At 44.9% G+C, this 69094-nt stretch overlaps 5 protein-coding genes, 3 long non-coding RNA genes and 2 pseudogenes across 17 annotated transcripts; 5 read left to right on the top strand and 5 right to left on the bottom strand.

Annotated features, from left to right (window-relative positions):
• Nucleotides 1-13782: 13782 nt before the first annotated feature.
• Nucleotides 13783-21069, top strand: LOC120652528. 5 transcript variants are annotated; one of them, XR_005666595.1, is made up of 9 exons: nucleotides 13783-14066; nucleotides 14490-14766; nucleotides 15773-15904; nucleotides 16733-16990; nucleotides 18189-18299; nucleotides 19148-19212; nucleotides 19798-20065; nucleotides 20173-20324; nucleotides 20562-21069. XR_005666595.1 is itself a non-coding variant. In XM_039930385.1 (9 exons), exons 2-9 carry the CDS (start codon nucleotides 14497-14499, stop codon nucleotides 20814-20816), a joined length of 1482 nt encoding a protein of 493 aa, XP_039786319.1. In that variant the 5' UTR covers nucleotides 13784-14066; nucleotides 14490-14496; the 3' UTR covers nucleotides 20817-21069. The 5 variants fall into 5 exon arrangements, 3 of the variants coding, with proteins under 3 accessions (XP_039786319.1, XP_039786320.1, XP_039786318.1); XR_005666596.1 differs by having other exon boundaries at nucleotides 20198-20324; nucleotides 20562-20583; XM_039930385.1 differs by having other exon boundaries at nucleotides 13784-14066; nucleotides 15773-15883; nucleotides 20181-20324.
• Nucleotides 21070-23337: 2268 nt separating this feature from the next.
• Nucleotides 23338-24208, top strand: LOC120652530 (annotated as a pseudogene).
• Nucleotides 24209-30782: 6574 nt separating this feature from the next.
• LOC120652531 lies at nucleotides 30783-31933 on the top strand. The gene is made up of 2 exons (XR_005666597.1): nucleotides 30783-30978; nucleotides 31487-31933. It is a non-coding gene; the product is annotated as an uncharacterized LOC120652531 (long non-coding RNA).
• Nucleotides 31934-32102: 169 nt separating this feature from the next.
• Nucleotides 32103-33810, bottom strand: LOC120652529. Its single transcript, XM_039930387.1, has 7 exons — nucleotides 33582-33810; nucleotides 33369-33504; nucleotides 33003-33273; nucleotides 32829-32913; nucleotides 32617-32741; nucleotides 32465-32536; nucleotides 32103-32373 (listed from the first exon to the last, which is right to left on the bottom strand). The coding sequence occupies exons 1-7, from the start codon at nucleotides 33653-33655 to the stop codon at nucleotides 32276-32278; spliced, it is 861 nt and encodes a 286-aa protein (XP_039786321.1). The 5' UTR covers nucleotides 33656-33810; the 3' UTR covers nucleotides 32103-32275.
• A 6650-nt stretch (nucleotides 33811-40460) lies between these two features.
• On the bottom strand, nucleotides 40461-41223 carry LOC120652533. The gene is made up of 2 exons (XR_005666598.1): nucleotides 40968-41223; nucleotides 40461-40811 (listed from the first exon to the last, which is right to left on the bottom strand). It is a non-coding gene; the product is annotated as an uncharacterized LOC120652533 (long non-coding RNA).
• A 110-nt stretch (nucleotides 41224-41333) lies between these two features.
• LOC120648155 lies at nucleotides 41334-42602 on the bottom strand (annotated as a pseudogene).
• Nucleotides 42603-44404: 1802 nt separating this feature from the next.
• On the top strand, nucleotides 44405-48138 carry LOC120652527 (ELMO domain-containing protein A-like). Of its 2 annotated transcripts, none has more exons than XM_039930382.1 (10): nucleotides 44405-44644; nucleotides 45248-45420; nucleotides 45538-45646; nucleotides 46652-46746; nucleotides 46821-46889; nucleotides 46973-47088; nucleotides 47163-47217; nucleotides 47307-47427; nucleotides 47511-47653; nucleotides 47770-48138. In XM_039930382.1, exons 2-10 carry the CDS (start codon nucleotides 45283-45285, stop codon nucleotides 47869-47871), a joined length of 948 nt encoding a protein of 315 aa, XP_039786316.1. In that variant the 5' UTR covers nucleotides 44405-44644; nucleotides 45248-45282; the 3' UTR covers nucleotides 47872-48138. The 2 variants fall into 2 exon arrangements, with proteins under 2 accessions (XP_039786316.1, XP_039786317.1); XM_039930383.1 differs by having other exon boundaries at nucleotides 44413-44644; nucleotides 45253-45420.
• Nucleotides 48139-49438: 1300 nt separating this feature from the next.
• On the bottom strand, nucleotides 49439-50845 carry LOC120648816 (late embryogenesis abundant protein 1-like). The gene is made up of 2 exons (XM_039925463.1): nucleotides 49981-50845; nucleotides 49439-49884 (listed from the first exon to the last, which is right to left on the bottom strand). The coding sequence occupies exons 1-2, from the start codon at nucleotides 50757-50759 to the stop codon at nucleotides 49533-49535; spliced, it is 1131 nt and encodes a 376-aa protein (XP_039781397.1). The 5' UTR covers nucleotides 50760-50845; the 3' UTR covers nucleotides 49439-49532.
• Nucleotides 50846-57211: 6366 nt separating this feature from the next.
• On the top strand, nucleotides 57212-61648 carry LOC120652524 (probable ADP-ribosylation factor GTPase-activating protein AGD14). Of its 5 annotated transcripts, none has more exons than XR_005666593.1 (14): nucleotides 57212-57607; nucleotides 57740-57801; nucleotides 58029-58116; nucleotides 58206-58267; nucleotides 58348-58447; nucleotides 58720-59109; nucleotides 59194-59715; nucleotides 59873-59992; nucleotides 60116-60256; nucleotides 60328-60417; nucleotides 60506-60602; nucleotides 61036-61159; nucleotides 61262-61307; nucleotides 61395-61648. XR_005666593.1 is itself a non-coding variant. In XM_039930378.1 (14 exons), exons 1-14 carry the CDS (start codon nucleotides 57506-57508, stop codon nucleotides 61438-61440), a joined length of 1971 nt encoding a protein of 656 aa, XP_039786312.1. In that variant the 5' UTR covers nucleotides 57212-57505; the 3' UTR covers nucleotides 61441-61648. The 5 variants fall into 5 exon arrangements, 4 of the variants coding, with proteins under 4 accessions (XP_039786312.1, XP_039786314.1, XP_039786313.1 ...); XM_039930378.1 differs by having other exon boundaries at nucleotides 60525-60602; XM_039930380.1 differs by lacking the exon at nucleotides 60328-60417 and having other exon boundaries at nucleotides 60525-60602.
• Nucleotides 61649-62071: 423 nt separating this feature from the next.
• LOC120652526 lies at nucleotides 62072-65532 on the bottom strand. The gene is made up of 3 exons (XR_005666594.1): nucleotides 65449-65532; nucleotides 63160-64355; nucleotides 62072-62370 (listed from the first exon to the last, which is right to left on the bottom strand). It is a non-coding gene; the product is annotated as an uncharacterized LOC120652526 (long non-coding RNA).
• Between the last annotated feature and the right edge of the window lie 3562 nt (nucleotides 65533-69094).

Below are 69094 nucleotides of genomic sequence, written 5' to 3'. Positions count from 1 at the left end.
TGATGAAGAACTTTCATGTCTGAAATTTCGGCTTAAGAATGAAGAGAAAGTAATCACCTATGGAGAAATAGGAAGTTTGCTCAGATTCAAAAATAATGCATATGAAATGGTGCAAGTTGAAGATGGAGAGCTTGATGAATTTTGGACAAAAATAGCAAAAGACGTCAACCGCCAAAGGAAGAATATAAGTAATGTGATCCTCCAAATATTCCACTCTTGGTTGAGCAAGAGAATTCTCGGGAGGATGAGAGAATCAAAGGTCACCGACCAAGAATTAAATTGAATGTATGCTGCATTGGTAAAGAAGCAAGTAATTGATCCCACCTACATCATGGTTGAAAGGTGGATTTGTGAAGCATCATCCAGCACGGGAGAAGTTGGTTCGGGGTGTTATCTCACAATGATAGCCCGAGCCATGAATCCGAGGTTACGAGTGATCCAAAAATTTTATGTCCCGGGAAGAGATATTGGGATTGAACATTTGAGGCAAGGCCATTATATCGGAGGGGATGAAAAGAAGGGATTCACTATTTCTGAGATGGATATTTCCCTCTCCGGTCAAAGGCTGAAATTATTTACAAGAGGGAGGATTGACTGGCGAGTTGAAAATATTGGAAAAAAGGTAAAGAAATCAAAAAGAGGAAGGTTAATTGAAGGAACATCGGCATCGGCACAATAAGAAGACTTGGAAGTAAACCTTCCACCGCCAAGTTCCGCTTATTGGAGGAATGAATTTCAAGGTGCATCAAGTGGACAAGGATACCCGCAAGGATGGACGAGTCAATGGGAAGGAAGCCAAGAACAAGCATGGGGGCATGCTGCGGCGGCGCCCCCACCATTTAGCAACTACGGCTACCCACCCTCGTCATACCAAGGAGAGATGCCCGACCCGTCATTTGGAGCACAATATTTTGACCTCCCTCAACCAGAACAAGGAATGAGAATCATGAGTGCCTATGCAAGAAGAAACCTGGAAGATATAGACACCATCCGGAGGCACACAACCCAACTAGAAGATGGAACTGCGGGAATTGCATATCAAATGAGACTTCTAGGCCTGGCGCCACCGGAACAATTTAATGGAGGAGCATTTCAGCAGTATTATGACCAAGGATACAACGCAAGAGCCAATCAAGGAGAGTGATCGACGGCAAGACCATGAATAAAATGCTCGCACGTGTGATTTGGATTTTTCTATTTCTTTTCATTTATTTTCAACATGTGTGCAAGCTTGTGTGTGCGTAGCAATTTTCTGTTTTATTTATTTCAGCATGTGTGCAATTTTCTTTCTTTTGTTTTCATCACCATGATAAATAAATGCATCACCCACGCTTTAATGTTATGGTTAGTAATGATGATAGAAAGTTTGTGCCATGATAAAATATGATGATCGTTGCCGCCTTGTCTACTTTCTTGTGCTTGTTCATGCATGATTAAACTAATGCTCTCTCTAACATGATCTGAAAATTAATTAAATGCCGGCTAATTTAATTGTGGAGGTTATGATAAATTAAGACTCATATCTTTTATTCTTGCTCTCTTACTTAAGCTTGTCAAGAAAATTTTATTTTGGATTTAATTTTGAGTTAATCTTGTCAATGATACCTTTTGCAATTACTCTACCCTTCTACAAGCCTAAATGATATATCATAACAAACCATAGAGCAAAAATTATTTTCAGGTGAATTAATTCAGGAATTATCTTCTTTGGTACGAGACTAAGAAGCTGACCATTCCGTATTTTTGCATACATCTCTTTTGCTAGCCATTCTATCCATGCATTGTGAGTTTCTATACCGGGAACATCGCAAACCTCGCTGGATATCCACCCTTAACCAAAAACATCTTTTTGTGAAACACCTCCTTGACCACAACCTATATATTGAGTATATATTTATTTCGACGGCAAAATAGTGGAATCAAGAGCAAAATTCAGTAAAACATAAGCTTGGGAAGCATCAAAGAGTTCGCAGAAAAAAATCCGAAGAAGTGGAGGCCTACAGGAAGTAGGCCGGTCGGCCCAACACCCCTAGGCCGGCCGGCCTGCCCCTTTTCCTCCTCTGTTGGCCTCAATCTTTCACGAGGAGATGCTCCCTTGAATTCCAAAGTTAAGTCCAGAGAATTGATAAAAGTTTTGTGTACTCACTCCATCAAGTTATCATCACTTCATTGCTTGAGGACAAGCAAACGTTCAAGCATGGGGGGATGTGGAGTAAGTGCATTGTGTTGCCAATGGTTCTGAGGAGCATAGAAAAAAATGATGAATGATGATGAAAAGCTCCTCGGTACCTTTAGCTTCATTAAACTCCAGGTACTTTGAAGATTATTCTATACTCAATTATTCCAACCATGTGCAATCTGATAACAAGGACTTCAGTTGTGCCTTGGGATCAACCGTTGCCATTTGCACATGTCCACCATCTAAAGTGTGTGTTCCATTCTCTCCCTCTCCATAAAGAAATTATTTTCCAATGGTCTTTTTGACGAGTCTCTGTAAATCCATAAGAAGTATTTCTTGTTTTGATAATATCTTGATTATAATATCTTTTGTTAGGACTAACCTTTTCAGAGCTCCAGATAAAGCCTCACACATACATATGAGAGAAAGAAAGGAGAAAGTTCTAGCAAGTTTGAGAGACAAGATGAGCTGAGAGTTTCCATGAGCAAATTGCAATGAGGTTTAAATTATTGATCTTGGTTTAGCATTATTTATGGAACTTACTTTCTTAATTCTGAGACTTGTTTAATTTTGAGAGCATGTGCTTAATAATTGTGGGGAAGCATTTAACTTGTATCTACCCTCCACATTGAAAAAGCTGGTTACAACTTGAACTATTAACTGCAAAATATTTTGGGAGCATTGTGTTTTCTCGTGTATGATAGAGTGCAGGGATTGGACATTGAAAGGCAGCGTTGATTTTTATCAAAGACTTACTCGAGGACGAGCAAGGTTTAAGCATGGGGGAATGTTGGCGCTCCTTAAGTATCCATTTTATCCCCTGTTTAACTTTGATAATGGCATGAATTTAATATCAGAATCACTAACCATCCTATCCTCGGTCCAATTATTGGTCGTTTTCGCGTTTGCACATATATTTTGGAGGTACTTTGTTTTTGCAGGTTTTTGACCAATTTTGGAGCATGAAATGGCGAGGCCCACGATCACGCGATGACACGAAGAAAGATAAAGGCCAAAGCCCGAACAAAGGATCGAATGCCATGATGATTAGAGGCCCGTTCATGCACATCCACCCTCCAATGAAGCCCAAAGGACAAAGCCCACAAGATAAGATTAAGATACTTCGAGGCTAAGCAAAGCAAAGAGATATTTAAGGAAGGATTTTCCATCCTATCCTTTTCCTCGAAGAAATCTCGAAGATAACGACGTCTAATGGGGTGCAATCGTGAAAGACATAAACTCTAGAAGATTCCAGGAGACTTGGGGAGAAAGATGAACACGAGACGGCGAAGGAAAGAGCCAAGCCGGCCGGCCTAGGCCCATTGGGCCGGCCGGCCCAGCCCTTTTTTAGGTCGGTTCGACCTCCCCTTTGACCTAGGGTTCCCTGAGGCTATTTAAAGACCCCTCCCCAAGGTTCACGCAGAGATCAATTCGGGAGACGATGCCAAGGAGCAGAGAAGATAGAGGGACACCTCTCGGAGAGCCGAGGGTCGTGCTAGTTGTCTAGGGTTTGCCCTAGCCGACGTGGGAACCTTGCAAGGAAGACCACGTCGGAGTTCTGGAGATAGGATCATCAAGATCAAGGTAGGGCCCCGGTTGTGATCTTGTGATGTATAATCATTCATGGTGAAATTATTTGTGATTCCGAATGTTTAGCGACCATGTTCTCTCTTTCGATTTCGTTCTTTTCTTTGGGTTTGCTTCATCCTAGATCTATTATCGAGATAGATCGCTTAACATGATCTTGTAGTCATGGTGGCTAGAGGTTCATGGCGGAACCACCAAAGGGGGTTCGACTTACTTCATGGTATTTCGTTCAAAAGGGGGGCGTCGTGACAGGCCGTCTCCACAGAGTAGGCGGAGTATCGAGGGATCGGATTGGAGATTTTGGGTTTAAAGAGGCTTTTCATTGAGATTCACATCTACCTTACTTCACTTCATCTAGCTGGAACTACAACATATGCATGATCTAGGTGATCTAGATTGGTTATCTCTAACTTTCTCTCGCTACCTTCGGTGTTTGTCGTTTTTAGTAGATTAGATTCGTTTTTCACCATCTCAACGCAAAGGAATCTCTATGCTAGTAGATTGTTTCTTGTCTCTTTGGTTCCGTGGATTGATAAACCTTGGGGAAATACTCTGAGGGAAAAGCTACACGAAACCGTGCGCTTGCGGTATATAAATCGGGGGCGCTAAGGAACAAGCTTTTCTGGCGCCGTTGCCGGGGAACCATCGATTTAAGATCCAATCTTACTTTCATTCGTAAATATTTCTTTTTCTTGATTTTTCTTTTTGACCTTTTTAGATCTCTTATTTTTCTGAGCTAACTAAAAAAACGGATCTATTCCACGAAAATCAATCTAATCTAGAGTTTTCTTTATTTTTCTTTTATGTTTTAGATCTTGTATATTCATCCTTTAGATCTTGTATATATTTTTTCTTTTTCACTAACCCCTAACAGGAGATGGACGGGAGCCTCTCCAACAAACCCAAAAATTTTGTGGATGATCCAGAAAAAATTTATAGGCAAAGGAGACGAGAAGCACGATCAAGGAAGCCGGAACTAGTATATCCAAAAGTTGAAGCCGACGATTCATCGTCTTCACCTCAAGCAACTCCACCAACAAGTCCAAAGGAGGCGCCACTTCACCAAGGGATGGCGCTACCGGAGCCGGAGCGTACGATCGGAGAACTATGCACTCCGGACGTTCGGGACTTGCCGATCCAAAATCTCGACAACATCGGAGTTCTGTTCGAGATCAAGACTTCAATCATAAGGATGGTGCAAAGCTCGCCCTTCACTGGAAAAGAAGATGCTAATCTACACCTTCAAGCGTTCCTCCAACTATGCCACACCTTCGACATGCAAGGGATGACTCAAGATCAAATAAGAGCGAGGCTCTTTCCGTTCTCTCTACTTGGGAGAGCGTTGCAATGGTTTCATTCTCTACCACCGCGCACGGTGCAAAATTGGGAGTCCTTCATGAAAGAATTCATGACGGAGTTCTACTCGCCGGGCAAGACCCAGATTCTGCGCAACAAGATTGCAACATTCGCGCAAGCCCCGACGGAGACTATTGCGGAAGCCTATGAGCGCTTCAACGACTACATCCGTGCCGTACCTCATCACAAGTTCTCAAGGGGAGATGTGGTCCAAAAGTTCTATCAAGGCCTCACTACTGCATCAAGGGGGATCATTGACGCATTGGCCGGAGGTTCTATCATTGAGCTCACACCTACTCGAGTTTTCAAGCTATTCAAGAAGGTGGCAGATAATGACGCATGGGCATCATCGGGGCGCCTACAACCACTCCAAGCCGTGGGCGCCGCGAAGAGTGTATTGCAAGTGGAACGTGAAGAAGTGCTAGAAGGGAAGATCGACTTGCTCATGAGAAGGTTGGAGAAGATGGAAGTGGAAAAGAGAGAAGCCCAAGCTATTGATTTGAAGGCGGCCGAAGCAAGGTCTACATGTGAAGAATGTGGAGAGTACGGCCATGTCCAAAAGAATTGCCCGGAGGAAGCCAAGATGCTCGACTACATGAAGAAGGGAGAATGGATTCCGCCAACCAACTTCCGTTACGGGCAAGGTAGACCCCAATTTAATGCAAGCTCTTCCATTCAAAACTTGGTGCCTCTTCGTATACAATTGAAGGAGTTCATGGAGGAGCAAGGCAAGATCAACAAGGACACCGTCACCAAGTTCAAGGCTATGGACAAGATCTTGGAGAACATTGATGGCAAGGTGACGGAAGTCGGGAGCTCTAACCTTCAAGATCTTCTCGTACGTTGGATAGAAGTTTGCCTTGATAATGAGTGTTGAACGAAGCAAGTCAAACTTCTACACTCTTCTCCACAATTCAAGGATAAGATATTTTCCATGGAGTTCTCTAGAATATCTAAATAAAGTAAATCAAAGATATTTCTAGAACTAGATATTTTCATGGAAGAGTGTAGAATTTAGATCAAGGGCTATGATTTTGCCACATGTCAATAATCCAATGGCCTTGTAACCCTATAAATAGAGAGCTCCTCCTTGCCATGGCATCCATCCATGAGCAAGGTAGATGAGTTGTGGTAGGGCTAGAAGGGTGAGTGCTAGGCTAGCCACTTAAAGGTGTGTGTTTCTTTGTAACTTTGTTGCTCCAATAAAGTAAGTGTCTTTATAAGTGTTAGTCTCCCGGTTAAGCCTAAGTACTTAGTGTATAAGTTGTGATTCATCGAAGGTTGGCTCTGTCACCCGGGATCACAAAAGGGTCTGGGCTTCATCGAAGGTTGGCTCTGTCACCCGGAAGCCAGCCTCATCTGTTGGTAGGCTCTGCCTCCCGGAAGCAAAAGGCGGCTCTGCCGTCAAAAGGATCTGGTACACTAAGTAACTAGAAGCTGACCGACTCTGGAGTGAGTTGGTGTGTCATAGGGGTAGATCCTCAACTTAGTGGGTATTAGGGCCACCTCAATATCCAACACAAATTAAACACAAAGAAATACACGCACATTATGAGTTTAGAGAAAAGGGGAACAATCTGCAGCTAATGGAGAAAACGCAACACACGGACACAACTCGCAGACCCAAGTCAGCCCAAACAACCGAGAAACCCAGATCCAAATTCCCATTTCCGCTAGGCCCTAAATCAACCATCACTAAGAGGCCGAGAAAACCCCAAGTCTGCCCAGTTCCCGTGTAGCCCAAAATTAAAACCCAGATCACCCCCAATCAACATTTTTTTCTGACAGGACCCCAAGTAAATAAAGATCTGATGGGAAACAACCCCGTCACAGCCCAAGAATACCCCAACGCCCGTCCCTGTAGCCCAAATGTTAGATCCGAATGAAAAGACCCTTCATTCCAAGCCCAAAGATATGTCCCTGCAAGAACATCTCTAAGCCCACACGCACCACAGCACACGCCACAAATCAAGATCAAGAATAAGGCCGCTCGGTGCCCAACTTCCAAATAGTGAAAGGGAGTGACTACATAAGAAGCTTTTTTTTTCATCTCCAAATGCCTCCACAGCAGGGCAAATCGATCGGTGAGCAAGAAAGAAACAATGAAAAGAAAAAGGTTTGTTTTTTGGGTACTATACTGCCGCAGATGAAACCAATCTCGGCAGCAACAAGGAACTAACATAGCAACAAGCAAATATGAAGCATGGACAACTCATGGCGAGATCTACCGGAACCATGCATGCTAAGGTCTACGTACGTGCGTGCGGCGGCGACAGATTTACCTGCGTGTAGTCCCAGGGCTCTATCCAAGCAGGTGGTCCGGATGGCGCGGGCTTGGTGAAGTCGATCCACTCTGGAGATGAGCCACCGGGCTTGGTGCACCACGCTTTGCCAGCAGAAGCCAGCAGCCTGGAGGCGGGCGCTGCTCCGATCCTCCCGTACACCTGGGGAGGAGCCGACGTCGCGCCGCGGCGAGCAGGTGGTGACGCTAGGGATCCACGCACCGGGGACATCATGGAGGCATAGCAACTCATGGTGTGCCTGTGCCTCTGGCCTCTCTCTCTCGCTCTCTCTCTCTCTCTCGGCGGTACTATCTTCTTCTACGGAGGTGAGGGTTTGTGGAGTGCGCGTGCGTGTTGGTGGGTGGGTGTGGGAGTGAGAGAGGGAGAGGCGGCCTGTCCGGTGTATAAATAGAACAAGGATGAGTGGGTCGGTCCATCGGTGAGAATGGCGGATCGTGGCTAGGGTTTCGGTCTAGAAATCTCCAAAATGCGCCAAGGGTGTGGTAAAGTGGTAAAGTGCATGGTAAAGTGGTGCTGCTTTTACCTGCCAAGGGGAGAGATCGGCAGCAAGCCAGCAACCAAAAAAAAAAGAGGCATTCTTGTATCTGTATGATTAAACCACCCTAAGTAGAGTCTTTTTTTCCTTTTCCTTTTTTGGTCTATAAATTTGCCATGGATCTGTATACTCTGGAGAAGCAAGCTGCCTGCTGATGATTTGAATTACATAAAATCATTAACATAAAATCAGCTTTTTTCCAACGGTAATAACTCAATGAAATGAAGTCCATCTCTCAAGCTAGGAGGCATCTCGTTCCCATCCTATGGATGCATCATGTGTTGCGTGTCTTTGTCGGCTTATTTGCTGTACCTTTTAGTCTTCCTGCCCCTCCTGCATGCTGCAGCTAGCAGCTAGCTGCCCAAGGGGCAAAGGGCTCGACCTCCCCCATCTCCCGCAGCAGCCTGTGGACAGAGCCTGCAAACCACATTGCATTGCGACTTGCGATGGGCATGGGATTTCCTACTTCTCGCAAAGCTTTTACTCTGAAACTGATCCAGGATCTTGTGAGGCAGCACCGCATCATATCATATCTTGTGTGCAGCGGCCTGGCTCTTGGGCGACATCGTTGGATGTGATTGTACGTATGAGAAAAACGATTGATGGACTTGATAGTGTGATGCAACTCCATCGATCTTCTTTATCCCTGCCGCTGGAGCTGCATGGTGGGCTGGGGGGGCTAGCTAGCCTTGGAGAAACCGCGCGTTACCAGATGCCCCGGATGACACACACTATCTAACCCTTGGAGCCGGCTGGGAGAAAAGAAGCGGTCTACAAATTCGGTGCGGTGAATCATACATGCATACGGTATACTAGCCGGTTCTAGCTTATGGTTATATAGGACGTGTTTTACCACCGTGCATATATGTCAACATACTCATTTATCACTTCGAGTATGTTCATATACTAATTCTAAGATATTTCAAAGAGATATATATGAAAAATTTCAAAAACATTGTAATATTAAATATATTATGATTATACTTTACTACTAGTATGTATATTGAAATACATATATCCATATACACTATGTATTGTCACATATGTACTCAATGTATATACAATCATAGATAGCCTAGTATATATGATCATATAGTCTATGTACATGCTCTTCATTGGATTAGATATTCTCTACATCATGAGATAACATGTATGTGTAGTCAGTGTGTGTGATAGAGGGAGAGAGAGCCGCAGCAGTAGCCACCTGCCTTGCAGAAGTATGAGCAAGCTAGACCGGAGGGAGGGTTGAAGGCCAGTCCTCTTGCCAAAGCTTCCTTTCCTCTTTTGGAAAGCGAGCGAAAGCGACGGAGGAATCTCTGTGACTAAGTGGGCCGACAACGAAGAACAAGAGAATGATCGCTTCCCAAAGTGAGGCAATGACAATAATGGCAACAAACGAGCTAACGATAATTGTGGCAAAGGCCCGAGAGATCAGCCCGAGTCAGGTAGAAAGCGAAGGCCAGGCGATCATGTCACGACACTCGATCGCCCACAACATGGCAGGAAATTATCCACGTAAGAGCAATTCGTATTTAAAAAGTGCCCATTCCATCCAGACAGCAAGCATTCGGCCAAAGAGTGCTAGAACCTACAAAAATCCATCAGCTTTCCACCCCGACAACAATGGTAAAAAGAAAAAAAGATGATGAAGACAAGGAGGATACAGAAAAAACCACAGGCTACCAAGACATGAATAGAACAGTCAACGTCATCTTCGGAGGAGAAACAAGATTTCTCTCTAAGGAAGCTTAAAAGCTAACGCTTAGAGAAATCTTATCCGTGGAACCAGCCACCCCAAAATATCTAAAATTAAGCGAGGACGCGATCTCCTTTTCTCTTTGGTCGTCCTCAAGTACATATTGTGCCATGCCAGTCCTCTGGGTTTTTAGTTTTTAGATGTTAGTTGGAAGAAGCACCTAGATTTAGTTGGCTTGGCATGTGTCATGCCGGGAGTCCATTCAAATAGGATGACTCTAAAGTAATTTGACTTTTTTTATGTTGACATTACTGTACTCCGAATTCAGTCAAATAGGACAGGGGATTTGTACTTCACATTATTGTAAGCCAATGTGGCAATAAATATCGGTACACATATATTATCTATATCGGAGTTTCCATCCCATCCGTATTTCTACATTTATCCCATCCATTCAGAAAACTTTATTTCTAACCTTTGACTAGAAATATCTACATTGATCCCATCCGTTCAAAAACTATATTTCTAACCTTTGACTAGAAATATCTGTAGAAATACATTATCTTAAACGAAAGGGGTTTATATATATACTATTATCAAAACCATTTATATGATGAGTTTTGTAATGTTAATCTTGTGTTGACGACCTATATAAAATTTGGATGTTGATTATTAAAGTTATAAAAGTTGGACTCATGTCAAACCCAAATGGTTTATATATTTTTTTTGGACTCATGTCAAACCCAAATGGTTTATATTTTTTATAAGACCCAGATGGTTTATATTACTTACTACCAGAGGAAGTATATGAGATTTGACGCACCACAAATATATTTTTTAAATTACCACAAATATGTTTTTTAGGGGAGGTTACCACAAATATGTTTTCAGTAGGTTCATTTCATGGGGCAAAAAGGAAACATGAATTACATTCCAACAAAATTAAATGTGGTTACTTTTTCCTAGGGGTGGACGCATGACAGTTTGGTCCTCGAAGTTAACTTTGGTCCTTGTCAAGTTCAAATATACCAAACTAGTCCTCAAACAATTTATAGACTCTACTTAAAGAACAAACACACACCTAGGTTGAGTTGGCTTGCTGTGTATTTACCTTTTTCCTCCGAAGTAAATGAGATGAACCGTACCCTCTGCTCACTCCTCTCCCGTCTCGCCTCAGCAGGGGGCAGAGGCAGGCGCTGCAGCTACAGGGGGTGGCAGGGGGCAGGTGGTCGGGGGGCTCTGGCTTGCAAGCGCGCGTCCAGCTAACGCAGAGCGGCTGATCGAGAAGAACATCTCGCTAGCGCCCTTTACAATTAGTTTCGCCGGCGACCGCGTTAAAAGCTAAGCTAGCGCCCTTTACAATTAGCAAATCTTCTCAAAATAACATAATGATGCTACTACCCAAAACTAAAGAAGCTACCGTGTACAACACCAATCTCGTTGTACATGTTTTCCCTAACCATTTGTTGGGTAACACTTGGATGTTCAGTAGTAGTGGTGTTACAGAGGTATTGTATCATAAGCATTGCAGTATGAAGCTAAAATCGCTTTCCTCTTCTTGATATCCAGCCCTCGTCTCTTCAACTCTTCCTTCAAGCGCATGCGCAAGAGATGGCTGTTGACTTTTAATGTCGTAAACATCTTCACTTGGCGTCAAATAGAACAATCCTATTTGCAGGCGCCGATGTTTGTACATGGCAAGGGACCGTCTGACCGACTCTATCAAATGGTTAATGTGTTGACCCTCTCCTTCCTAATTACCTCCCACCGTAGCATCCCCCTCGACTTGAGTTCGTCCACTCTATCATTCAGAATTCTATCTCAATTCGCTGCAACATTTCTCGACCCAATGGTGACATTTTGATCTTCTCCTTGTGACCGTATTCACGCATGCCGCACATATCTTTAACATATAGACCAGATTTTTTCCCTCCGAGCTTCAACACAGTCTTCTGGAGTTGTCGCCTGAAAATTAGATCCTTACCCACTATAGCAAGAAATTGAGGAAAAACAGCGACAAAAAGAGAGAGAGAGAGAGGACACATGCATTCATTCATAGTTCAAAAAGAAAAGTTTATACCTGTATCGCAACTCGTCACTTTGGCTAATCAGATCCATCGTTCAGTTTCGAATTAAGGCCAGACTTGATCGGTTTCGCAGGACATGTACAGGCCTTCTTTAATTATATATGCCATTATCGGGTTGCATTACAACACGTACTGGTCCGTTTTCTTTTGGCAGTACTCCGGTCCGGGTTGTTGCCCGGGTGGCGTCGATCGACCTAAGAGCGTTGGCCGCACCGCAAGCGCACGCCATCGATCGATGAGAGGGTTGCGACCGATCGAGCCGTTTGTTTGAACGGCACCAAAAATATCAGCTCTCGTTTCCCTGTCACGTGCGTACGTGTGCTTGGGAGGTTGGAAGGAAGGGGCACGCGTGAGCGACAAGCTCACATGGACGGGAGCGGGAGGGCAAAGCGGAGCACACAGGGCCGGCCCGGTGACGCTAGCGTACAGAGGTCTGCAAGCAGGCAGGCGCGCATCCCGCCAAGCGGCAAGCGGCCGCAAATCTTCTTTTGCCCGAGGAGAAAAGCACCCACCCCGGATCGTACCCGCTTGCCGTTTTCGTGAAAGCGCCCCCGCTACCCCGGAGCGCGGCGAAGAGAGAGAGAGAGCGAGCCGCGTGCTGCGGCGTCGTGCCTGAACCGGGACGGGCCGACCGGCACGGCACCGCGCGCAGGCGGCGACGGTACGGTGGCAGGTCGCAGGAGCTTTCCTTCCTCCCCAGCCCTGCTGCAGGCGACGATGTTGCGGACCACCACACTCCCGCTCTCGCACGATCGGCTCGCGGGTCATGAGGATACAGCCCCAGGGCAGGCAGGCGGGGGAGGGGGATGCGCACGAGAGGCGCCAGACCGGGACCCGGGCCGCCAGGCAAGGTTTCTTCTCGAAGCCGCGGATTGGATGCGGTGTCCTCTTCTTCCTGGCTAGGCGATCGAGAGCTAGTTCTCCAAGTCCAAGCAAGCCGCAGCATTGACCGTGCGCCGGCTTTGCCAGGCCAAAATTCTGATCGCCGGCTGATGACAGTGGACTCGAGTGTAAAAAAAAACTATATATGGTAGCGGTAAAATTATATGCTAGTAGCTTTTGCTGTTTGGGCCACGTATTATGCCCATCTGCATGTGCTATACGTAATTAGATTTACAAATCTACAAAATTCATGAAACAATTAGCATTATGAGTAGTACTCTTACCTAATGAAATAAAAAATCAATGACATCAGCCACATTGAAAGGGATTTCAAACTAAAAATCTATAAATTTTAAAATATGTATCAAAATTAAATTCTGATTATACCATTATCTTTGTTACGACGATATATTCAAAACAAGACCACACTTCCTTATGTTTGCACAATATTTAAAAAATATATTTTTTTAATAATAAATAATTAGTCTCAGCTATTGAAAACAAATATTTTAACAACACAAACAAATAATTATTTTTACAAAAAAGTTTACACCTCTTTGTTTAAATTTACGAAAGAAACTTATGCATACCGTGTTTCACGTGAGGAGCTGGACCCTAGGGAGAATCAATCGGTTTTGAGAGTTGGTGGGGTCAAAATGGACGGTTTCTGACTTCAGAGCTCAGGCTGAAAATGTGGACTTGACTCATAGTCAAGGGTCCTGTTTGGATTCCTAGGCTATTTTTTAACTCTCCCCTCAAATAGTTCAAAGAGTCCTAGAGGAGTCAACACATGAGAACTATTTCTGGACTATTTGCAAATAGCCCACTCAAAAAAAACTATCCCACCCAAGAGGTGTTATTTGGGGCTATTTCGGGTGGGGTTTACTGATTCTCTCACTCTCTCATGAAAAAGTGCTTTATGAGCCAAATAGCTTTTGGATCCAAACATCTCAAGGGCTATTTCATTAAAGAGCTATTTTCTTAGATTAAATTTTAGCTCTCAAAATAAACTTTGGCTATTTCTCGAAACAGGGTCAATGAAGTAGATAGGACTTCTTTCCAAATGATGATTTACAGGACTACAGCGTGGCCTGGCCGTAAAGCACAAAGCCCATGAGCCTGATCGCCCACGGCCCAACTCAACAGAGTTCAGTAATAACAAAATTAACAAGAGCCGAAACCCTATTTAACGAGGTTAACCATCCTCCTCTCCACCCCGATCGCCGATCGATGCAGCAACCCAACCACGACGCTGCCGTCGCCGCAGGCCCTCCCGCTCAGGGCCTCAGGTTCATCTACTCCCTCTGTTTCTTAAACCTTTCGCTTCTCTCGGACTCTCTCCTCCCTTGCTCTTCCTTCCCTGGCGGCGACGACTGGGCCAGCGGCGGCTCCATTTGTCACGTCTTCGCCCAGCCCTTTGCCGGCAACGAGCATCCTCCAGGTATGCCCGCACCTTCTCTTTCCTTCTGCTGTGCGAGACGGAGCACCCCAAACCTTAACAAAACTATTTGTATTTGGATCTGAATCAGTTACAATATATTAGTAAACTTCGATTTCGTTTGCAAAAATTACCGGGTGTACATGTGTACACCCATGTCCTATGCTCCACACAATCTGCCCAAACTTGTAAAACATTATTTGTATATTTCTCATGCATACTAACTTTTCTTAAATTGAAATTTAAATAAGGGTTGCCCTCCTGTTTTGGTCAAAAAAGGTAATAATTTGGATTGTGAAGGTTCATTTAATTAAAATTGTGTTCATGTTCTAGTTATGTCAACTTCTGTTATGCAGACTTTACTGCAGCCTATTTGTTTAAACTATCACAAATAACCCATGATATGTTCTTACTGCCACTGAACAGGATCATAATGAAGGCATTCCATCAGTCACCATCACTAGTTGGCTATACATTTCCTTCCAGTCAAAAGACACGTATTTCCTTCAGCAGCAGCCCTTATCACCATTGCTTGCATCGGTATCAGCTTGTAGCATCTAAGGACACCTTTAATTGCAACAAGAAGTATGGAAGGCTAATGGTTACAGTTAGTAGCCTCTCTGGGATGTCCTATGAGAAGTTCCCTGAATCAGCTTGGGGTATATGGAAGGATTCTTCCTCAGAGTCACTGAAGAACATGAAGGTTTTCCCCCATAACCTCTTTACCCCAAATTTAAATTTTGGTCTGAAATCATTTATTTTAATTTATCTCTGATATAAAAACTTGAAATTTTGGGGTTAGGAAGGTATCATCTTATGGTTCATGGTGAAACATATGGATGCCATTTTTACTTTGTTGCATCATGGTTCAGCAAAAGGTTGTATGAACAATTGAATCAGCATATATTTTATTATAAAGGACCCCTTAGGTGATGAATGAGATTTTTATGAAACAAATGAATTGTTTTGTTTCACTAGTGTAAAATATTGAAAAGAAGAGAATAATATGACATGCCCATCCATCCATTTGTCTTAACTGCAAACTGTAAAAATAATAGCCAGCATGCATGCATAACTCTCTATTGGTTCAAGGAATGAAAACTGACTCCATTTTTTCATGGATTACATTTTGTCCTTGTTTACTGCATAAAGTGCAAATAGGGGTATATCTTCTGTCACAATTGATATTTTGTTTTTACATAGAAAATGTTCTTGACTTTTCTTCCATTAAATTTGTTTGTCTGCATTTGCATATGTCCATACATGCATCTTTTATGAAGCACGACAAATTTAAAGCAATTTGGAGTCTATCATGAGGAAATAATCTGTACACATCCTTGAAGGGTTAAGAAGGAGAAGTTGCTTGCTGGGATTTGCTGATCCTTCAACATGCTTTAAACTACAGATGTAAAAGTTTATTGATTGGCTTCCTTCGTAGTGAGTTGTGGTATTTATGGTCTCTTTTTGTTTCATTTCGAACTGGACATGATATAACATTGCTGCAACTGTAAGTTTAGAAAATGGAGGTTGCAATCATGTCTAATATTATTACTCTGGACTCTGTCTGGAGTAACTCCAGTGGTTTTTAATTTCACTGGATGTAGGCATGTAGAAGCATGCTTCGTGGCTTTTTTTTTCAGTTTTACATATTCTAACTAAAAACCATTATTTCATTCTCTATATTTTAACGTGCGCCATAAAATTGAAAGGATGCGGAGCAGAAGGTGTTGGCACAAGATATGGATTCTCAGTTCGTCGAGTCCATCGTATTTGATAAAACACTCTACAAGTATGAAATTCTTGACATAAAGACTAGCATGGTAAAGATTATGAAGCAGCAGGTTCTCTCTCTCTCTCTCTCTCTCCCCTCCTTCTCCCCCCTCCCCCTCCCTCCCTTCCTCACTCACACACGCTAAAGATTATGAAGCAGCAGGTGGTCTCTCTCTCTATCTATCTATCTATCTCACACACAACTTTAGCATCTCTCCCTCTTTCGTATGAATTAATATTCACTCCATTCGTAAAAATCAAATATGCCACATCTTTGAATGAAATGGTAAAATTGTTTGAAATACTTGCTGTTGGTGGAAACTAGATATTGATTGTATTCCGTGCACATTGTGATTATAAAAGAAGTAACATGATTTCTTAAGTGTGAGTGAACTGTTCTGCTTCTACATCACCATTCACCGACTTAGGTCATTTGATAATTTGTCATTCTTAAAACCGAGGAGTAATACAAGTAATTTTGTTGTGTTAACTGTATCGAATGTTTGTTCCCCTTATGGTTAACAAGACAACAACCAAGATAATATATTTTACGGTTTGAAGCAGATCATTTTTTTAGAAAGGATTAATGCAATGAGACTACCATGTTGCCACCTAGTCTGTCGCTAGGCACTACTTTCACCTATCTTAGAAATGTTTGAACTGCCTAGGTGTGGAGGGCTCTTAGCTTGCTGGCTTTGCTAAAATTTTAGTGGACAGCCACTACTACCACTAAAACATTGCCTAAATATGTTTTCTTCTTTTGGAATTGTAGGTGCTCTTTTGACAGGTAAAGTAGTTGATTGATCAAAATACCCGAACTAACTGGAATTAATCAACAATTACAATTTGGTTATTTGGATAATTTTTTTTGTTTATCAGAAAATTTGCCATTTGTGCAGGGTTTGATGTCTGCTGGTGACAAAGATGAAATTTTAAGTGCTCTTGATAAGATAAAACAAGATATTGTACGAGGAAAATTTGAATGGAGAGATGGTCGAGATGTGCATACAAATATAATGGAAGCACTTGTTAACATGGTTGGAGAGCATGCTAAGGTGCTTACAACAACAAATCAAACTGATCGCTGCTTGTCTGCCCTAACAGCATGGTACAAGGATTGCATTATGGCCATCACTACTCGAATAAAACGAATTCAGGTTTGTTTTCCACATTATAGTTAGGCTCATGAACTTCATGTTTGATGTTATCGCTTTAAAAATATTTCATCTTTTATTTAGTTTTATATCAAATGCCATGGCTTTAGGCTTCAGCTAAACCTTGGTAATATGCTTTGATCTATGATTACATCATCATAACTCTTTATGTTTAGGTCCTTTTCTTGCACGCAACACAAGTAGATTATGGCACTAAAATTTATGAAACTAGAGTGGCTTGCTTAGCTCTTTATGGCTTTAATTTTATATTTTTATTTACTTTATTAATGTAACATGCAAATCCTGGCTTATGATTCATTAAAGATCAGAAGAGTTAGAACCAAAATGAACAGCAAAGGGAGTTATGACAATGACATATATCAGCAAGATTGTACGATCTCTCATAAATGCCAATGCAATTTATTTGCACGGCAGATTGGATATTGCTCTAACAATAAATGAAACCTTTAGGTCTATTTTTATATTAACAAATTATTCTTACTATCTGTATTTCTGAATATTGTGGGTGGTTAGTTGTGCTCACTGTTACCAGAATTTTGGGCTCCCCACATGAAGTAATATGCATCTGGTGTTTTGGCTCTCCTGTAGTATTATGGTTCTTTTAAATTGCTCTTCTTTTAAATTGCTCCCCACTAAATAGCAAAACCAAGAAGATGGATTTGATATTGAATACCAATTTCTGTTGTTATAATATTTGTAAAACCTAGTGAAATGCAGCATTAAAATTACATTTGACTTAAATCTACACTAAATATATAGAAATGTTGTTGGACAAAACTTAAATAGTTTAACTGCATGCTTCTCATCATCCAATATCACACTTCCTGATTGACATCAGGCAGTACTCATGCGCTTGGTTAAACATTGTTCCCTTTAGCAATTTTTCTTTTAGCACTGTTTTTGTTGTGCATTCGTGGTTATCTGCATTATTTGAAGTTTTGTTAACAACTATATTATTAATATAAGTCTGAACTTTTGTGAATATGTGTTTCTAAAAATACGATGCATCTGAGGCCAGAATGTTAATAGTTGTAAACTACGTGCAGGAAAACATCTCTAAGTAACAACCATCTACCTTTCAGTGTAAAGTACTTTAGGCCCTTCAAACAAGAACTTTGTTGTTGTGTGCTTTCTTGTTCGCACATGGTTTAGTTAACCTTTTGATGGTCCATTGTTACAGGTGGCCCTCATGTTCTTAGCAATCAGAAATGAGGGCTTAGTCCTTTCTGGTTCTCCAAAAACTGGGGAGTGCATTTCACTTGACAGTATAATTTTGCCTATTGTTAAAGAGGTATTTTTTCTGTGCCGCCATTATATATTTGTTTTTCATTTCATCACACATTTAAAGAGGTAATTTATCTGTCATTGAAGTAATATAACATGCTGTTACTGCTTTGGCTGTTCCTGAAGTCCAAGCTAAACACCCAGAAAATTCCAAATTGGCCACGAGCAACTCTAAATCTTAAGTTGGGACATATATCATGTAGTTGACTATTTCACAATTTAATGCCACAATAATTTTAGCATGACTAAAAATTTAAGTATTATGCACCAACGACTTTCTCAGTAAGTTCTTTATTTAAAATAAATTGAATGTATATGTACCTAAGATGCGCTGAAAGAACTAAACCCAACTGGATGTATATTCTCATGTAGTTGAATGTATAATTTTTTTTGAATGTATATTTATCTAAGATGTCCTTCATGATTTTGAAAGTGTTAACAATAGTATAATGCACACATATTCAATAGTAGCGGCAGCAAAGTATGGTATGTATAATGGACCAGTCAATGATTTTATAGACTAAGAGCTTGCTAATCCAAGCGTCTTTTGTTTACTATGCCTAATGACATGTTGCATGTGAAAAAGTATCTGTATTTTTCTGATGATAATTTTTTTGAATGTATATTTATCTAAGATGTCCTTCATGATTTTGAAAGTGTTAACAATAGTATAATGCACACATATTCAATAGTAGCGGCAGCAAAGTATGGTATGTATAATGGACCAGTCAATGATTTTATAGACTAAGAGCTTGCTAATCCAAGCGTCTTTTGTTTACTATGCCTAATGACATGTTGCATGTGAAAAAGTATCTGTATTTTTCTGATGATACTATTCTTTTTTTATGTACGCAGCTAGCACATGATGCTAATTGTCTTGGCTACTATCATGATCTAATTACTTTCTCCAGCAATTTTGAGTACGCGAGTTGACTTGCATAATATCTTGATACCTTTAATTTCTTTTCCCCTTTTTTGATTACAGTTGCTTATAGCAGTATGCCAATATGGATCACATCATAGATGACTATTTTTATGTTCCTTGGCACTGCATATGGAATTTTGTAATAGTTCTAGATTTTATAGTTTTGTTCTTTTGAAATTTATACAAAAGTGGAATGCTAGCCATGGATTCAAACTGTTGAACATAATCACATAGATTTGTTTAAATCTTCTGCCCATGTGAACCTTCTGTCAAAATTGACTAATGGAGTTTTAATAGTTCTATTTTGCAATAGCAATTAAAATTGCAGTGGTGAAGCAATGCCAAAAGAAACTCTTCCTCTTTGTAGAAGCTAGCATGTGTATATGTGAGGCCAAGTTCTTAACCTTGTGAAAACATAGCTTTTTTAGAGTAATTACTGAGGTACATAACACAATTATTGCTCATCTATGGATTTCAAAATAAATGTGTCTCTTGAGGAGAATTGATGCTTAGTAGATCAGAACATTAAACCTTGTTCCGTCAAATTTCCTTTGATCAATTGTATTCCTTGCATCTGCAGTTGTCCAGTAACTGATTCATATTTTGTGCGCTCTCGAATTGGCTATACTGCGGACAGAATCAATTATGATGTTCCTGACCATCTAATGCAGATGGTCAAGATGCCCATTTCATTGCATTCTTTTATACCAAATGATGAAGTAATAGCCAACTATTACATGTTCCTAGAAAGGTTTTGTCCAAATCAAAGGACAGACGATGGATTGTTTGCTCTGGACAACAGTCTAAATACCAGTATCTTCTGTTCAACTCATGGTTTTGATATTGAGGTATGCAGTGTTAAGTTTGAGGCATGCTGTTTTAAATAGTGAAAATGATGTTGATAACAGACTCTGTCATATAGTGCTACTTGTGTCACTGTTTATTGTTCTGAGAGGATGCTAGATTTTATCTTTTTCTAGCATGGATAACGTGCTGGAAATGCTTGACATGTGCATCAAGTTTGCTGAAGGGACATCTATGACTCAAGAAAGTCCTCCAAGAGACCCTTCTGATGCAGTGAGCTTGGCACGGTTCCTCAATAGCAAGGCGAGTCTGTCACCCCTTTTAACTATTTTGCAAGATGTTTGCTTTTAACACCAGCAGGTTACAAAATTTTGGTTTGCTGTTATGCTATTATAGTCGGCTACTCTGCTTGCGTGTTCAAAATGTCAGCTACAGAAGTCTCATCAACCCAACCTTATTATTGGTCATCTAAACCTCAGGTTTCCATGTTGTCTTTGGGAGTGTCTGACGTGAGCTCATTTATTTGGTTTTGTGAAACAGGGGCTCTCTTTGGGAACTTCATATGCCGTGGTTAGTTTGAGCCTAAGGAAGAGGTGCCAACCTTGGGAGCTCTCACCGCTGGAGTTGAAGAGAATTGGCCTTCCTTGTGATTCATTGGAAGAGATCTGTCAGGCTCGCAGTCTGCTGTTGCAGGGAAAACACATCGTCTTTGATGGTTTGACTGATCGAGATTCATTGGCAGAGCTGTTGTTTTGGTGCGGTAATCTTGAAATTGATCCACATATCCTTTTCTAGGGACGAGGGTTTCAGTTTGTTGAGTACGTTTCTAGGTCCTTGGACAGATTGTATTCCAGTTTTGAGGGGTTTTTTACAGTCATAAATGTTGTCAAAAAATTCCAACTCAGACATTTAGGGATGTAAGGGATCGAGTATGAACGGGTATTGCTGATAGCATCATTTGGCTACCTCACAAGTCTAAATTGTAATTAGATTATGCTTACAAAAGAAAATTGACAATAGATGACATCCAAGTAATGGGTCATATGGATATAGCATATCCAATTCTATGTCCTTTTAGTAGCAAAATTATTAGATTGTGCTTAAAAAGAAAATAACAATGACATACAAGTAATGGGTCATATGGATATAGCATAGCCAAAGCTATGACCTTTTATGAGCAAATAATTATAACAGAGCACCAAGTATGCAGGAGCTTCACGGGAGTTATGCATAGAACTTTGGTTATTCAGCGAGCATGCGTGTCTAAAGTTGCCCTTAAAGGTAACAAGACGTGATGCCAAATTAGAAAAGGTAAAATATAGGCATAATTTTTTGTGATACCTCCTAGGACACCCAAAGACTGAAAGCAATATTCTAAAGAAGGTGGGCACAGTTGCAGTCATTCAGGGATCGAGAGACTTGTTCTTTTGTTTAGAGGGATGATAGAAGTGAAAACCATTCCGGCCTCTACAGCAAGAGGCTTGTTCAAAGCAGGGAATATTACGCTACAGGAAAACCCAACGTTTGTCGAGTGTCTAATGGTTTGCTGAGTGCATTTGTAGATTAAAAACGGCAGGCGTGTTGATCAAGAAATTGAATAGGCAAGGCAGTTTCTCGCAAGCAAAGCCTCGTGTTAGGCGTAGCGAAGACTTGATGTATCCCTTTTGCCCAGTGTCTAATGGTTTGCTGAGTGCATTTGTAGATTAAAAACGGCAGGCATGATGATCAAGAAATTGAATAGGCAAGGCAGTTTCTCGCAAGCAAAGCATACGATTCGTGTTAGGCGTAGCGAAGACTTGATGTATCCCTTTTGCCCAGTGTCTAATGGTTTGCTGAATGCATTTGTAGATTAAAAACGGCAGGCATGATGATCAAGAAATTGAATAGGCAAGGCAGTTTCTCGCAAGCAAAGCATGCGATTCGTGTTAGGCGTAGCGAAGACTTGATGTATCCCTTTCACAAGGTTTGCATCAACAAGCACTATTCAAAGACTGTTTAGGGCTGGAAACTCAGGAGTAAGCTTGGCACAAAGCATGCATGTTTGGCGCTCGAAGACTGTACCTTGCAGCAGCAATGATGTTTGCAAGTAGAAAGCATGGCAATTAGGCACCAGCGCCGCTGGAGACAATGGTACTTGAACCCAACCCACCATCACGGCTGCAGGGCCCACCATTTGTCAAATTTTGTCCACCCATGTCCAAATTTGGTCCAGTGTCGGCCTGCGTCAGTCGGTTCACCTGAGGATTGTTTTTTGACATCTGGTAATGGAGTGAGCAACATTTGTCATATCTCATAAACACACATCAGACATCCCTGATAAAAAAAGAAAAACATACACTGGACATGCTGCGCATTCGTTTAACCAATCCAACAACTGCTGACCCAGACAGCCTATGAAACCACTTTAATTATCCAAACACAAATCATGAGAGCACGCCCACAAAGATCACGTCCGGTGCGGAACGCAGACAGGCACCAAATTCTATTCTAGCCGTCAACTAATACTCCCTCCCTAGTCCCTAATAAAAAAACAAACAACAAACGCTGCAACGGAGAGACTTCGATTCTCCTCCAAGCAATTTCTTAAGAGCCGAGGCCACAGCTGAAAACAAGAGAGCAAGGCTGCGAGGGGGACGGAGCCCCAACGGGGAAGTGGTCGCACGTCGCCTTCGTCGCCGAGACGAAAAGTACGCTCGCATCCAGCTCCGATCCGACCGAACTCACTGCCAGTTGCCAACCAAATCGACCACCATGCGTTCTTTAATCTCTTGTCTAATCCGGCACTTGATTTCCCCTGTAATTTTCTTTCACCTTTCCAATTTCCCTTTCCCCCCTGCTGGCTCCATGCGGCATGCCTCTGTCCGTCTGTCGCCCCGCCTGTTACGCCGGGAGTGGAAATCCGCTGCCTCGCGTACACACTCCCGGCTCCGCCCTGCGTCCATGAGTCTGCCGGGAAAATTAGGAAGAACCCAACAGAGAGTCAAGCAAGCTCTGTCGTTGAAGGTCCAAGGTCTAACCACGGCGAGTGGTTTCTCTGCGAGTTGAATGCGTTCAGAACAGCGTCGCGGCCGGGCATCGCAGCCACTACCGCAGGTGGGCGACGGACCGAGCTGGGAGCCACCGTGACGGTGCTGCGCGCCGCGTCGGGACGAGGCAACGCGGCAACGACCAGCTCACAGCGCTCGCGGCGCGGAGCCGCTCGGCTCGGACCGGACGAACCCGCCATCTCCTGCCGAGCCCATCCGTTCCCGCCAACCGTTTTAATACCCTGCCCCCGGCGCACCATTGGCACCTGGCTGGCTGGCTGTCGCTCGGCTCAGCTGCTCGATCGCGTGGTCGTCGAACGCCCGTCGGTGAGGAATGGGCAACCTGGTCTCGTCCGGGGCCGGGGCCGGGGCCGCGGCGGCGGGAAGGTGGTGATGGCGGACGGGAGCGTGCGGGCGCTCAGCGAGCCGGTGTCCGTGGCCGAGCTCATGATGGACCACCCGCCCCACTTCGTCGTCGACGCGCGCGTGCTCAAGGAGCAGGGGCGGCGGGAGCAGCAGCAGCAGCAGGGCGGCGGCGGCGGGGCTAAGGTCGCGCCGCTGCCGGCCGACCACGTGCTGGGCGCCGGCGGGGTGTTCGTCCTGCTGCCGGCCACGCGGGGGAAGGTGTCGGCCGAGGAGGGGCGGCGCGCGCTGTCGGCGGCCAGGTCCCTGGTGCGGTCCCAGTCGATGCCCGGTCTGAGGCGGAAGCTGTCGACTGTCGTCCACGAGGAGGCTGCCTCCGACGTGTCAGCGCAGCGCGAGGCGACCACGGATCCCCCGGAGGAGGCGGAGGCGGTGGCGGCCAGGCCGGACGGGTTCGAGGAGCACCGGCCAGAGTTCCTGAGCCGGGAGCTGTCGAGCAGGGGGTGGAAGCCGAGCCTGCGGACCATCGAGGAGCGCGTCGCGCCCAAGAAGACGACCCATTGGCTGTTCTGATCACCTTCCTCTGATCCATGAGCGGATGAGCCCATCGAATAGGTGCTCTGATCATCTAATTCGTCTCCACTAGAAAGGCCACGCAGCCTTGGTGCGCGAGACCTGTTTTTACCATTTAATTTTATTATGTGAAACTTTATTTGATACATGGAAGAAGCATTTGCTTAGCTTGATACACTCTTTATTTTTTTTAAGATTGCAGTGGAGGTGAGACGAATAGGTCAATTTGTATCTTCGTGCTTTTTTTCGCAGGTTACTGCTGTAGTGGGGTAGTATAACCTGTATATCAAAACAACTGCATGACATTGGCATATAAGGTTGTACTAGTAGAGTGCCCGTGCGTTGCTACGGGTCCTTTGTTACAATGCGATATATGTAAAAAGTCGTTATTTGTTGACATGCGGTATAGACATATTGCCATAACATTAAGACAAAGATAATTAGTATTGGCACGAGTTCAAGAAATTAACAGGACAATGGAAAACACAAACGTTCGTAGCTAGTAATTACAAATAAAAAAACTAAACATGGATGTAAACGTTCCAAAGATCTAGGAAGTGAGCACTTCTTTGTAGACGATATTCTTGGTAAGTGTGCCATCTAATTCGCTAATCTCATCATTAGTCGTTGCAGCGAGAACTTTGAGTCTGCTTCTGGCTGTAGCTCGTGACATAGCGACATATAGCTGTCCGTGTGAGAACACCGGGTTAGGGAGGTAGACTCCAACATGAGGGATCGTTTGCCCCTGAGCTTTATTGATAGTCATTGCAAAGCTCACTCTAACAGGGAACTGTTTCCTCTTGAACCTAAATGGGAACATTTCATCATCCGAAGGACATAAAGGTATGCGTGGGAGGAAGACTCGCTTTCCCGCGTGTTGACCCAGCACTATCTCTGCATCGATGGTGTTCCTCTGAAATGCTCGCACCACCAACCTCGTTCCATTACACAAGCCATTTGGTGGGTCAAGATTCCTGAGCAATATCACTGGACAATTAACCTTAAGCTTTAGGATGTGAGGCGGCAAACCATTCGGTGTCAAAGAATTCAAGAACTCAGATGGGTAGTGATTGTTTGGATCATCAACTGCACAATCAAAGCTGTGATAGATCATTTGCTGTCCTGGGAAGCGTTCGATGAGCTTCATGTTTATGCCATCGACGTTCTCATTCCTAGTTGATAGAATAGCTCGTGATGTGATGTAGTTTGAATTTGTCATGTTTTCCTCTAGCATTGGGAAAACCACATCAATGAGGTCATTGATGTTAGATTCTTCACCGGTGTAAGGGACACATATATCGCTAGGTAGCCTTACGTAGTCCTGATCAATGGTTTCCTCAACACCATTTCCGATGCGCAACAAGTAATCTGAAAACCAAGGATCTGACTGAGCCCTCATATTCTGCACAAGCCTCAACTGATGCATGTAGCCCCATAGGTAAGATCTACGCAGCGTTGAGTTAATTATTTGTGCCCTTGTACCCTTCCGTACGACCGGAAGCACCTGTCTAAAGTCACCTCCAAAGACAATCGTCTTTCCACCAAACGGTAAACCAGGCTTATCCATGATGTCTCTCATGCTCTTATCAAGTGCCTCAATTGCTTGTCTTTTTGTCATCGTGGCTTCATCCCACAATATAAGTGAAGCACGACGAAGAAGTGTTGCCGTCCCACTTTGCTGGGTAAAGTTACACACACCACCGTCTTGTATGCTAAGTGGAATTTTGAATCTTGAATGTGCAGTTCTACCTCCAGGCATGATGGAAGCAGCTACACCGGACGTTGCAGTAGCTATCGCTATATTTCCATTGCTCCGAACTCTGGCTAGCATTGCATTGTATAGGAATGTCTTTCCTGTTCCTCCGGGGCCGTCAACAAAGAAAACACCTCCAGTACCACTATCGACGGATGCTAATATAGTGTCATAAGCATGCCTTTGTTCACGATTGAGGTATGACACAGCTGATAGGTGTTCATTGTCTAATTCAATATTGGTCTCCTCAAATATTTCCCGTACCACACCAGACATGTCGTCATTTGAGCCAGAAATCTCTGGAAGAGGGAATAATGTTATATCCTTACCCATCGACTGGAGGATATTTCTAATATCTATCAACACCATCTGTTGTACTGCATTTGAATCGCTTTGGCCCCGCTGGAAGTCATCAGACATTGCTTGTAAGTGCTTATCCCAGAGACCTCGCACATTGCTAGGCTCACAGAAGACCAAAATCGTAGCAAACAACCTTCGGAGAGACGAAGGCATATGGAAAACTTCAGCCTCAGTCAAGCATTCATCGATGCTACTATCTGCCTCAATAAGACCTCTTTTCTCAGCAGCCTCTCGGAAGGTAGGATAGACAATTCCTTCAAATGATCTTAGATGTTCGTATGAAGTCGGTCCTCGTACGTGGTTCAGCAACACTCTTAGATAATATCTCTCCCCCTCAGCAGGATGTGCAGAAATGATCCGTCCAACCTGTGTTCGCTGCTGTCTTGGTTTCCATTTCTTCGGCCTACTATCCCAAACTGCATGTTCTGGAAACTCTCTATATAGTAGGGTTCGAGCCCATGGGAATTCTTGGTTTGCCTTAAAGAACTGAGTTAACATTGATTTCTCAACACCCTGTGCTTCCAAAACATTACGCACATCGGCATTCTCATTGTAGGAAACAAGATGCATGCCTGGAAGATGAAGTTGTAGCTGTAGAACGGGGGGTGAGATACCATTTAGATCAAACCCATATATTCTCCATAATGCCTCATGGGGGCCCACCCATCTAGCATCTCTGAAATTTTCTATCTCGTTAATCTCCTGATTGCCATCTGCATCATTTACAGACACGGATGCCCTATCGTGGCCCTTATAGATGTACTTGTAAAGGTATTTCACAGCTTGAATGCTCGAGCAAACCTCAACATTCAAGTGACAATCATACCTTCTCAATAGCTTCGGACAATAAGGCACGACCCACCTATTGTCCATGTCATGTCCTCTAACTAATTCTGTCTCTCCATCCTCCCTTCTTCTATATATTGGGTAAGAGTCCTTCCCTTGGAGAGTTGTGGTCTGAAACTGGCGTGGATAATGGCACTTGCATTGACCATCTCTCATACAGGGGCTACGTCTATTTAAAGAACCACATGGCCCATGCATCATGTGTTTGGCAACCATTTCACGAAGCTGGGGATACTTGTCCTTATTTGGAAGCTCCGCCGAGATAACAGCATCGTACTGTTCTGGGCTTGTTAGTTTGTAGGGGGATTGCATGATAAGGAGGAAGTGTGCATGTGGCAAACCCCTTTTCTGGAACTCAATGACATGAACTTGTGCTGCCACAACCCCAAGGATGTGTTTATGGAATAGCTGGTGTTTGAGGTCTTCTAATTTGGCTTTAAATACTCGCACAACAAGATCCGGTCGGTCCAGTGGTGTCTGGCCCGGTTCAAGCTCTCTAACTATTTCTTCCCAGTTAGGATTACAAGTCATAGTGAGAAAGAAATCTGGTTTTCCATACTTTTGCACCAAGGCCATAGCATCCATGTATCTCCGTCTCATATCCCTTCCTCCACCAATAAATGATGCCGGTAGCACCCATCTTTTGCCAACTCTACGTGCTCGAACCTCTCCAGCACATAAAGTGTCAACTAAGCCCTGGTACAGATCAGCTCGTATTCTCGATTGGTTGTGAAGGATATAGTTGAGCCGTGTTGTTTCAAGCTTGATATATGTATCCACAGCGAACTGCTGGAATAGACGCTTACCATGCAAGATGGTGTTGAATATACCACGGCGCATCTGGAATTTGTAGCAATAGTATTCGCGCATCGTGACGCACAACTGGCTATTAGTGTCTGTTAATGATAAAAGATGCATGCGGTTAGTTAATTATTGGATCGGATCAAGAGTTGAAATCATCCGAAAAAATAAGGCAATTTATCACATAACGTACCTGGATTGTCAGGTTGTGTGGACGGCCTAATGACTTGGCCAGGATTAACACCAACCTTTGGTATTTCTGGATGCCACCCAAGCTCGCCCCTAGGAAAGAAGAGAGGGTATGACAAAGGGTCATAACATCCATGATGAGGCTTGATGGAGTAACATCTATTATCGTTGCCAAACAGGGTTATGCCACGGTCAATATATTGGTAAATCTCATTCCCCTCAACCCATACAGCGGCCACCTCTGACGTCAATGGTGCATTGTAGGTTCTCTGGTCTAGTTTGTAGTCAGTATTAAGGAAAATACGACACTCATCCATGTTCTCGACCTGTCCTAAGCTCCTAAATGTTTCAGAGTAAGGGTTGGCTCTTAGTATATCCACCAAACTCGCAATGATAGAACGGTCTCTTGCTTGGAACAACTCAAATCGAGCCTTTCGAAAACGATGTGAAAGGCTAGGGTCATCATCGTAGAAGTATAGTTGCAAGTGGCTTGAATTCTCATCTCTTTTTCCAAAGGAGTGTAGGTTGTGGTAAATTTGTCCATTCGCTTTGAAGGTATATACTCCATCTCTTGCGCTTGCAAGGTTTTGGTCGTAATCACAAGCAAAGGTTGTGAACGAAAAATGTCCATTGAACCATCTTGTATGATCTTGGAAATGTTGTGAGTTTGGGTCCTGGCTGGTATACAACAGTCGAAGCTCTTCAGGCGGCTCAGGCATCTCAATCTTGACCTTCCCATCTCGGCAACAAAATCCCAACGGCTCATATTCAAACCTCTTTGCACCGCAATGGCAGCAGTCTGGCACCGACTTCAACATATGAGTGCTTTCAGGTAGGTTCTGGTATACGATGTCACCAAACTCAAGGTTGTTTGAGCCCACCACAGCGGCATCATTAGTGCCATTGAAATTTGTTACAACAGAAAAGTTAGGAACATGTGTGGTGCATCTAGCCGCCGCTCTTGGGTATCTTCGAACTTGTCTCGCTAGCCTTTGTTCTGGTCTCTCATTTGCATACCGTTCTCTGGCGCGCGCGCGTCTGCTTGCAACTTGTTCAGGTGTCATGCTTGCACGACGTGCTCTTTCACGTTCCCTTCTTGTCTCTGCACGGTATGTTGCTCTACCACGAGTGCTTGCTCGAGATATTCGTGATGGATTTTGCTGTTCCATAAGGGTAGGACGTGCTGAAAAGTAAAAAGAATTGGAGTAATGATTATATGTTTCATACGACTATTGTTTACAAATCAGCCACTTATTTTAATTAATTATATGAAGTACCCGTAGAGCTTTGGCCTTGTTCAACATGTGTAGACGTGAGGGTACTTTGGAAAGGGCTCAAAACTGAGGGAGGTAGTCCACATGGATGGTCATCATCTTCTGATGAACTTTCTTGCGTGGCACATGATGGATCTCGAATCGAAAGCCCGGTAGAGACTTGACGCGTCCGCATACTTTCAACTCTCTTTCGCTTCATTTGTATATTCATAACTTGTATAAATAAAAAATAAATGAAATGAACACCTTACATGTATACATCCATTGATTGAATTTTTTAATCAAAATCAAAAGAAAATTTAACTAACAAGTTACAAATTCATACTTTCTTTTCCATTTCTTCTTGGGTGGTTCGGATCTCCCGACATTGTAGCCTCTAGACCTAACAAGTAAGGCATTTGTAACACACTATTCAGAATATAAAGCTAGAGCTTAATTTCAAAATTCATCCATGCACTTGAACTATGGCACGAACTGCATAGCAAAAGTATTATACTGCAAAATATTTTTAACCTAAATCGAATGGAGCATATTACAGAATTTTGCAGCTTATCTCTATATACAATTTCCGCACCAAAAGAAGGCCTCCCAGCGTGGCCACATCATCAGTCGTTCCCGGCCGTCCGATCGGCCGGGCGGACGGCCCAGATCATGCTTTCTCGGTCATTTTGCAAAACAGTCCTCAGACTGACATCTCATGTGGAGGTCGGGCGAGTCCGACCCCCCTGCAGGGGTCGGGCGAGCCGGACCCTCTTCGCAGATGTCGGGCCAGGCCGACCCCTCCATAGGGGTCGGGCGAGCCGGACCATATTCTGCCCACAACTATTGCAGAAAAGAGGATTCGTATAATAGCCCCGAGGTATGCCCCAGCCATATCTTCAATTAATCAATCCTTAGCATCCTACCAGATGATACAACATGTCTAGATGCACAAATAAAAGGGTGTTTGTAATCAATCGCTGGGTGGCTGGCACTGAAAATATATCTCTGTTATGTGTTTATGGTTATCATTTTTCAGTTGCCTCTTTCAGAGCGAACTTCAGATTCAGTTTCAGCCTTACTGCTTTTTTCTAACACCGATGAATTTTTCTTCTAGCAGTCTTCATTTTCCAGCACAAGATCGAAGTCTTCATTTTTCAGCACAAGATCGATGGTGCCACAGAGTGAGCCTGATGAGTTCACTTGTCACGCTGGACCTTAGTTTGATGATCTATAGGGTCTTTCATCATAATTAGGTAACTGACAATTAGAATGGAAAACCTTATGCCAAGCATGGTGAATCAACTACGGCTCATGATTGCTCTGTACATATCCTACTTAAGCTATTTTTATTGATTGCTACTTCTGATGAAATCTCAAACTGAAGTTGCCCCACCATGATTATGTGATTTGTGCGTACACAGCTCTCTGATTTTTTTTTAAAAAAAACTAATACTATCTACAATTATAGGTGCAACAATTGTAAGTTTGTTTAACTTTTTCTTACAGTTCCATTCAACAAAGGTAAAGCATGGGCGTGGGCAAGCGGCGGAGGCAAGAACGGCGGCGCAAGTGGCGGAGCGCCAGCGTGGTTGAATATGCTTTTACTATTTCTACATACAAGGGTGAATATGCTTTTACTAATTCTCTGTAGTTTTTGCAAGGTGATCGGTTTTTTAGACATCGAAGCTCTTGCTTTGGAAGGTTGTCACCATCCCAACCTGGATTTGAGGCTTAACTCCTTGCCCTCAAGTGCAACAAGCTCACCAGCCTATATCTCACTTGCACTATTGGTGAGTGCTGCTGCTTTTCTGATTTCTTCAGCTGTTCTAATAGATTACTGAAAATCATTTCTTCTATTACTGTTAATTTCAGGCTGTGCTGATTCTCTTTTTTCCATGGTTAGGTGAATATCTTGGTATGCATAGATTAGTTCTCATAATCGCATGAACATAAAAAAAAACTTCAATTCTTAGGATGACCATCCACTCACTGTATGGAACCGTAGCATATAACTTCTGTCATTTTGTTTGTCTATTGGTAGTCTTGGCCAGCCATCCAGTACTACTAAATATAATAGTAGACCCATGATTTGTGACTCATATCCTATGTGGTACCAAGGTGTTAAAAGTACTGCTCTATGTTCACATATTTGGACTTTCTTTTTGGCTCAAACATGCTTCATCACTACCTGTATGATATCAGAGACTACCTGTATGATATCAGAGCAGCATGTTATCCCCCCTCTCCCTCTTTATTCTGATTTGAATAGAGTTCAATTCTTGTCCTTAACATGTGCAGTTTGAGATAAGCCAATAACCATTGGCCTCGAGTGGTGATCGAAGGATTTAATTTGAGAAGCTTTTATGCTACAACTGCTGTCACTTTATTTCATTTCAACAGAAGTTTAGTTTACACCAGTTTAAGACTGAGCTATTGTCAGGTAACCAGCATGTATGTGGGTTTCAAAAATTAGTTGAAGCATGGAAAGGTATAATTATTAATGAATTTGGTCCATGGAATCACACACCGATTTGATGACCATACTGGTGATTTGGCTTTTCCTCTAGCTAGAAATTACAGATACTTGGCCAGTGCAAGGAATATTAAGACTAAAGTTGCTTGTAGCCAAGAAAATAGTATTTTCTAGGTCTAAGTTATTTCCCTGTTTTTGGTAGCATGTTTGAATTACAGAATTATGTTCTTTCTGTCGACATATACACCTCTGAAAATCATAAATTAGAACAATGCTTGTTATTTATTGTTATTTAGTATATATATATATATTTCACGTCAATATTTTATGCCGCCGTGGCAACGCACGGGCACTCTACTATGCCGATGGATATATATGATCGACTCCAGAAGTTACGGATCAGCCAGGACGAGGGGTACCCGATCATAGTATATTGTCCACTCAACTAAACACTTTTGAATAGCACAACCATGAATGTATTGGAAATGCAGTCTGCTTCTGGTAACATTAATACAAATTTCGAAAACATAGCAGTGATAAATAGTCTAGTGACAAACAATCTAGAAACACTTCCTAATGACCCTACATCTAATTTTCCTTGATTCCCAGATCGATCAGTGTGGTAACACGGTCGCCAAGTATGCCCATCTTGCTTCAAGATATCTGTTAACGAATCGAAGATTCTGCCTTTCCATCATTATTCGCCGAACAGCTGCAATTTACAAGATATATTGTTGTTTTAGTCTATATGTGTGCATTAACAGATGAAGCCAAATTTAGCTTAGGATGTAGCAGTTTCTCACTTGCTAGTTGATGCCATGTGTGATGTCTTGGGTTGAAGTCCAGTGATGTGTGGTCTGAGCTCTCCAAGCATCCTGTTGGTTAAATAGGGTAGGGTTAGGGTAGGGTTAGTTAAATTGAAGATATGACTGAGGTATATTTGATCAGGAATTACTATGTGTAGAGTTTCGTCGCAGCATAGTGGCAATTATAATTTCCTTTTCATCTCTAGCTTTGTACCATCGTTGAAAATTCCGGCAGAAGAGGTCACTCCAAATCCCAACAATAATAAGGTGCCACCTAGAAATTTAGCATATTAATTAAAACCCTTTAGTGGTGAGGTGTGAATATATAACATATTGTTGTAGTACCGATTTGAATGCATACCTTGCATCCATTAACACAACCTCTCTATATAGCCTGTTGCCCACATGCTCCAATGGCTCCATATGGACAACTATTCCCATAACATCTGAAACATTTAGTAATTTATCAACTTAAAGACTATGGACATTAAGATATTTGTAGAGCCATTACAACAAAGTAGGTTAGGAGCAGTACCTACAAATGTCTTGTTGGGTTGTCGGATCACTTCATGAAATGGCATAAGATGCTTTGGGCAGGGAGGGAACTGAAGTCGGAAGGTGTATGGCTCAACACGAGTTTTTCTGGTCAATGTCACCTCAAACCGATGCCCAATATTTCTGAATTCAAGGTCCCCCCAGTTTGGCCCAAAAACTACATCTTTCAAAATGTACTTGCATCCTTGCTGAAGTAGTGTGTCAAATCGATGGACGTTATTGCCATATGAAATTGCTTCAATTTTGGAACCCTATAGAGTTACCCAGTACAGGAGAAGTGAGCGAGATAACTATGCCTAAAACGACTTAATGATACAATTTATTTTTAGCCTTTGTAGTGACTTACAGTGGTGTCGACAAGGATGAAGTGTTGCTTATCATGATACCTAGGCTCCATAGGGAATTTAACATCTATCCTTACAATTATAGTCCAAGTCTGAGGTAGACCTCGAGAATCGTCAACATCATCGAACAACTTTAAGCTGTAAGCGACACACGTTTTAGGTTGCTATATATATATGTGTATCTTAGGAGTTCTGATTAGTGTAACTAAACTCACCAATCCGTTGCTGGATTTGGCTCTGCATACTCCGCATATGTCCTCTTACTTCCACCAAGGCGAAGTGGTGCCATTAAACTAAATATAAAATGGGGTGAAGCAGGTGTTTCACCGATTTTGGTATATTGTATGACATTAGGTGTGAACTAACCTTAAACATACACTACATGCAGCTAGTTCATTGCAGGTCGAAAAACGGAACTAATGCTGGCATTTAACATCAAGAATCATGCATTTCAAACAGTTAATATTGGACAAAGCATTCAGGCAATATGCAAGCAGAGAAACTGAGCTTATTGCAGTCACGTATTACTGAGGGGAAATTGCACAGTGAACTTTAGCTAAGGATCTGATTCTTAGATGCAAAGACTGTATTGGGCTTTACTTTGCACAAATAGTATTGAGGGTGAAATGTCTGATTCTCAGAGCTTAATGTTTGTTCTATATATAGTCTTTTTACATATAATTGTAAGTAAAGGACTTTAAAATAACTCAAATTACATGGTCTATCAACGGATCTTAGGAGATCAGAGTCATATGGTTCTTTATTAATTCAATTAAGTTTTGAATTTTGTTTCCATCGATACTATGGTGGTAAACTTTACTTGCTGTAGCTGGAGGTGCAGATGATTCGGGATAGTAAAACAAATCAGAAGAAGGAATGTGGGATCTTGTGCTGCTTTGAGATTATAACCGTTGGAGTATATGCCCTTAGTCTAGAGAAAGACTTCTCTATACGTATTGCTGCTATACAAAGGATCAAAGCCTTGGTACATGGAGGTTGGCATGTATCATACAGTGTCCTATTGTCCTATATTGGTAACATCTAGATTTGGTTTTGTTAGAACTGATACATGCCATGGTGAACTGAAGTCCTAACCAAGTCACGAACAGAAATTTGTTTGCACCTTTCTTGTTGGCACCTTTGTTGTTAACATGATTTACACATTCTGTTTGAAACTATCCTATTTAGCAGGTGCTATTGATTATCCTGTCTAAAGTGTTTTTTTTAACTGAACATTTATAATTAGGAAGTGAATTATTGAAATGGCTGTCATAACATCCCTTCATTTCCCATTCTGATGTCAAGTTGAGGTCATACATGGAGCTGCGTCCATGCATCAAAGGTGGGTCTAAAGTCTGAACAGGTTAGTACAACAGCTCCATTATCTGCCTAATAGCTTATAATTGCCAATCTTTCTCTCCTTAAAAAAAGGTATTGGTCCCATGCAACCTCGAGTTTCTGTTCTCCAAAACATGTGAGATTAATAGGCACATTGTTCTGCAGTTTCATTTCCACGTTATATCCTGTATGACTCAAAAAGGGTGTATTTTTTGAAAAAACCCCTGAAACACTCAAATACATATCATCCATTATTAATAACCTACACCTACATTTTCCAAGTTATTTGACAACTAATGATGGCTTTCTTTTACATTGGCTTGTCGATAGGGGTGATCAATTTGTATAATTCTATATAGAAAAAATAGTCATTAAATTACTCCCTCTGTTCCAAATTGTAGGTTGTTTTGGTTTTTGAATAGGTACATCCATCCATCTATTGGATGTGGTATGTACATGTGTCTAGGTTCATCAACATACAAATGGATATAGACGGAGAAAAAGAGGTCTAGAAAGACCTACAATTTGGAATGGAGTGAGTATCTGATAAGCTCCATCACAAGAAGTTCAAGGTTGAATGCATGGTCTTAGTCAATGGAATGTCATAGTTAAATGTTTAGACTTTGTAGCATTTTTAATTAAAATTCATCGTTTGAGGGAAATGATCATGTGGTTATTCATTCATGTTGTCATATAAAAGATTTGTAATTGTATACTTGCTTATGAGCAAGAGTATGATATGAGCTCCTAGACAAGTGATTCACCTCCTGTTCTGAGGTAGTATATTTTTTCTCAAATTTCCTTCTTATTTACAGATACTCCAACGGTTATAATCTGAATTTAAACAGTATATGCTCGGATGCTTATTAAATATTGTCAAACAATTCAAGGTCCTCATTTGGAAGCAACTGCATTTCGTAGGGAGATGATTTCTCAAAGCAACACTGTTTGATGACTGGTGAAAAGCACCAAAGTTCAGACCATGTTCTGGCAATTAGTGAAAAAAACTATACTACAACCAATTGCATTGCATCTAGGGAGATGAATTATCAAAGCAACACCACTTGATACATGTGCAAATACTCGCGGAATTGGAAAACTGAAGATGAAGATAATGAAATGTGCAAATACTTGCCGAATTGGAGAACTGAAGATGAAGATAATGAAATGTGCAAATACTTGCTGAATTGGAGAACTGAAGATGACGATAATGAAATGAACTGAAGGGCAGCATGTCCATGATGAAATAAATGTACCTTGTCACTGAAGCTCGTCGAACTATGGACCTACCCAGGAAGGCAGGTGACCCACCGATGTGAACGAAGCAGCGCACTATCAAGAATCAAGCATTAGCCACCATGAGATGGGTAGTATACAGCAGAAGCGAGGGGGGAAATGAGAGGGAACCCGTACCTTTCGTGTCTGCGAGAGAAAAGCAGAGCAAACTGAGTAGAGAGCCGGCTTTTGTAGGCTCGAGAGGCTGAAGATGGGGCTGCAGCTGTGGCGCTCAGTCGTGGTTCGTGGGTTGCGGCTGGACCGAACTCAAGGCGGTTATCAACAACGTGGGGGGCGAGCTCGTTCGTGGGTCACAGTAGGTCGGTAGTCAAGGCAGTTGCAGCTCCGTGGCGCGCTCGTCCCCGGCCTTGATCTGTTCGCGTCGCAATTGTGATGGCGGACCGCCCCCGTCGACGCGGCAGCTGCCCTTCGGCCACCGTCCGTCGGCATGGCGGTTCCATGGCGCGGCTGGAGGGCCCGTCGGCCGTCCTCCGGTGCTGCCGGAATCTTCCTCCTGCGGTGGCTCCATGGCGCGGGGGAGGGCAGCGGCGTTGGATCCATGGCGCGACGGGAGGGCAGCCGGAGGGCCTGTTGCGATGGCGCGGTGAGAGGTGGCGGCGCTACGGCGCATCTGGAGGGCGCGGCTCCACGAGGATGGAGGCGTCGCTGTGGGTGGGCTGGCTAGGGACGGAGGAACAAATTGCTGGGCTGGAATGGGCAGAGGCCCAAAACATTAGACGGCCCATGCGTGCATCCACTCCTGCATCGCGACGCACGAACAAGTGCCGCTTGACGCACGAACCACTCCCACATTATAGGAGTAGAGATTTTTATTTTATCTGTGCATGGCACTTTTAAATGCTGTGCCGCAAGCTAATCGCTCTTTTGCCCATCAGGTTTATGCGGGGAACAGGACACCTCTAGCGCACTGTGGCAGGGTTTGTGTTTTGTCATATTAAATGTTTAGTTGGTGAAAAAGTTTAGATTTCGGTATTATAGCATATTTCGTTGTTGCTCGACAAATAATGTCCAATCATGAATTAATTATCCTTAAAAGATTCATCTCGTGATAATCAGTTAGATTGTATAGTTGGTTATTTTTTAACTACATTTAATGTTTCATGCATGTGTCCGACGATTCGATGTAACGGATATTATAGGAAATTTTTTGGGAACTAAACAAGGCCTAGATGGCTCCGGTATTTTGTCATGTCAAAATGTACTTGATCAAGATCCATTGAAGTAAGAAGTCCTAAACTTTTTCTCCAGCATCTAGGCATCAATATAACATTACTTTAAAAATTTTACTTCATGAATCATAGTATAACACATAGAATATTTAGATCTTTTTAAACATGGCAAAGAAGAAGATCTAAAGATAAACTGTAGCTATAGTTGTGCTCTGGCCCTTAAACTTTTATACAGAGCTAAACTCGTAGAATGATGGCCACTGTTCAGAAATCATGTACAGAGCTGACTTAGAATATAAGTTAAATTTAAAAGGTAATAAAAATAATATTGATCCTATATTACAATTTATTTTGGAACTGGTCTTGGTCCTGTACAAAAGTTGTAGATCTCAGGTAGAGGAACACAACAAAATTTATCTTGGATTTTTATGATTTTTATACGATTTTATATTGATTTTACAAATTTGCTGTTTTGAAAACAAAACTTGAACACAGATTTTAGATTTTATAGATAGGTCCCTGGGTTTTTGCGTAACAGACCCTGCAACTAATTTGGGGCTTGCAATGTGACCCTTGGCCATTGCTCGCGGCGGGGCAAACCAAATTCCGGCGAGGTGGTGGCCGACCGGCGGCGAGAGAGTGGTGGGGGAGCTTCAGGGTGGCGAAAGCTACCTTTCGGTGGCTCGGGGTGGACGGAGGTGGGCCGATGACGAGAGCAGGGATCGCCGGCGAGGGAAGCGGCGTGCGGCGGCGGTCCGACGGTTCCGGGCAGGCGAGGTCAGGCTGGGGAGGTGCTGTGGGAGGAGGTGGAGTGGTTCTGGGGGTTAGCTCGGGTCGAGGAGGGCCGGAGGTCGGGGCGCGACGTGGAAGGGCGGCGGCCAAGTGGAGGTGAGAGGAAGAAGAAAGCGGGGGAAGGATATGCGATGAGGAGGGGGCACTTATCTCAACCATGGCCAGCGCGCGCATCTAATTCCCGGAGCACACGAGGGGACTGGCCATCGTCACCAACTGCTCCATCGGGGTGCCGTCCCGTCCTCGCCGATCGCATCGGTAAAGAGAGGAAGGGCAGCGCACGCGGGTACGAACACTGCGCGGCGCCTCCGCGGCTCGCTCCACCCCTGCGCTGCCTACCGCCGCCGCCTGTCGAGTGCCCCGCCACCTCTCCTGGCACCAAGCAGCAGCCTGGGGCGCCGCACCACCCCGCGCGCTGGCCTATCCGCCTACCTGACCCGCTGACACCACGGGTCCACGGCAGGCGCTGCCCCACCGGGCAGCTGCGCTGCTGCCGGGCGCGGAGGGCTGGCAAAAGGAAATCACCGCGCCGCTGCCGGGGACGCGCTGCGCGACACGCGTCCCATTCACCGAGGGAGATGCGGGGAGGAGAGGGCGTGATTGGTTTGCTGCCGAGTTGGGCGCAGGGTTAAATAAACCGACCGGTCCGGTCAAACCACCGCCCTCCGTTCAGTGCGGATGAGGTCCGCCGGGCGACGGCGCAGCTGAACCCTCCCTCCGAGCCGCGCACCGCGCCAGATCCAGATCCCGTGGGAGCGCGCGGCGGTGGCGGTGAGCAGGAGTAGTGGCAGCGTGGAGGGGCGATGGAGGTAGGCGGAGAGGGAGAAGGGGAGGGGAGGCGGCAATGGGGAGCCGGGGAGGAGGAGGTGGCGGCAAGAAGCAGGAGAGGAGGTGGCGGCGGGAAGCTGGGTAGGAGGCGGTGGTGGCAGGGAGCAGGAGAGGAGGTGGCGACGGGGAGCCGGGGCTCAGGGAGGACATGAGGGGGTTATGGTTAGCGTCGGCCGGCGGGAAGAAATTTGGCGAGAGAGGCATGAGAGGAATCGAACCGGGGGCGGGTGTGGCACTGCAGGGCAAGGTTCGTGTTGAAGCCTTGCAGTGCGCTCGCGTTGAAGCCTTGCTTCTTGGACCGTCGGATTTGGCACTATTTTAATCTGAACCGTTCATTTCGATTCATGGGATTTGCTGGGTACACTTTCTTTGGTACACATCGACTGGTTCCCTCAGCGGGGGCAGATCGCGGGGTGTACCAAGCCAAATTTCAATCGGTGCTTTAGTAAGTTGGATGGATGGATGGATTGGATGGGATTTGCTGGGTACACTTTCTTTGGTACATATCGACTGGTTCCCTCAGCGGGGGCAGATCGCGGGGTGGACCAAGCCAAATTTCAATCGGTGCTTTAGTAAGTTGGATGGATGGATGGATGGATTAGTAAGTTGGATGGATGGATGGATACGAGTACGTTTGTAGCTTCAGCTGCAAGAGAGTATCCTTCCCACAATATCTCTATGAAGGGGGCTAAGTGCTGTCGTCCCCCATTTCCTTGCAAGCTCTGGTTGATGCTGCCTGCCAGCACAGGACATATAGCTGGTATGTTAAACATGCCGACAATTGTGGATCATTACGATAGTGTGGGACAGATAGCTGGTAAGTCCTTTTAGATGCTCGTAGTGTTCTTTTATAACTCACACCATTTATAATGATTTACCAAAACGGAAAAAATCAGTCCACATGCACGACTGCACGAGATCTCAAAACCAGCAGATAAGAAGCTAAAGCACCCATCCCGACCAATAACTACCTCGCTTCACCAGATGAGATAGGAAAAAAAGTGGGGGGGGGGGGGCATCTGCACATAAGCAGACCACACACTGGCCATGCGCGGTAACGCCGCGACCATTTCTAGTTCGAAATAGGAGTAGAAACTTACATGGAGAACATAAGATCTTATTTGGTTGCCCCAGCTGATTTCATGGAGTGACTGTGTGTGCTCTGCATTCATCTGTGCTTGGCGGGCAATCTCAAGTTGGTCCATACGAAATTGGAGCACCGCCATTGCTGATGCCTTGTTATGTGTTGTGATCTGCATTTCTCATGAAGTACAACAATTATGTTTATAGACATTAAGCCAAGAACTAGCCAAAATGCCATTTCTGTATCCCAGTGCCCTGGCAAAAAAATGAATAAGCGATTGAAATCCAAAGGAGGCGGAGTCAAATTTACCCTTCATTTTGACATGTTGCGCTAATACCAGTTGGAATGTGCACAATTCGAATGGCACTTTCAGTAGTTTTGGCGTGCTGGCCACCAGGACCACCGGAACGGAAATTTTCTATCCGAAGATCAGAGTCTTTTATCTGGTATCAGCTATAGGCGTCGCCAAGAATAGGGATTACAGCAACAGCAGCAAAGGAAGTGTGCCGTCGCTTTCCGCTGTCAAATGGAGAAATTTGCACTAATCTATGAACTCCTACTTCGGCTTTGGCATATCTAAATGCATATTCACCGTCAACTTTGATAGTGGCCCTCTGGAAATAGCAGCAGTTTAGTATGAGTTCTTTTTACTACATGATACTTGAATTAGAAAGTGACTGTCTCAGAAGAAGGCAAAATGTATCCCAAGAAGGGATACGTTTCTAGCAAAAGATATATAAATAGCAAAAGGGCCGTTACGAATAAGTCGTTTATTCAGCAAAAGGTATCAATGAGAAACAAATAAACCTTGATTCTTCACCAGGCATCTCTTCTACCACAGTGATTGTATATCCCCGTCGCTGAGCCCATGATCTACACATGTTCATGACCATTGCAGCCCAGTCCGTGCTCTCAGTGCCACCAGCCCCTGCCTGAACCTGAAACCATCATCACAAGGAATCAACCACTGATAACCTTTTGAGGGCTGCATAAAAGGAGCATTAATGCTTCAGTACAAGACCTCTAGATAGGACAGTTCGCTCAAAATTCTTACAAACATAGTGAAATGGAGTAAGATGGTACGCAAAATAAACCTCAATGAAGCAAGAGCAGGAATCATTGTCTCCAGAAAGTAGAGCATTGAGTTCTTTCTCCTTTGCACTTCTCATATCAGCCAAAGCCCTCATGCTTTCCTACAAGATCAGTTGAAGTGACAGATGAAACCAAATAGCTGGCCTTCAAAATGGCCGTGTTTGGTTCACACTATTCTATTCTATTCTATGAGAGAATCTTCTATACATGAAGTAGTAAATAAAGTCAATTTACAGAATCTTTTTAGGGATGGGTGTAACTTTTCGCGACGAATCTAATGATGGTAAGTAATCGATAATTGACTACATTGGTGCTACAGTAACCATTCTCTAATCGCGCGGTCAAAAGTCTCGTTAGATTCTTCAAGGTCACTAGCGCGGGGGTTCTGAAGTTGGTTTTGTAAACTGACTTTGTTTGACACCATAATTAGCAGTCAAAATGTCACTATTCATTAGCACAGCACAAACCAAACGCAGCCTGAATGGAACATAGGTCTGTGCTGTGTTTAAAGCTTTATATCTTGTAATAAAGCCCTGTACTCACCATCTCAAATTCATTATCATTTTCTTCACGTGCAAGCCTTAACATCTCGATGTGCTCAATTAATTCCTGCTCAAACTGGTTCACTGATTTAATCCTGCTCATGAGCTAACCGTGCTCACGGCTAACTCTTCCAGCGAAAACTGGATCATCCCAGAGGTCTGGCTTCTCCAACACCACAGCCAGTTGCTTCGTTCTCTCAAGTATCCATCCCCACTCTACAAAACAAAACAGTGCCCGGTTCAAACAGGATAAAATACCCAGTTAAGCGAGCATAAACGCACACCGCACTTTATATGTTCGTTCATATGCTTGAAAGAGCCAAGTACCTAAGACGCACATCCTGTCGCAACAAAGAACAAGTACGGGTTTCGTGTAAGAATTGAACCTTGAGGCGCTTCTTAATGAGCTTGATGGACTGCGTGACGGCGGCGGCGTGGCTGCGCCAGTCGCTCTTGGCCTCGGGGAGGATCGTCCACCCTTGCCGGCAATCGACTCCACCGTCAGGCCGTCCGCCGTCATCGGCACCTCTGCAACCGCCGTCGTGGACGAAGAGGACCACCGCGCTGAGTAGCGGAGAAGGGCTGAGTCGGCGGCGGCGGGGATGTCACCAGTGGGCCCCAGGAGGGACGCCAAGGAGGTGCCATGTGGAAGGAGGCGATGGGTAGGGTCCGGCGTCCTGCGGCGGAGGTGGGAGAGGAGGCGCGCCGCTGCTGATCTGGCTAGGAGGCGGGAACCCAATTTTGTCAGCTGCGACGCCGCACGTGTGGTGGGGGGGAGGCTGGCGACGTTAGCCTTTCGAAGTACGTTTTGATGCTTTGAAGGTGCATCCAAGAGGAAAGTGTTTTCCCACGTTCTTGCAATTTCGGATAGAAATTTTTACTTAGAATTTTTTTAGGAAAACTCACGGATTTGGACGGCGAAACGGACAAAGAACCCGATAGAATCGAAGCTGTCGATGTGCCCTGTGCCGCTCTTCCCGCGAGGAGCCAGTCGTAGAATGCACCCGCATCGTTGCCGAACATCGATACCACGCCCATCCTCGTGACCTCTACCTGTTTCTTCGGGTCTGACTCTCGCCGTGGCACGCGCGCCATTGAGACCGAGACGCGGCAGGGCTGAGGCTACGTGTGTGGGGTCACGTCGGCTGCTGCGATGGTGACGACGTCGGAGATGAAAGTTTGCATAATTGTCGAAATTTTGTGAGGATCAGAAGGAGCCAGGTAGCAACGTTTGGAATGAAAATAGTAATTAAAGTTGATTGTGACTACCCACTCCACTTCAAATTATAAGTTGTTTTGTTAAATTTGAATACATATTAGTTTTTATTGGGTATGAATCTAGGTGCATAAGTTATGTTTATGAAAATCCCAAAATGATCTATAATTTGCACGGATAGAGTAATAATGATGCGGATATTGATTAGACTATATGAAAACCCAACAGCTCGTGTCATGTGAGAATTCATCTAACAATATCTAAAATATTTATCTTTCTACTTCTAGAGTACATATTTTTTCACCAAAATTTTTAATTTTGTCTAACACGATGGGTGGATCCGTACGGATATATAGTAAGAAATGAACAACAACAACGTCTTGGGACCTAAACGGACTTAAATTTAATGAAAACATAAAAATAATCAGTTAAATGATATCACTTTGAGATCGGCAGTACAAACGAGACTGATTTAAGTTGGGATTGATGCAATAGATATACATTGATAAAAACTTGAAGCTACACATATATGTTTTAACAACCTGCAGAACAGCAGAAACTACAAAGTTTACATACACTATTATATGTTTCAGAACGTGCAAAAGATGTATAAGATACTCATATTAGATAGGGGATAATCACCAACTCCGAGTACGAATTCTGGTTGACAGCCTCAACGCCGAGCCATTCATCCACAATCCTAGCTACCTACCACGGCAACCAGCCTTGGAACCGCTCCTCCAACGGCTCTAGGAGCCCACCTCCGATGACGCCGATAGAACGCGGCTGCTCCTTCGCCGCAGCTGTAGGCAGCCCGCTCCCGGGCTCCAAGCTTGCGCACGTGTCGTCGGCCCTCGCGATCATCACGTTTTTGTTCTTGACGACGGCGCCACTCCACACCGGCTTGTAAGGCGGCCAGGGGCGGAACACCACGGGGCACGCGAACGTGTCTACTAGAACCAGGATGCGCACGCCGCTGCTGGCGATGCGCGCGTCGGCGCACGCTGCGGCCACGTGCGCGCAGATCTCCCCGCTGGCGGCGACCACGGCGCCGCGGTCGAACCGTGATTCCCACAGCGCCGGCGGCGAGCGGGCATCCGCCGTCGCGGCGGGCCGAAGATGAAGATGAAGGCGGCTGTGGGGAGAAAGAAGTGGCGAGCTGGAGGCGGCTGGAGAGACAAACGGCGGGGACGCCGGCAATGCGCGCTGCGATTTCCATGGATGGCGTGCTCCTGCAATTCGCACTTTCTCCAGCGCTTTGGAACGAGCGGTGCGACTGAATATTTATGCCGGGGCGCGGTGGGAATCTGAATGCGCGGAGTTCTTCTTGTGCGAGTCGGTTATTCGCTTCCGATAAGAAATCGAAGCGCACACGCTCAGTCGGGGCGACAATAATCTCTCGCGCATGTCGGACTCGGAGTCGGGCTGAGAGAGCCGCAGAACACGAGAAGAAATTGAAGCCGTGCGAGCGCTGCGCCTCTAGGCTCAAAGAGAACCAGATCTTGGGTACCTTGCAGGCTATACGACTGCCGGCCCAACTAAACCGGCCCGCAAAGCTAGATGTCGCCCATAGATGTAACCCATGGGCCATGGCAATTCGTCTTTGATAACCGCAAGTGCCAGCCGAGCCAATCCACTACAGCTGCCTTTGCACCGAAGGTTCGCGCCCCCCCCCCCCCCCCCCCCCCCGAGCTTCCTTTCCTTTCCCCTGTCCATCTCCTCTCCAGTTTTCTTTTTCTTCCTCGTCGCATTTAAAGCTCCGAGGCCGAATCGCCCTCCAAACCTCCACAGCCGAAGTCGTCTCCCCGCACGCGCCTGCCTAATTCCTCCCCACCCCCGCAGGACAGCTTCTCCTCGTCCTCCTCCTCCGCGCGGCTTTCCTTCCCGCGGTAGAGTGCCTCCGGAAACGGGGGCCCCCTCGGTGAGTCTGTTCGATTCGATGTTTCTCTCCAGCTTGCTGTGCTTTTCGATTTCACGCGTAGTTCCTCGGTCCAAGGTTTGCACGAGTTCGGGAGTTGAAGCGAATGGTTAGGCTTCAAACTTGGGGGGGGGGGGGAGCTTCGTTGGATTGCTTCATTCTGAAGGGGAAATTTAGTGGCGTGATTGATAGGGTTCTGCTGCCCTGTGGCTTGTGGGGATTCTCTAGTTATGCTCAAACTTAGTTTTCAACCCTACTGTTTAGGTGTTGCTATGTTTAGAGGTCTTTGACATGATATTTTTGGGCGGCTTTGGACGCCCTCTTTTTACAAAAGAATTGCACGCCAGGCAGCCTAGGACATTGAAATGTAAAATGCTAAAAAGCTTCAGACTAGGTGATCCTTTGGATTTTGGTACCTTGTATTCTGCGTATAAACTGCTATGTTGGTTATTCCTAGAATGTAACAGCATTGTTGTTTCACGAACAATGAAGGCTTATGATTGGATGGTTGCACATGAATGCATTAAGTGTTTTTTTGCTGGAAACTATTGCTATTGTTACACTGCCTTCGACTATTGCTGATTGTGTTCTGTAATATTTTTCCAGTGTAGGCTTCTAGTTTGAGCTGGTAGTACTACTCCATGTCAATAAGCAGTCTGAGGAGGCGGCTCCATCATGGAGATGTCGATGGAAGGAAAAATGAACATGTTGACATATCCAGTGCTGATGCCCTCAATGAGCCTCTACTTGGCTCCAGCCACGACAATGGTGGATCAGAGGTTAGTTCTTCCTATCCACAATTTTTAAAATTTTCATCACAACTTTTTTTGGTTGGATGCATTATTCCATATTATTGTTCAATATGCACATTGATTTGTTTTTTTGGCCTGCTATAGGTTTATGATCCTAGAAGGCAGGACTTGTGGGATGATGATAGAAAGAAGGAGCAACTACACTGGTCATTTCTTTTCTCAAATTTGATTGCACAGTGGGCACAATGGTTGGGTAATGCTCTCATTTAAACCATCAGATTTATCTTAGGTTATTATTCATGAATTTCAGATGCTTCACGGTGGACTTTTATCATCCTTTTCAGTTTCCTGATTTCTAGAACTTTGATAGGAGTGATAGATTAGTCCTCCTTACTTCCTTGGTCCTTATTGAATATAAATTCATTGAGTAGTTTGTATAAATGTTTAGCAGCATATGCACCACAGGTCCATACCAAGTTACCAACTCTTAGACTTCATTCACAGTCTAGGTTAATATGCCTATGTTCATGTATTCATTGTGTATGCATTTCTGATTCTGACTCGATCAAGCTGGTACTCTTTGGTAGTCATTGGGTTAAGTTGGATTCCAATCCATTGCAAGAAACAAACTCTTAGTACTAATTTTCTTCCTAGTATGTAAACCATCACGTCGCATCTGCACCTCCCTGTCTCCTGAAAGAATTTTCTTCTTTTGTCTGTGAAATCCTATGTTACTGGCTATCAAAGTGTCACTGTCTGAATGAATGTGCATATTTTGCTTTTGTTGTGTGCTTGCAAATTTAGAACTTCGTTCAGTTGGGCTGTGGCCTGTGGGGACAAAATAGAGGAATGATGGATGCAGCTGCTTGTAGTTCTATAGTCTCCTGTCTCCCTCTCACTGTTTGCTATTCGCATCATCTTCAGAAGTACTGCAAAACATTCTTTTGTTTTCTGTGTTATTGGATAACCTACAGCAAAGCATTCAAACATAGTCAAAGTTAACATAGCAGAAGAATCATTACCATTCCAAGAAACACCTTTTAATAATTTGAAAGTCCAATGCCTAGTCTTTACTTTCACTATGTTGCTTTTCATAAATCATGGAAGCGATATGGAAATGTAGTGAGCCCATTTTTCTAATTGATATTGTTTTACTATATTACGACTTACTAGTTGCTGCTCTTCATGAACTGTGTCCCACTGACTCTTAATGCTTTTATAATACTGATATACCTTTTTCTTGCTCTTTTCTTTGCAGCAAATATTATTGTAGGCTCAGGATCAATTTTTGGCAGATTATTTCCCTTCTCTTTGGATAACCAAAGCAATCCAGTATATCTTAGCCCTTTGCAGGTAAGGTGTAGAGGAAATGTTTATATCAGTGTTGCATGAGTTGGTTTAGTACTTAATGACCTTTTCTTTTCCAGGAAGAAAGATTGAATACTTTGAGACGGAGATTGCAAATTCCTTTTGATGGCTCCCGTATTGAACATCAAGTATGTATAAATTCTGTGGATCAGTTTTCATGTTGGTATCCTCTCATTCAAGGAAAGTAACTAATCTACATTACTGTTATTAGGATGCCTTGAGACAGCTGTGGCGTTTAGCATATCCCACTCGCGAGATTCCTCCTCTGAAATCAGAATTATGGAAGGAGATGGGTTGGCAAGGCACTGATCCATCTACTGATTTCAGGTTTCCTATTTGTAGTTTGATCATTAGAGTGCCAGAATATGCCCGTCCGTCTAATACTGACTATATCCATGCAGGGGTGGTGGACTCATATCGTTGGAGAACCTTATCTTTTTTGCAAGGAACTACCCTGTAAAGATCATATTCATATAAGACTTGCTACTTTCTTTCCGATTTGCTTTATTTTCAATCATTCATTATTGTGTACATACTTGGTGCAGAAATCCTTTCAGATGCTTCTGAACAAAGTGCAAGGGCAGAGATCAGATTGGGAGTACCCTTTTGCTGTTGCCGGTATCAACATTTCATTCATGCTAATACAGATGTTGGATCTTCAGTCAAGTAATATTCCACTCATGAATCCTCTTTACACAAAAATGGAATTCTTTGTACATCCTGGTCTTTATCATGTCCAATTTGTGCAGGTGTTCCATCCTCAAAGTCTGGAATTCGGTTCCTTGAACTGCTTGGACGGGATGAGAACGCATTTGATCACCTTTACTGTGTGGCCTTTCGGTTGCTTGATGCTCAGTGGCTTGTGAAACGTGCCTCATATATGGAATTCAACGTAAGCATTTTGCCCTGTTCAGTAGATTGGTAATGGAAAAGGTCCATGTTGTATTGTTTTTTTTTTGGTTCAATTTGCTCTCACAGTTGTATTCTTATTTGCTTTTATTATCATAGGAGGTCATGAAATCTACAAGAACTCAGTTGGAGCGTGAGCTGGTTCTTGAGGACGTGCTTGCAGTGAAGGACCTGCCCTCGTACACTATGCTGGACGAATAAGTTAAAGACGACCAGCATTTGGATGCTGGAGAACTGGCTACGCGGGTTTGATGGGTAGCAGTTCATTCGTTGTCGTTGCTACCCTGATGTCTTATCCTATATGCTCCGGTGGCCCAGTTTGCTTCTTGGCGCATATATTTTATTGTTGTGTATCAAGAGACGTGTTTCAGGCCGTATCTGTGATTCATTTGTACATATATTATGAACTTGTTTCTGTGCCTTCCGCGCCTACTGGTTCGAGGAAATAAAGCGATGAGTTTCATTTAAGCATTGCTGGTACTCATTTTTCTTTTTCTTTTTTGTTCCAGAGTCAACGGGAGGGTCGAGGACCCCCCCCCCCCCCCCCCCCCAACTCCCTCTGACTCAATCCTTGTGTCTTTGTTCAACCTGTGGTGAGCGAAATCATATTGTTGGGATCAGTGATTACAGACTTCGTTTGGTTTCAAAATATAACGGATCATACACAGATTTTTTTTTCGAGACCGTACCTTAGTACGTTTTTCATTAAGAAGATCATACACAGATGTTGGCTTCCGATGCCGGAGCACGAGGCGGCTGCAGAGTGCAGAGCTTGTAGCCATTTGCCTGCTCTGCTGCTCAGCGCAGCGGCAATGGAGCTCTACTTCTATCGAAGACACCACCATCGGCGTCCACGGTTTGCCGCAAGCCAGAACCAAAAAAGCTCCTGCCTTACTGGCGACGAGCGTCAGAACAGCGAAAGGCTCCGCTCCTGTCCATCCAGGAGGAACTGCGCCGCTTTGGTGCTCCTGCCGCTTTAGGGAGCAGTAGACCAATTTGCCTCTCTCGTTGTCGGTTGCGACGGCGCAGTTGCGCAGACAAAGTGTTGAACTCCTCTCGCAGAAGATAACTCATCCGGTGGAGAAAAGCACATCTAGTAGCATCCAGGGAAGAAACGATTGCAGATGATCTTCCCAGGTACCGATTTGCGGCGCCATTAACTGAATGCTACCTAATCAATTGCATCGCAAAATTCCATCTATATCGGGCACTGGCCGGTCTGCTGCAAATTCAAAAGCCATGCGCTGCTGCTGATTGCATCTGCCACGTCTAATCTACGGTGTGAGTTCGTACGAAGCCTGCAAATTTCGCCTCACGCGAGGGCACACCATGTTCCGTAGATTATTTCCAAAGCACAGAGCTTCTCATTCGTAAACATTTACCAAAGGAAGGTTACAGATGCTGAACAGCAGAATGAAAATTTAAACATCTTGGAAAGCAGCAGAAGAGAACAGAAACACGACGCTCTGCTAGGGCCCTGTTTGGTATGTAGTAGCACAAGTAGCATAAAAATTTTGACCAATAATTAAGGGTACTAAATAAAGGCAATTTACAAAACTAACTCCACAACCCTGCGCTATTTCGCGAGACGAACCCTGCGCTACTTCGCGATACGAACCTAATGAGGCATTTGACCGCACAATTAGAGGATGGTTACTGTAGCATCATTATAGCCAATCATCGATTAATTGCTATCATTAGATTCGTCGTGAAAAGTTACACCCATTCGTGAAAAGATTTTGCAAATAAATTTCGTTTAGTACTCCATGCATATGAGATTCTTTTCTCGGAAATCGTGTGCGCTATTTGTGCTATTGAAACCAAACAGGGCCTAGACCACACTACTACTAGCAACAGTTCTATTATTTTTGCCCATGCAGGGACGGCCGGACGGCGGCGGCCGTCGCGCGCCACGTCCGCGCGCTTCTCACATCTTGCCGTGCGCGGTGCGCGCAGGTCGATCCGGCGCATCCCTCCACGCACTTGTCCACGCACCGGTCCACCCGCTCCGCCGCGAGCTCCCGGAGCGCCCGGTCCTTCTCCTCGAAGTACACCGACGCCGCCTTCTCCGCGGCGCGCTCCTTCGCCGCGCGCTCGTCGTCGCCGCCCAGCCGGACGTCGTGCTGTCCCGCGGCTCCGTGGCCGCCGCCCATCGTCAGCTTATCCTTGATCGCGCCCGTCACGTTCCCGAGCGCGCCCAGCAGACCTGGTCCTCTGCAACGCATGCAAATCATCACACGGTCATCAAGTGTCCGTCGCGAACGAGAGTGATTGTCCTCTATGTGCTAGATGGTAAGTAAGGGCACGTACTTGTCGGCGTCGTGGGCGCCGGCGGCCGTCTCCCTGGTCCTGTCGGCGGCGGTCTGCGCGGTGGCCCAGGACCTGTCCCTGGCCTCCTGCGCGGTCCCGCGGGTGGCGTCGGCGTACTCGCCGGCCTTCTGCTTGGTGACGTCCTTGGCCTCCCTCGCCTTTTCGGCGGTGGTGTCCACGGCCTCCCGCGCCTTCCCGGCCGCCGCGTCCTTGTACTCCCCGAGCTTGTTCTTGGTGGCCTCCGCGGTCTCGCTCGTCTTCTGCGCCACCGCGTCCTTGGTCTCCCGCGCCCTCTCCGTGGCGGCGTCCTTGGTCTCCCGCGCCCTCTCCGTGGCGGCGTCCTTGGTCTCCCGCGCCCTCTCCGTGGCGGCGTCCTTGGTCTCCCGCGCCCTCTCCACGGCGGCGTCCTTGTACTCCCCCACCTTGTTCCGGGTCGCCTCCGCCGTCTCGCTCGTCTTGCGAGCCAGGCTCTCGTTGGTCTCCCGGGCCTTGTCGGCGGTCTTGTCGGCGGCCGCGTCCTTGGCACCGCCGAAGGTGCGGCCCACGGCGCTAACGAAGGACTTGGCACCCTCCTGCACGCTCCCCAGGATGCCACCGCCGGCAGCCCCCGCACCGGCGACGCCGCGGTCGGCGCGGGAGCGCGCGATCTCGTCGGCCGCCGAGCGGGCGTTCACCTCGGCCTGCACCAGGTGCTCGTCCCGCGCCCGCGCCAGCTCCTCAACGGCGCGCCGCGCCTCGGCCTCGGCGCGCGCCTCACGGGTGTTCTGCCTCGACGCCATCGCGGTGGTCTCTGACTCTGTGCTGCGTGCCTTTCGGCTGGCCTGAGCTACCAGTTCGTGGAAAGCGTGTTCCAAGTGTCGCTGGCTCGCTGCACGTTAGTGAGGTGAGGCTGTGGAAGCGGTGGAGCGCGTATATACCCCGGCGTGAGAGATGCAAGCGCGACACGTGCCCCCTCGGGGTGGACACGTGTGGTTCGCCTAGGGAGACAGGGAGCGGGGACACGTACGTGACCCGGCGCGTCGCGTCGCACGCGAGGGCGACGCGTGCCACTGTGTCTCCGTTGCCGATGTCCACTGTGTTGGACTGGCAGGCGCCGGTGGCTGGTGCTGATTTTTTATGAGAAAAAAGTACTGTGACAAAACCTTTATGAGAAAAAAGTACTGTGACAAAACCGCTAAGTTAAACGGTTTAATTAAACGTAATGGCTTGTGTCTCCGTTGCCGATGTTCACTGTGTTGGACTGGCAGGCGCCGGTGGCTGGTGCTGATTTTTTATGAGAAAAAAATACTGTGACAAAACCGCTAAGTTAAACGGTTTAATTAAACGTAATGGCCATCATTTGAACGCATCAGGCGCATTAGCTTAATTAAGTGTAACCTGACAGCCTATTTCCAACCCACAGGCCGATCGAAACACACCAGAAGTCTCGCGCGACGGCGAGCACAGACGGTACCAGCATAATATAATTTCACAAAAATAGATAATAACATAAATATTTACAAAACAGCTTTAAATTTAGAATTTACATAAAATAAATGATAGCAGCGGAAGAGAATATGACCTGAGAGAAAGAAATTTGATTGAGAACCAATAAAACAAAACGATAATTATGAACACGTGAGGACATCACATCGAGGCCACTGATACGAATTCTGGTTAGCTTCTATACCTGAAACAGGGTAAACAACAAACCCTGAGTATACTAATACTCATCAAGACTTACCCGACTAAGGGTATACTTAGTCCATTATCTAGACATGCAAGACTTTTGGCTGGTGGGTTTGTTTTGCCAAAAAGCATCTAAAATAGATTCTTAACTTCAAAATTTTAGCTCCAAATTATAACAATAAATTGACTAAACATCTATGATTTGCATATCTATAGCAACCAAGGTGGAAACATAATTAATTAGATAACATCAGCATTTATCAACTCGTTTTGTTTCATTTTCTTACTTCGATGTGACTCGGAGATCAAGGTGCTCATGTCCGATAGCCACTGACGGCGAATCAATCCGATTTAACCTTGCAAGGTGGTCCTAACCATCACAGCACGTATTTGCCCCGTCGGACAATACGAACCAACCATTCCCCTCCCCGTCTCGAACTACAGAACCGCCCCACCTGCATATAGTCAACCGAGCCCTACGATAGACCACCAAAAGTAAACATATGCATCCCAATTCTCCGCGGCCACTCGACTGCCCTAAGGGGTGGGTAGAAGTTCTGTACTTTCGAAACAAGGCAGTACTAGGCTTACCGGTTTCGACTACCTCCTATTCCCGGGAAACAAGGCAGTACTAGGTTTACCGGTTTCGACTACCTCCTATTCCCGGCATGCAGTTAGTACAATTCAAACATGATCAGCAGGGCCAACAACGGTACGGTCCTCAATCGACACAGACGAGGCTAAGATATCAGGAACCCTGTCCTGTTGCCATTCCTATATCTCATCATCATTCCCCGTCCGGTCTCATATTTCCATGTCAATTTCAACAACTCAGGTACTGTATATAAGTATATAACCTATATCTCGTGAGTAACCGGAAATTACTCGACTTCTAAGTATCCTATATCTCGCGAGTGCAAAAAGTCACTCGGCTTCTATCGAGAAGTATTAAGCATAGCATTTTTATCGTCCTATACATGCTAGTATAATTCAGGGAAACCTAGGGATGATGCAACTAGGGTTCCAATCAACTCCTGAAACGTAATGCACAAGTAATAAATATATATATATAGGTGTCATAATTTCAAATAATAGGATGTGCACCGGGGCTTGCCTGGGATTAACACTAAGTCAGTGTTAGTTAGATGATACTCGCTTGGCGAGCATCTTCCTTTGGTCATGCACATCGGGTTCCATCCATCCGTCTTCGGGATATGTCCACCAACATCGTCTTCGGGTTCGGCTCCAGTAGCACGTCCTTCATATGGTTCATCTATCGTACCTAAATGAGATGTGACAATGCATATGTATGAATGCATTGAAGTGCAACACACAAGGCATTCATAAAAGTACAACATACTAGCATAACCACCTAGAGCTATTTAACTTAACCATCACTCAAGCATCTCATAGAACATGACAAGCACATCAAGCATGCCACACAAATTAACTTAAATTAAACCACTACAAGCATCCACCATTCAGGAAATTAGCCAAACCTTCTAGCCAACAAAATTTAACATGATTCACCCAAAAATGACATACTTGATGTATCAAACCATGCAGAAAAGAATGGCTTAGCAATACTTTTAGAAAGTGAAAGATATAACTAGAAACTAAACAAATGCAAAAACTTAACTTGAGAACATGATCTAGCAACCAAAATTTACCAGCATGATGAGCTATTGATAAAACATGCAACAATATTTTGCCAACATTTATTGACAACAGAAAATATTTAATTTAGTCATAGCAAAACAAACAGAATAAAAATAGATTTACAAACATGCACATAGCTTATGGTTCTAAAATTTTTACAGTGAACTAAACAGGTAAGCTACTGCATAAATTTCATAATTTTTGAACATTCAAAACTGCAGATATTAAATAGACAAGCGTAAACAAGCATTAACCATGATTAAATCAATACATCATGAAAAAATTAAACAAATAGCAAGTTAAATATTTTTCCTAAGTTGTACATGCCAAATCAAAGCTAATCCAACTGGTTTTACATTTTTACCATTTTTCTACTATTTACTATGCATTTTCAAAGCTTGCAACCACTTAAACTAACATTTAAAATAGAGCAAAAACTATTTAGAAACTGAAGATCAATTTGTAAGGAAAGTTGTAGATCTTAGGACAAGGAATCCAACAAATTTTAGTTTGCATTTTTCTGATTTTTTTACGATTTACTATGATTTTTCAAAGTTTCAGCCAATTATTACAAAACAACCCTTCGCAGCACTATTCATTTGAGTTTATAGCTATGCAAATAACCCCCTGAATTTGTTTCAATTCTTGCCCGAGGTCCCTGGTCGCGAAACAGAGTAGGGGCGGCGATTTCTGGCCCGATTCCGGCGGCAGGGCTCAACGGCGGCATGGGGGAAGTTAGGGAAAAGTTAGAGGGACTCGAGAGCTACCTCTGGGTGGTCTCGGTTGATGCCGGGGTGGCCGGAGGATGGCCAGCGACGGAAGCAGGCGGCCGGCGGCGGCCCTGTGCCGCGGCGGCGGAGCTCCGAAGGCCTTGGGTGACGGCGAGCGGGCCGAGGAGCTTCACTGCAGCAAGAGGATGCGATTTCCGGGGTCGTTTGGGGTCGAGGAGGACCGGAGGTGGTTCTCCGCTGTGCTGCAAGGGCAGCGGCCACGGCGTGCGGCCGCGAGCTCGATTCCGGTGAGCTGGTGGCCGGAGCAGCGGTCGGGAAGCTTTACCGGGATGAGGCGAAGCTAGTGGGATGGCTTGTTCGGGCGGAGGTGGGTCGGGAAAGGGTGCTCCGCGGCGATCTCGGCGTGGAGGTGTGCGGCGCGGTGCGCGCGGCGCGCAGGCAGCCGGCGGCGCAGGCGTGCGGCGACGGCGTTTGCGCGTGAGTAGAGGAGGCATGGCATGGTCGGGGCGGCAACGGCGTAGCTCGGCTCGTGGCCTCGACGACCATGGCGGCGCACGCGCGAGCTGGAGGCGAGGGAGAGAGCGAGCGCGGTGCCGTGGTCGATTTGATCACGAAAGCGAGCTAGCAGTTCGGGAGGCTTCCCGAAGAATATCTGGACCCAATAGTGCACTATTAGTACTAATGATCCTATTAAGCTCTCAATTAATCTTAATTAAGATAGTTAACACACGGGGTGTTACAAGTACTGATGGCTAGCTGGTGCTGGTGCTGGTGGCTGGTGTTGATTTTGTGTGAGAAAGAAATATGTTGGCAGGATGCAGCGAAGATGAAGCCGGTGTTTTGCTGCTTGCTACCGTGGCCAGTGGCAGGCCTTCTGGACCTTTCTCGTCAGCGTCAGGGTTGAGCTTGAGCCTGTTTTGTCTGGAAGGACGGGCCGAACCAAAGCCAGGCTGGATGGGCCTCATCGGGCTGAAATTGCCTAGTCGGACCCACCAACCAAAACAAATAGTACAATCTGAGCCTTTGGGCCCTCCAACAACAAAAGGAAATAGTAGACCACTGAATCTGGGGCCTCATCCACGCCTAATGAGATCGACTGAAACCGAGAGAGAGAGATCCAGCCAGCGGTACTCACTCCAACCAAGGACCACGCCCTTGGGTGGATCCATAATCCATGGGGTTTGGATCCACGTGGTTGCACCTTCCCAGTTGATCCTGGTAGTTGCGAAACGATCCTAGCTGTGTGTGCCAGTTCAAACCCAACAGCGCCAACGCCCCATCCACCTTCTCATCTGCGCACCTAACAAAGGGATGGGGCTGCCGCTGCATTGCTATAGCTGTTCAACCACCAAACCTCACGCGTACCCGGCGAGCCGGCCTTTTGGCCAGATCAGTAGATCCAAGCTCCATCCTGATTTACCCCTAGCTGTGTCCCTTGGTTTCGACAGCGTCATCTAAAGAAAAGTTAAGTTGCTCCAAGGGAATTTACGCTCCGGCCACAACAATTGGTGCTCTACGGTTTGCTCCGGATGCGAACGGTGCGAACAAGACAAGCGTTGCCGCGTTTCGCCGTAGTTCAGGGACCCAGGGTGAAGCAGGGTCCTCCTGGATGGCGTAGCTATTGCTGTTTCCCACGATATTCACAGATCCATGCGTCCACTCTCAAAGTATGGGTCGCTTCTTTATTTTCACGACCGTGTCTGAGTATATTTTTCATTAAGAGGAGTATGGGTCACCCCTGGATGCATCCACCAGCACTAATGACACAGGCCCTAGAGTTAGGAGAAGCCCCGATGTTTAAAAATCAAGCATATCAATGCGGACAACATTTATCTATTTTTTTTGTTTAAAAAAAGAGAAAGGAATCTAGAAAAGGGGATAATTGGCTGCTGGCTCCCTGTGCCCCTCTGTTGGACAAACATCACTGACTATTTGGCCCTGTTTAAAATTTAAGCCGTTGCAGCGACACCAACGTCGCACCCTGGCAAGCGCAACCCAATGCGCAAATCCAATTTCACACTTGCTCGCTTGTTCCAAAACGAGCGAGGGATCCGACCCTCGCGCTTCTTTCCCTTTCGGCTGGGCGCTCCGCACCTTCTTCCCCTCCCTTTTTGGTTGCGCCTCCCCACCGATCCAGCCTTTCACGTCTCCCAAATGCTGCATCCGGACGTGCTCCCCGGGAGTGCCAACGGACAACGGCGAGTTGCCACGTTATAGCCACTAGCCAGTGGCTCACGTGCGGCGTGCCTGGCTATAGTGGATCCCAGCATGCGACAGCTTGAATTCTTGAGCGCAGCAGTGAACGACATTCTTGCTTTTTGTGTTTACTCTTTCTTGGTATTGAGCCGATTCTCATATGTTACTCTTTTTTTCACTTCTTTTGTTGTGAAGTATTTGTTCTTTATAGCAGTAGTTATGAGCACATATGAGTTACATGTTCTTTTATACAAGTTGTATATAGTCTCTAGATGCTGTGTATATAAGTTGTGTTATAGTATAATAACCTTTTTCCATAAATTATGTATATAAATTTGACTCGTTCCAATAGTTAAGGTGAGATTATTGTATATATTTTTGTGAACAAATTATGTGGATAAGTTTGCATCATGTCAATGACTTATGTAGAAAGGTTATTTGATATATTTTTTTGCATAAGTTATAAACATAATTTTTTGATTATAGAATTAAGTAATATAACATTACAAAATAAACATTTGTTATAGCCTTTTTAGTGCATAAGTTATGTGCATAACTTATTTGTGCATATAAGTTAAGCAACATACTATTGTTGAATTTTTGTTATAGATGGCAACCTTATATAAGTTTGTATAAAAAACATGCAACACGCCAACCCACTGAATTTTACTATCCAACCTCCCACCCAACTTTTATTCCCTATATTTTCATTAGCCCTGAATGTTTTTGCGCGCTAAAAAAGAATGCAACAGTGGTGCCCCGAAAAGAAATGGGCGGCTGTGCCTAGGAGGCCAGGGGGGTGCGGAAAAAAAAATGCAAACTGGTTCCGCGGGCACGGAACAACCAACGCCTGGCGCGCGTGGAAAGCCGAAAAGAGAATGATCTGCGTGCAAGTGTGGCTGAAAAAATCGATTGCGACCTCCGTTGGTGGCGAGCGCTCGTGAATTAGCATAGTAGCCCAACCCAACGCCGAGCCTGCGGACAGGCAGGACGCCACTCCCCCGTCTCGCTTCCGCTGCTGCCTGCCTGCTGCTTCCTCCGCTGCAATAAAAAAAAAAAAACCGCACGCATTCCGCTGGAATAAAATCCCGCTCCTTCCGATTCCGCGGCGTCCGCTCTTCACTAGTGGGAATCGCCCGGAGCCCGCTGCGGGACTGCAGGCCGGGGCCTCGCGCTCGATCGATTCCGGGGGGTGGGAGCAGCGGGCGGCGCGGCAATCCACCAGCAGGCTGAAGCTCTCCGTCCGAAGCCGCTCCGCAGGGCGCGAGGCGATGGTGGCCGCGTCGAGGAAGGAGGAGGAGAGGAACGAGCGGATCGTGCGGGGGCTCCTCAAGCTGCCGCCCAACCGCAGATGCGTCAACTGCAACGGCCTCGTAAGGGCTCCATCTTTCTCCGTCCTTCTGCGTGGCCCGTGGCCTTGCTTCCTGCCTCTGATCCCTGGCGGCGCTCGTCGATGCTTACTCAATCGACAATCTCCATGTGGCGTGGCTGTGACTCTGATCCAGGGGCCGCAGTACGTGTGCACCAGCTTCTGGACCTTCGTCTGCGTCTCCTGCAGCGGCATCCAGTGAGTGCTGCATTGCCTTTTCCGCTCCTGTCATCCGTGCCTCTTGTTATTCATAGAGTACCAGCGATGCATTTTAGCTGTAAGTATTCGACCGCTTCAGCATACTGCGCAAGTTTACAGGATTGCTCATCTGTTACTGCAATAAAAAGAAAGCATTTGTTGTTTCGTTCGCGCATGCTGGTGGTCTGATCTCTTACTGTCATCCTAACATATCGACGCACTTGTAGTCGTGAGTTCCCGCACCGTGTGAAATCCATCTCCATGTCCACGTTCAGCACGCAAGAGGTCGAGGCTCTCCAGAAGGGTGGGAACCAGGTGAAGCCATCTGCTGGTTCCGTTCTGCTGTTCGCGGCTAGGGGATGCTCTTTTGGTTCATCTGCTAACTCTTCAATCGATTGATGCAGCGAGCCAGAGAATCGTTATTGAAGGACTTTGATACCCAGAAAATGAGGCTACCTGATAGCAGGTAAAGAAGAATCCAGTCACTGTTATCTGTTGTGGTAATACATATCAAACGCATGCTCTAACTAAAACCTATTGTTGCAGCAACATTGGCAATCTTAGGGAATTCATAAAAGCTGTTTATGTGGAGAGAAGGTATGCTGGTGGGAGATTTTCTGAAAGGCCTCCAAGAGATAATAAACAGGTAAATTTGGTTGGGTCTTAGAAGTCTAGCTCTTATCTGCCTGAAAACTATCCTTTATCACTCTCGAATTTTGACTGTCAGCGGATCCACAAGCCTGCTGCTATATCCGCAGATGTCACTGAATACTCAAGGAGGTTTATCTGTGATTAAAGTTCAATTATGTTTTACTCATTAAGGAAAGTCTTCATAGTTCATATAATGTACCTTTCCTAGAGTATGTGGCAGCAACGCGTCCTTTTGAACTCTTAAGTAAGCTATATTCAATCTTTCAGAACCAAAAGGCCCATGAAGAAGAACATAGAAGGGCAAGTTCCTACCATTCATTTTCACAGAGCCCACCTTATGATTACCAGTATGAAGAGCAACGCAATGGCAAACAATCTGCATTTCTTAGTAGGAAGCCTGGCTCAGATCGAGGGCTTGATGGGAAGATTTCTGGATTTGCTTACAGTTCACATAACCTGCATGAGAGAATGTCTGAGGACAGATTTGCTGGTGAGAGTTGCGGATCAAGGTCTTCCAACTGCTCAGGGTCAAGCATGAGTGATACAGTTAGAACTGCACCCCAGTCACCTAATTTTCCTGATAATGGATGTTTCAGTGCCCCTGTTCTACAAGATCAATCAAATCAACAGAGTTCTTATGGACTCACTAGTTCACAGGTGGGTGGAGATGTATTGCCTTCTTTAAAACCATCAACTTTCATTTATTATCGCATTAAATAAATATTCTACTCTCTCTTTCAGATAACTATGCAAGCAGGAAACATAGATTCAATCTCTACTAAATTGGGCAAGTCAAGCTTATCTGATTTGATTTTTGAGGATGATAATGTTGAAAGAACTCAGAAACCCACCAACTCCGCTGCTCCAAGTTTCATAGCCTTTTCTGATGCTATTAGTGCCCCAAATCAAGATCACGTTAATTCCACAGCTGCTAAGAAACATCAAGTAACTGCCTTGGAACAACCTATAGATCTGTTTGCAGGTATACCTACTGAAACTCTGTCAGCTGATAAAGTGATACCAGCAGCTCCGTCAATAGACAATTCTGGGTGGGCTACATTTGATACACCTCCAGAACAAAAGCAACTTTCAGTCGCTGGGCTTTCTTATGTTGCTGCCACCAGCAACGATAAACAGGCTTTAAGTCATGATTTGTTTTCATTTGAATCAAATGATGAGCCAACATGGTTCCAGAGCTCTAAGGATAACACTTCTGTTACCAATCAGTCTACTGCTTCATCTCCTGATACAGGCAGTTCTCAGGTAAGGAACATTTTCGTTGACCTAGGTTTGCTCTTCCTATTTAATTTTTATGTCAACATGTGTTCTCAATAAAATGAAGTTGACGTGTGCTCCTTTTAACTTAGTCCTGTGCTTCAAATCTTATGTTTGAATTTTTCAACTTTCTCTTCTACACCAGCCTTGGAGTGTTTTCGATGCTTCCAGTGCTAGCACACAGTACACTGCCGAGGGAGATATATCATTAATGACTTCTAAATTGCAAGTTCCAAAAGGGCTGGTGGATGACAATGTTTCTCAGGTGGTTAAACCATGAATTTCACTAATAAGTGATTTATTTTCTTGCTGTCAAAATGACAATGTTGGTGGATGACAATGTTTCCTTTTTTGTTGCAACTCATATTGTGGTTGTTTTTATTTGTAGCTCTGGCATTCATTTGATGATGTCAATGGGGTTGTTTCTCATGATCAACACTATGCTCAGCCCCGAATTGATGACCACAGGAATGTTGTGAACATATCCCTTTCAACCAGCAACCCATTTATGTGCTCTGTAGTTTCAAAGGTATACCTTTTCCTCTGCCTTTTTTTTATGGTATCAATAAACCGGCACTAAAGGTATTTCCTTCCATTTAGGAATCTCATGATGATGATCCCAATGAAGTATTAATGGTGGATGGATTATCACCTAATACATTACTTTCTGCTTCCGCACAGCCATCTGTGGTATCTGCCAATCTTTAAGTGATATGGCTTCTGTAGTTCCTATCCCATTTAGATTTTGGTATATAGTTGATTGATTTTGGGCTTATAGATTACCTCTTATTTTACAGGAAGGAGCCTCTACTGAGCATATGACACTGAATCCATTTGATCTTCCATTTGACACTCATTTGGAGACCCCTGATCTGGTATCCTAATGCCATCTTTTTCCTTCCATTGTGGAGTTTTCCTTGGGTTGATCTTTTTTTTTATGCATACCTTCGGCAAAATGGTTTCTCTAGATGGCCCCAGTAGCCAGCAGAATCTAGTAAACTGTAAAATGTGACGCCAATATAGCCTAAAGCATTTCCCTTCTGTATAAGTACTATATATGCTGTGCCTGGTAGTCTGCAAATCGATAATGGTCTAGAACAACTGTTGATATATGTTTGCAACAGCTGGAAAGTCATGCCAGTCATGTGACTTCAGCACAAACAGTTTATTGTCAAAGGTCTGATAGTATAGAAATTAAGAAAAATAACAACTCAAACATTTCCAGTGATGCCCAGCATGGCCAACTTGCCACCAATGTCCTGGACTAAAATTGCTATCCAAGTTCCTGACATGCTCCATCTTTTGCAGTTCATGGACATGAGTTCATTGCAAGAGGCCTTGCCTAATCCAGATCTCTCAACTTTCCTCGATGGTTTACCTGAAACATGGTTCTCCAGCAGTTCTTGCGCTTATGTTCCATCAGCATCGCATGGTATGCTTTCCTGGACAGCATATATCAACGATCATCTTTCTAATGTTCACACCAAGGCCACCGGGTATGACACTATACTGTAACAATATGTGCATGTTTCAGGTGGACTACCGTGCCTTGTCGAGCAGGCCCCGAACTCTCCGCTGCGGTAAATCACTCTATCATACTGCCTGCTTCAATGTGACCCATCGATCGTTATTCAAGATACTCACTGAGACCAGCTTTGTTGATTCAGGAACATACCGGTTGGCACTGTATCGACAGGAAATCCTTTCGCATAGATGGTGGAGACGGAGAATATTCATGTTGTTTTAGTTCAGTGAGCTTATTAGAGCTAGGCAGCCGATAGGGCCGCCAGGGTTAAATGGAGGAATATTTAGCAACTATAAGGTTTCTGCTGGTGCGTGGAATGTGTATATTCTTTGTCCACTCCATGTACTCTATCCAAATGTTAAAATGAACAGGCTGGTTCATTGAGATTGTTCCCAACTTTGTCAGAGGATGATTCACACCAGAGTTGTTCAGACTACCGGGCGTCCTGGTAGCATCTTCACCCTCTGATGACTTCAACTCCGCCGCGCGCCACTGCAGCCTGGCCCAGCTGAGCTGTGTTGTGAAGTATTAGTGAATTGCCCACCTCTTTTCAATAGTTTAAGCTTTTGGGTTCATCTGGTTGGTGCATGAAACCTAACATGGTATTAAAGCCAGAGGTCTCGAGTTCGATTCTTGGTAGAGGCATCTTTTAACTTTTAAGTCCTCCGCTCCCTTCTTTATTTCCATATTTGTGCCTTGGTCGTAAGGTCCTCCGCCAGCACCTCGTACATAAGCCGTGGCCTTTTGTTGCGTCTGTAGTGAATCAGTGGCAATGGCAACGGGCTGCACTAAAATCAACCCAGTATTTGCTGCGGACACTGGAGCTAATGCCTCTTGTCACCCCAATGAGGCAATATGTTGTAACAAATTATATGATTTCAGTTGAAGATCAGAGATCGATTACATTTTTATCATCATCAATTCATCGTATCTCTAGAAAAGTCAGCACTGACGAGAAGTTGAGACGCTTGTCATGGAGATCCACTATTCCACTTGCATCCTCAATCATCGCACGACTTTTCTCCCCAGTTGCTGCAACCTGTTTATATGTTTTCCTTCGCTCCAATATATCGTCGCAGAATCACAGTTGATCAGGACAGTCACCCAGAGCAGAATCACTGTTAATTCCAGCAACAGTACATGTGTATTGGACACACAAACATCCGATTAAGTCATAGTGTAAAAGAAGAAGGGAAAGAAGCCAATACATTTATTTGAGTTAATGAGTTTGCAACAACAAGCTTTAGGGCACGTCCAGGGGTGGTAATGGATCATGGCCCTAATGACCTCTTCATAGCCCAACATGACCCTTAAATTTTTTAGCTCAAAATTATATAAAATTAGAGCCCGGCCCTTTTAATGCCCGGCCTTTATATTTTCGAGACCAAAATTTATGGCCCTTTACCACCCCTACGTACAACACCCAGAAAACGCCATCGATTTGCATCGATCGCTGCAAAATACGTCTTCATGGAGGGCATTTGTGGCGGAACCGCCCAATTTATCCCGACTTAAGAGTGTATGATCACCTTTTTACAAAGATAATCCCGCTAACGCTCCTAAGACAGAATAAATTCGGTAGTCTGTCGGGTTTCACCCGAATCATCTACCGTAACTATGTCTCAGATATGCGTACATGATCGATTTGCATTGGAGCATCAGATATCACACACAGACGTTGGAAGTTTATATATATATATATATATATATATATATATATATATATATATATATATATATATATATATAAAGATGAGATTTATTACACAATAAGAGCAAACCTTAGTTCAAACCATTTCTATAGAGTTTGAAAGCGTAGACCTTCAGCCGTAGGGTTGGTTAGCATGCAGGTTTATTATTCCAACAAGAGTTTATAAATCATTCAGAGATGTATGGACTCAACATACTCTTTGAGTCTTGGTGCTTCGCTCCTGCGGCTCCTCCAACAGTGCTGCTAAAAACATATAAGCACAAACACTGAGTACAAAAAGGTACTCAGCAAGACTGACCCGACTAACTGAAAATAAAAGTAAAGGATCAAGGAGAATGCAAGGCTATTTAGAGTGGACTAGTATTTTGGTTCAAAAATTTGGACTCAAAACAGTAACTTCCTAAACTGAGACTCATGTACTGATACTAGACTTGAGAATAACCCTAATTTATAGTCATCATGATAACTCTAGGTTCACAAGCAACAACTTTTATACTGGTTGCATCATATTTAGTTACGATGTTTAAGCGAGATCAAACGGCATTCATATCCGAGAATTGCGGCGATTCGAATCGATTTGCATCCTGCAGAAGATAACTGGGCACACGTCACGCACAGCTTCCGGTAAACTGCCCATGGCAACCTTTCACGCGGAGGATACTAAACCCTGAACCAAGATTACCAACACCCGGGTTCGCACCCCCGTGATGGAACCCCCCGTCGGGCCTAATCTCAACACGGGTTTCAGGCTACGCCCCCGCCACCTATATCCACATCGAGTGGGGTACAACTTGGTTCAAGTATTTAGGTCAACCAAGCTATCGGGTTTACTGATTCCATATGTCAGCATATGACCAGCTTGTTCAACGTCTGATCAAGGTTAAACATACCATAGTTCCTTATTCTTTCTTTAGAAGTGAGGACAGAGTCAGAACTCCTCTTCTGCTCTGTACTCAACGACCACCATACTTGTCACCAACCAATGTCTTGTTTCATCAAGTGAACCTTCGAGTAATATTTGGACCTTTGGTTGCTTTTAGTGTGGGTTTCTTTTAGACACCTTGGTTTGATCTATCTAGTTGAGAAGGTGGCAAAGATGTCCTTAAAACAAGGAAGTTGATCATGCATCAAATGGGTTTCAAGCAACTCCTAGACTTAAGCACTTAGATGCAGTACACAAATAATAATATAAGTTAATTAAAATTAGTAGGCATAGATGCTACGGTGCTTGCCTTGCTCCAATTCGGAAGGTGAAGTTTCAACTTGAAGTTCTTGTACGATCTTGATCATGATCGACTTCCTTTCTCCCTTTTTTTTTTTGAATCCTCCGACGTCGGCTTGACGAGCTCGGCTTGGACGACTTTCCTCTAAGCGAGCTTGGACGACTTTCCTCTAATCGTAATGATATGCAGAGTCAGTATATGCAAAAATATTTTAGAAAAATGGATCACAACCTCCCTTTTCGATAGAGTTGTAATCCAACCCTAACTACCCTTCAAAGAAAAACCTAACACATTTTATCCTAATTATTTAAGCCTTAAACAAATTTTTAAACATTTACTTAAGGTTAACTTGAATTATTCTATACTAAGAAAATCCTAATTTCCTATTTATTATTATTACTAATTATTTCTAATAATTGGTTAAGAATCATCCATATTTTTTAATTATATGAAATAAGGATTTAGGTATTTATTTAAATCCCTTAATAAATAAGGAAAATAAATAAATAAAAATCCTTAATATTAACTTAGGGCTTTTATATTTTTAGTGCATAAATAAAAATAAAACAAACCTAATAAAATTGGTTTGACTATTTTTGGACATCTCTACAATTTATAATAACTGAAACAAGTTAATAGCAAATAAAAGAAATCTAATCTATAGTTTTGCACAAAACCCCCTGGGAAACTTACTCCTCTCACATCTACCCGTCCCCTCTCTTCTCTCTTACAGGTGGGGCCCGACCTCCTCTGCTTCCTCCTCTTCTCTCAGCTTACGGCCGAGCGGAGCACAGGGGCGGCGGCGGCCCTGGCTCGCCGGCAGCGACCACGCCGGCGCCCAGAACGGACCCGCGGACTTCACCTCGACCTCCTGCTCCACCTGATCCCCTAGCCCCCCTCGAGCGCAGTCGCTCCCCGGCGAGGAACGCACTCGCCGGCGAGGAACGCACTCGCCGGCGGCGGCCCGCCTTGGCCCACGAGGACCGGCACAACCGGGCCTCCCAGGCTCACCCAGCAAGCCAGGGAGCACCACGGAAACCCGTGGAGCACGCAAGGGCCCCCAGCCGGATCACGGGACCGACGGAGCACCCAGCTCCGCGGGGACCCCCCACGGCCGCGACATGGCCACGGCGGCGCACTCGCGCTCCGGCCACACCCCGCAAGGAACGGGCTAAAAGATCGCTGCTACACCACCTGTGACCCCTTGAGACCCTCCTAGCTCAACTGAATCGAACCAAAAATGCTCAGACGACAGGGCTCACCAGCGGTCTGCTCTGTTCTGCACGGTGGCGGGCTGAGCAAGAAGGGTTCCGGGGTTCATTTGGACTAGAAATACTCGCGGCGCGTTGTATGGCCAGTGTGTGGTTGCTTCCAGTTGAAAAGGCACACAATTCTTGGTTATTTAGATTACAAAAGATGGAGTACTGTCAAAAGTACGACATCGATCATGTTATTTATGTTAAGCAGAACATATTTCCATCAAAATTTAAAAATTATAAAGAACGTAAATCCCATCAATAGATTATAAGACCTGAAAGCAGAACTATGATTTAGTATACATAACTACTCTTTCAGGTTTATCATTTAATAAGCATTAAAAAATTCAGAATCCTTCTTCATTGACATAGTGAACTGCATTTGATTCATTTAAATAGAGGGACTGATATTCGAAATATAGTTGACAGTAGTAGACTGCTGGCTGTTTATGGTTAAATATGTAGAAGATTAAGCTCAAATTTTAGCTTAATGCAACTACAAAAACAAAGCGATATACTAAAACAGTTCACACGTATATATATGCAAAGCTCCATTTAGTTTGTTCTGCATTTGATATATAGAGTTACTATTGAAGAGTAATTTTGTATTTAGCTTAGGAATCTGCTTCCTAATTCCTCTCATTAGTTAATAAGCAAGACCTTCATTTCATTAGTTAATTGCTATAGCTCAGAGATTTCCTACAGGATAGTAGTATATAAGTACTGCCTAGAATTGGAGTAAAACGTTATGATGCCCCAATCAGCTTTCACTGAATATGTACATATTAAAACAAATTCACATTGTCAGTAGCTACCCAAGGGAGCAAGGCAAAGCTGGCAGCAATGATGTTTATAAATTTCGAATTCATACCTATGAAAGTAAAGAGTGCAGTTGGTAACTGAAGTACTGAACATAAGAACATACCTTTCATGGCATCATGAATCTCTTGGATGTTGCAATCAGGCCATATCTGATCCCATTGATTTCTATAACTTGTTGATGATTTTGCAGTTAAAAAAATGAATCTCATTCTCATAGCAATAATCAATGACATTGTATATCCAAAAGAATTTCACACCAGGTGGGCTTGCAAACAAGCATATCTGGAGAAACTATGCACTGAAGCATTAGGACAAAACAAAAATTATATATGTAATTTCACGAAGAAATATTGTAGCAAAAGAAATCTTAATACTGTGAGAAAACTTGCATCGTACTCCGTTGAATCAGAGTTACATTTCTATGTTTCATGCTAAATCGGCTCTGCAAGTTCTACTCGGCTAAAACTTCTGCAAACACAAGCTACTTAATGAGCAATTACCTTGGAGGCATTTCCTCGAGCAGTTCTTGTGCATAGTGTGTGTCGACGCCCCCTATGGCCCTACGTCTTTATGGGCTCTACCCGGCGTGCTCTGGAGGCTTAGATGTTCCACAGGGGGTGCCGGGGAGCTGCACAGCACTGGTGCCACTTGCCTTCCTTGTCGCCGGCAACGCCGCCCGCTCAACCTGATCTGTGGAGTGAGGGAGGATGATGCTGCGCCTACTCCGGCCGCCGGCCTGGCTTCTGCGCTTGCCCGTGCCTTGAGTGGCACCCGCTAGCGGCCGCGGCTCCGACAGAGGCGACTCGTTCTCCGCCCGTGCTGCCGCACCCTGCCCCTGGTCGTGGGTCGCTGTCTTCTGCCCACGGTCATCGCGCTTGCCTCCCCTTTCGCGGATCTAGCCCCCAACCTCAGCTCCTCGTCCTCAGCCCGCACCGCCGCGCCCTGTTCTCGGCCGCGTGTGCTGGCTAGCGGTCTCCCCCGGCGCGGGGAAGAGGAGGGCCGGCGCCCGGCGCCCGACGCGGGGAGAAGGGAGGAGCGGTGGCCGGCGGGGGGAGACCCGTTGCCGCCGCCGCATCCCGTCGTCCACCTTCGCCTTTCCCATCAACTCCGCTGGCGTGGCCCTCTACGCAGGTATCTATGTGCCGCGCGGGTAGAAAGCTAGGCGCGGCGCCCGGTGCAGGGAGAAAGGGTGGGCCAGCGCCTGGCGGCCGGCGTGGCGAGGGGGACGACGACAGACGAAACATGGAGAAGACGCTGGTGGACTGCAGGTTAATTTTGCTAAAATCCGAGGGACTGTGTCGCGATGGGACTGCTTTGTCACGACCCGTGGCCGCCGGCGAACGCCGTGGCGTGAGAGGATCCAGAATGGCGCAGAGATGGTAGAGGGGACGGGCAGCTAGCCCCTAGTCCCAACAACTTGTTTCTCAAGAAGATGAATCATGTCCCCGATACAGAATCGCTCGGCCTATAAGCGCGAGCATGAGACACCGACATCACGGGTGCACAGGTTACAATAATGAAAACGATAAAAGCTAATCAGGTCACACGTTGGTGGCGTCTTGTGCCGTTCCCGCCTTCGCTGTAGACGTTACACCTCCCCCGGCCGAAGAAGTTGCTTGTCCCCAAGCAACAGCATCCGGAAAGCGCGCCTTGACGACGTACAGATCTTCCCAAGTAGCAGAAGCTTCGGGCACATGACTCCACTTGACAAGAACCTGTGGCACAGCCTGGTTGCCCTTCTTGACGAGGCGACGATCCAGCACTCGTTCCGGCTGCAGGTCCTGAACGCTGAGATCCACTAGCTTAGGTAAGTCAGTGTATACAGGAGCGAAATTAGGAGTAAAAGGTTTAAGCTGTGAAACATGGAACACCGGGTGGATTGAACTGTGAGCCGGCAGGTTAAGACGATATGCTGCAGCACCAATCTTCTCAGTAATTGTGAAAGGACCAAAGAACTTGTACGCCAATTTGGGGTAAGGACGACTGACCACCGACTGCTGCACATATGGTTGAAGTTTCAGTAGCACTCGTTCTCCAACCTGAAACTGCCGGTCAGTGCGAGACCGATCGGCCTGAAGTTTCATCCGGTTTTGAGCTGCAGCCAAGTGGGTTTTAAGAGTAGCTAGCTGTGTCTCCCGCTATTGTAGGAACTCAGCAACTGGTGATGATGAATCAGTAGGAACAGGCAGCATAGTACCCAACTCGGCCTCATACCCATAAAGAGCCTTGAAAGGTGAACACCCCAGGGTAGAGTGATAGGTAGTATTGTACCACAATTCAGCTAAAGAAAGCCAAGATCTCCACTGTTGAGGCATGTCACGGACTGCACAACGCAAGTACATCTCCAAGCATTGATTGACCCGCTCCATTTGGCCGTCAGTTTGAGGGTGGTAAGCCGAACTCATCTGCAATTTAGTGTCCACCAGGGAGAACAAAGCACGCCAGAAATTGCTAGTGAAAATCTTACCCCGATCCGATACTATCGTTTTTGGGAAACCATGGAGCTTAACCACATTGTCCAGAACGACCCTAGCAACAATCTGAGCTGTGAAAGGATGCTTGAGAGGAAGAAAATGACTATATTTAGTAAACCTGTCTACGACTACCAGGATAGTGTTGCTGCCAGCTGACATAGGAAGACCCTCAATGAAATCCATGGACCAATCTCTCCATGCCCCTTGAGGAATGGGTAAGGGTTGTAAAAGACCAGCAGGATGAATCAGTTCATGCTTGGCCTGTTGGCAGATCTGACATTGCTTGATATATTCTGTGACGTGGCCTTTCATACCTTTCCAGTGGAAGAGTTGCTTCAGACGGTGATAAGTAGCCT

The sequence above is a fragment of the Panicum virgatum genome, chromosome 9K, assembly GCF_016808335.1.
Source record: "Panicum virgatum strain AP13 chromosome 9K, P.virgatum_v5, whole genome shotgun sequence".
Classification (NCBI taxonomy): Eukaryota; Viridiplantae; Streptophyta; class Magnoliopsida; order Poales; family Poaceae; genus Panicum; species Panicum virgatum.
Note: the sequence above shows the minus strand (reverse complement) of the source record. Positions and strands in the feature narration are given on the sequence as shown.

Excerpts from the sequence above, each read along its gene's own strand:
- LOC120652528 (XM_039930384.1), top strand. The coding sequence starts at position 14,497 with ATGAAGGCATTCCATCAGTCACCATCACTAGTTGGCTATACATTTCCT. Across the intron at positions 14,767-15,772 it reads AGTCACTGAAGAACATGAAG|GATGCGGAGCAGAAGGTGTT; the intron begins GTTTTCCCCCAT and ends TAAAATTGAAAG. Across the intron at positions 19,213-19,797 it reads ACTTTCTCCAGCAATTTTGA|TTGTCCAGTAACTGATTCAT; the intron begins GTACGCGAGTTG and ends TTGCATCTGCAG.
- LOC120652527 (XM_039930382.1), top strand. The coding sequence starts at position 45,283 with ATGTCAATAAGCAGTCTGAGGAGGCGGCTCCATCATGGAGATGTCGAT. Across the intron at positions 45,421-45,537 it reads ACGACAATGGTGGATCAGAG|GTTTATGATCCTAGAAGGCA; the intron begins GTTAGTTCTTCC and ends GGCCTGCTATAG. Across the intron at positions 45,647-46,651 it reads ACAGTGGGCACAATGGTTGG|CAAATATTATTGTAGGCTCA; the intron begins GTAATGCTCTCA and ends TTTTCTTTGCAG.
- LOC120648816 (XM_039925463.1), bottom strand. The coding sequence starts at position 50,759 with ATGGCGTCGAGGCAGAACACCCGTGAGGCGCGCGCCGAGGCCGAGGCG. Across the intron at positions 49,885-49,980 it reads GGCGCCCACGACGCCGACAA|AGGACCAGGTCTGCTGGGCG; the intron begins GTACGTGCCCTT and ends CATGCGTTGCAG.
- LOC120652529 (XM_039930387.1), bottom strand. The coding sequence starts at position 33,655 with ATGGCACCACTTCGCCTTGGTGGAAGTAAGAGGACATATGCGGAGTAT. Across the intron at positions 32,742-32,828 it reads GTTGTGTTAATGGATGCAAG|GTGGCACCTTATTATTGTTG; the intron begins GTATGCATTCAA and ends CTAAATTTCTAG. Across the intron at positions 32,374-32,464 it reads CACATGGCATCAACTAGCAA|CTGTTCGGCGAATAATGATG; the intron begins GTGAGAAACTGC and ends TGTAAATTGCAG.
- LOC120652524 (XM_039930378.1), top strand. The coding sequence starts at position 57,506 with ATGGTGGCCGCGTCGAGGAAGGAGGAGGAGAGGAACGAGCGGATCGTG. Across the intron at positions 57,608-57,739 it reads GCGTCAACTGCAACGGCCTC|GGGCCGCAGTACGTGTGCAC; the intron begins GTAAGGGCTCCA and ends ACTCTGATCCAG. Across the intron at positions 58,448-58,719 it reads CTCCAAGAGATAATAAACAG|AACCAAAAGGCCCATGAAGA; the intron begins GTAAATTTGGTT and ends TCAATCTTTCAG.